The sequence below is a fragment of the Leucopleurus acutus genome (genome assembly GCF_964270905.1).
Source record: "Leucopleurus acutus genome assembly, chromosome: 17".
NCBI lineage: Eukaryota > Metazoa > Chordata > Mammalia > Artiodactyla > Delphinidae > Leucopleurus > Leucopleurus acutus.
The window spans coordinates 55,415,592-55,487,680 of record NC_139159.1 but is presented as its reverse complement, the minus strand read 5'-3'; the positions used below and the strand labels follow the sequence as shown (position 1 = coordinate 55,487,680).

Sequence of the window (72,089 nt, the reverse complement as noted above, 5' to 3'; positions counted from 1 at the left end):
GCTCTCCCCCCAGGTGACTCCTGACCAAGGCCTTGCTCCGATTCCGCCAGCCAGGCACTGGGGTGCTTCAGGGAGCCCAGTCCACGGCTCTCTGCTTTCTTCCTCAGCCTTTTTTGGAACTGACAGCTTGCCCCAGCCCAGCTCTCTGTGACCACACGAGGGTTTTAAATTGTTCTGAGTAAGGCAGGAGTTATGGGAAGGCTGAAGAGCAGTGCTGAGGCCGGGAAGTTGAAAACTTACGGAAAACCCGCCATTGGGCGGCACCCCCCGGCCCTGCAAGGCCTGTACTTGCCCAGCTTTAAGACCCAAGAAGGGGCCTGGAACCAGCAACAGAGACATCAGTGGTTTAATGCGTGGGGGAAACTTACGTGTCTGAAGCAAGGTCCTGGAGCGACACCCCACCGTGTGCAGCTGACTGCGGACAGAACATGGCGGCGGGCGTTCTTCGACGAAGATTGCTAGTTATAGGGGGAATTGACAGCAGGTGGGCTCATTAGTTACCAGGGAAACCAGCAGAGGGGTACGCCCCTTCCGGCCCCTTTGATGAGAACAATCACCAGCTGGGGCCTGGGGCAAGGACTAGGCAAGTCAGTCAAGTGCCTAGGGTTTAGGTGAAGCAGGCACTGGTCGAGAAGGGGATTACAGAGAGCGAGAGAACAGCCATGTTGAGTGGCCTGACCATACACCCACTTTCAGAGCACAGATCCCACTCTTTCCCTGGGTGCCTTTTAGCGATGATATTTGATATTCCACTTTATTTCCTTTTTGCCCCAGGCTAATGTTTCAACGACTGCACCTGAGCTGCAAGTTTCAATTTTTTTTATCTTCTGTTGGTAAGCATCTGGACCCTACATTTTGAGAGGCACTGGCTTCTGATTCTATTAGTCCTTCTAGCCCTCCTTAGAGCTCCTGGAGACCCAGGTGCTTCCCCTGCCTCTGCTCTCGCGGTAATGAAGAGGCCGTGCTGCTCAGTCATTTAGTCATTCATTCATATTCATAGAAAAGCATAAAGACATTTGCTTAATTACACGGCTTGATGCTGCCATGTGTCTCCCAATTTTCCGTGTGTGGTTTCATCAGTGTAACAGTCACTCTCCATGAATTTAAGACCTTTAATTGCTGGGGAAATTTCTTCAGGAGAAGTAAGATGCAAAGAGGGAAATTGACTTCCAGGATTCCATTTAAAGGATGCTTATTTGACTCTGGTCTTATTGAGGCTGAGATTTGCATGTACAAACCAAAATTAAACTTCTGGTTTGCATTCTTCATTTGCTAATGAAAGTTTGTATTTACCTGCAGGTGAAGATTTAGACCTCACTCTCTCCTGAGATCACTGTGAAAGAAGGGAATGAATAATTGGATGGTCTCTAAAACATGGAGAGAAAAATGCAGGTTTTCACCATAAAATTGAATTACGGGAATCTATCAGTTAATGTTTACAGGTTGTGAGGAAGTAGAGTGTAGCCTCTGTGACTTTCCTCCGAATGCACTGAACAAATCCAGCCGTTCTAGGTTTGTTGGGTAGAATGCTTTGCGATCTCAGTGCGGAGTCTATAGGATTTCAAAACAACAGCTGGGGGGACTTCCCTGGAGGCCTGGATTATTCTCCATTACCATAATGATCAAAACATTTTTTTTTCTTTTAAAAACTCTATATAAGCCTCAGCATATAAAATGTCCTAAAACAAAATAATCCTTTCAGTTATTCTGTTATAAACTGTATGGGTCACTACTTGTGATCCCAAATTAAAATCTGTCCTGTTACTTGGGATAGATTTTTTTTATAATAATACACACACACACACACACACACACAAACACATACACAAGATTTTAATAATTTTTATTGGTTTCTGGGACATTTTTCATTCCTACTTTGGTGGTTAATCAGAATTTTAAAACCCGTAACTAAGAGGTTCTTTCTCTTCCCAATAAACACTTGTATTTAAAATATTTAAAACATTGATGATCAAATTCTTCAAACATGCACCTGCTTTGCTCTGGGAAATACACAATCAACAGTTGGGGCAGCATGTGTTTCTGCTCATCCCATTCCTGAAAAGACACTGAAATTCCCCTTCATGTGAATAGTAATCACAATGTTCAAGTGAGAACATAGGAGCTTAATGTTGGTCAGGTCTGCCTGGTCTTTGAGTCTCTTCAGTCTCCTTTGTAGGGCTGGGGTCACTTGACCTCACTTTGAAAGCTCAGTCTCATTCCAGGCTCTCAAAGAAGTTGTGACTTCAGCTGGGTCTATGTAAACACTTACAGCTCGTGACTGTACTGCTCCACACAGCACCAAATCACCCACACTTCAGCATGGCTCTGATTATTTACATTGATATTTGTCCAGTTAGATCTCTGAATATCATTAATTTCTTTCAAGTGCTCTCCTTGTCTAAGTCAATAAACAATTATGATGAACTTCCCAGTATCAAGTATATGTAGTGTAAGATGTATGGTGTTGGCACGTTGTAGATGCTTACTACCCATTTGTTGCCTTAAATTGAATTATGTAGATGCCATTTTTCCTAATAGACTGGACTCCCTCTCTGTTTCCACAGATGGATGGGCCCTCACCTCAACTTCCTTCTCACAGTGCCTGCTAAATGCAGGAAGCAGTTTCAGTGCTGGGTTCCAATCTCTTTGGGTCTCCTAAGTGCCACTCTATTGATTATGTCATACCGGTAATAAGACATGGTCATATTAATTTTCATAAAATCCCAAACATATGTAACTGATATAAGAAATTAAAGGACAGCAATTCGTACTCATCGTATCCATTGCCATTTCTGATCAGTGAGCAGAAGTACAGTGTGAGGTATAACCTAGGAGAACAATATGAAATGTGGGTAAACTTAGCAAATGCTCAATTTGAAAGAAGCTGTAGTTCACCATTTGGCTTGAGCTGGTTACCAATATGGAAACTGGGGGCTGGTCAGGCTGAAGACCTTCTAAAGAACCTTTTGAAGATGCTCAGAAAGATGAGCATCTTCCACCAGAAGATGAGAGGCTGGCGCTTTTGTCCACTGGTTTTCATCCCTCACTGTCTTAATGTATTAAGATAGTTTTTTAAATTAGTCAAATGGCAAAATTAGGCAAACCTTCTTAACAAAACCACTAGCAAAGCTCATAACTGTCAAACCATAATTCAAGTGCAGGGATTATTTTTGCAAGGAGCTCTTTGAATGTCTCTCACTTGAATCAGTTAGCTTCGTATTTTGTTATATAGTAGTATAAACCAGAAAAGCCCCATCCTAACCCCAAATACACACAAACACACTGGCAGATTACAGAATATAGAGAAGCATAAAATAATTAAAAAACCAAACTGACCATAGACAGCCTTCTTCGTTTCATCCATATAACCATACATTGACTAAAATATATCATGCATCTACTACATGACTTCACAGGTATTATAAAATGGACACTAGTTGACTTCAAGGAGTTTCTAATGACTCTGCCATTGCCAAGGTACCCTCAGAGAAACTCCATCATTGTTGATTAAAACAGTGTTTCAACTTTTACCTCACACTCCAGACCTTGAAAATCACGTCTTATGTCTTCAGCTATTATGGCAGGTGACATGGTTGTGGCAATTTCCAAGGTCTAAGAAAGACTAACTCTTAAACTGAAAAAAAAAAAACCTGAAAAAGAGGTGACAATAGCAACAATTAAAATACTTGTCTGTTTGTTTAGCTTCTTAGTACTATTAGCTATGACTGGACAGAGGTGTACAGAAACATCTTTAGACAGTATCCCAACAGTCGAAGGGAAGAAATATAATAACAACAACTAAAAGGAAATAAAACAAGGATTAATGAAAATAACTTTTCCAAGTCTCATACTGTGTTGGATTTATTGAAAGAAGTTCTTTCAGAATTTAATAACTTCTAATATAGCACAAAATTTATGAATCACAGAAAAAAAAGTTGTTTCTCTATACCACCATAAAGGATCCTGTCATTTCAATTCATCTTTTTTCTTCTCAATCTCTCTTATGTAATTTATAAGTATTTAACTCAGCATATAATCATTGCATTTGTAAAATGGAGATAGAAACATCTAAGTATGACCTAGAATGTTTCCCTATGAGATCCAGAATTACCCAAGGACATTAACTCCCTTGAAGTCTATGCTCAAGCTGAGTGGCTTCCCACAGCTTTGAAGAAAGTTGTGAGGCATAAAAGCAGAGTCACCTCGGTTTGCTGGAGCTGCGAGGGAAGAAATGTGCATGGAACTGTCCACCACAGCTGTGCTGAAATCACGGAAGCCAAAGAGGAGACAGGATGCAAGTCTCCACAGGTGGCTGCTACCACTGGTTGATTTGCATACATTCACCTAATATTATCTCACCTTTTATAACAAATCTATCAGCAGAGGTCACAGTTTTGTGGAGTGGATGGAGTGATCACATTTGGTGGATTTTTATCTTATTTTATTTATTTATTTTTATTTCTTAATTTTTTGACAGCACCGCACAACTTGCAGGATCCTAGTTCCCCGACCAGGGATCGAACCAGGGTCCATGGCATTGGAGGCTCAGAGTCCTAACCACTGGACCTCCAGGGAATTCCCTGGTGGATTTTTATGTCAGAGGAAACAATATTAAATCATGAAGCTGAACATAGTTTAAGGTTAGTATAAATAAGTGGATGGTATTTGAGACTGAGGAGATCTAAGACTTTCAGTGTCCACATGCAACTTATACTCTTAGTAGTTATCTGTGGCATAAAATGCTTTCTGTCCATTAAATTTAACCATTTGCTAAACATATTCATTCACATCCATTAACAGATACTTTTGGTGGGTCCATTATGTGCCAGGTAGTGTGCTAGTTGTTGCACTTTACTGACCATGGTGCATGAAAACGTGTCTTCATTGATTTTTATAGCATTTTTAGGAGATTTGGGAAAGAGGAATATGCTATTTGGTAAAACCCCACTAAACTAATGACCTGGGATGGAGGCTGAGGAAAAGTGACATTGCTGAAGGTGCTACCCATCATGATATAAGAACAAATGTTTTGGAAGATAAATAGGGTTAGTGGTGGCAAGGTTGTTTTATTCTTGAATAGAGAGGATTCAAAGAATCCACTGTTGTTCACTCAATGCTGCAGTGCTTCAAATGTTATTTTTTATTTTTCTCATGTTCTCCAAGTATGAAAGAATAAGGTCATTCCAGCAAAGTTTGAGATTTACTTAAGCAAGCATTTTCTTTTACATGGCAAGATGAACTTTATCAAATACAGTCTGTATACTAGAGCAGTGGCCCCAGGAATAAGCCAAATCCACTTCTACAAGAGCTGAACTTTACAGTCCACGTATTTTTGCCTTGCTTATTCCAGGTAAGTTGGAGATTACTTGGAACTACAAAGGTAATGGAGCAATCTGCTTTTCAATGATACACACAAGTATCTGGGTTTACTTTGCTATTGTTCAAAAAGGGACAGACACCTGAAACAATTACTTCAGTGCTGTCCACACTTCAGCCACTTGTTTAAACCTCATGATTTTTCGTCTTATCTAATATCAACATCAAGCGAACTCATTAACATCATTGACATCGTGAATTTGATGAGCTAGTCATATTTGCTCCAATACACATTAAAATGACTATTGAAATGGAAAACGTATATCTCTGTGTTACTTATAATCATCTCAAAAAACCACACTGGTACATGTTGGGTGCCACTGGATTAAAATGATGTTCTTCTGACCAAGTGGTTAAGAGTCAAGTTGCACCGAAATGAAATAATTTGGAAGACAAAGGAAACTAAAGAGCCAGTTCTTTCAGTTTGATGCTTTATTGCTCACAATACACATATTGGTACACACAGTTTCCCACAGCAGAGCACATGATACTGTACTTTCTTAAAGAATAGTCCTTGTCCCAAAAGGAGACAGTGATTAATTCCCAAGTGATGAAATGAGTCAGCATACAACTTTCTAAAACTGATAGAAGGAAGCCAACACATTCAGGAGCACATCAAAAGCAACATGCAAGGTCACGGTGTCACAAGTAATCTGAAACTAATCACTACTCGCTTTTCAATACAGAGTTAATCTTAAAGCTTAAGTTCATGAAAGGCCTAGGTCCCTGAGCTAGCTCTGATTTCTATGGTTAACGTAATTGGATAAATCCAGGGTTGTTAAGGACCCCTGGATAATATACACAGGTATAAATACTTTAAAATATATGGTGATGATACGATATAGAAACAAAGATATACATGTATATGTATATATACACATATTTTCCACTTCGAAAATTAAGACAATAAGAGTACTTTTGGAATTATAATGCTTATAAGACAAATAGTGTACTATATTTTCTATACATAATAAATGAAATATTTAGAAAGTAAATATAGCTGACCTATATGCTTTTTAACTCTATATTCCAGTGTATGGGTGAATATTTCCTCACCAAATATAAGCACAGGTAGGTTCTTGACTTCCTTTACTTTTTCTTTACTTGGAGTTTTATTGGTGGTGGCAAATATGAAAGGACTAGCTGCCTTCCTTAATCTCTCATGAAATGGACATACTTTGGACCCGTATCCATAATGTCCAGAGCCTTGCTCTAATGTTTATTTGTACCTCCCTGACCTCACTCGTCTTATTTCTCCCACATGTATTGTCTTTTCTTTATCTGAATCAAACGTATCCTTGAAAGAAGTCCTGTGTTCTCTACAACGTTATCCTTAATGACTCCAGGCACCAAAGATGTCCCTTTACCTCTGAAGAGTTCAATTGTTTGTAGTCTGAAATCACACAATTTGGCTTCCAATTATGCATTCTGTATTTCTTATGTTTCTGTGTTAATATGTTATCACGAGATTGTAATCTCCTTGAGGGCAGAGGCAATGCATTAGTCTTGAATTATTAAATTAGGATGTGGAAGTGCTACTGAAATTGTCAAGCACTACACATATGTAAGGAATTGTTCTGACCCTCATCTGGCACACTTAATGTAGTGCCTTTCACTGAGCTGGGAGAACTGTTTAGAAAAATAAAAACCAGATAGAACTAGTTATCTTATTGTGTAGAAAGATTTAGAGGCAAATTGGACATTAGCAGAAAATTAAAAAATATATTAGCTTGCAATTCATTGATTTATTCATACATTTACCAGATACTTAGGGACATCATCCAAGTTTAGATAATTTGTGGAATACAAAGATGAAATAGACTTACTCTCAAGGAGTTTTTCATGTAGTTTGTTTATTAAGAATTATGATATTAAAGAGCCTTGAAGGTCTACATTGGGGGCTATGACTCAGTGGTTTTCAAGGTATGGTCAGAGGACTCCAGGGATCAAAATTACCTAATAAGAATCTTGGGGCAACGTCAAATAAAGTGCATTTTAAGATAAGCTTCCAGGGCTTCCCTGGAAGCCAGGTGCTTGAGAGTTCACCTGCCGATGCAGGGGATGGGTTCGTGCCCCCGTCCAGGAGAGGCCACAACAGTGAGAGGCCCACGTACCGCACAAAAAAAAAAAAAAAAAAAAAGAGAAGCTTCCAGATAATTCTTATGTATATTAAAGTGGGAGTGATTTATTATTCTTGGCTAAGGTGTAAACATTTAGCCTCCTTACTGGGGCATTTTGTGCCATTTCAGGAATACAGAAAATGTTCTTAATTGTCTTCTAAATTCAGACCTGTGGTTAAGTTCAATCTTATTCTACTGCCATGTTGTGTTTATTTTTCTGTTCTGGAAAGTCTCCATCTTTATCAATATCAGTTCATAACATTCTTGAGAAGTTCATTCTCTCTTTCATACAAGTCAGAGAACGACCATATGCACAAAAATTAAGTCCATTATTCTGTGAGGAATGAAATATTCACTTATGGGTGTTGCTTAGAGGCTCAATAAGTTGCAGGAACTCTAGCCAACTCCATTGTTTTTAATCCCATCCTTTTAACTTGTATAACATTCAAAATGCTTTTATTTCCATTATTTCAGTTGAGAGCCTGTAGTACGGACTTGACCCAGATGCTCCTCCACGAGGATATACAGGTGATCATTGTGTGGATTTGCTGTTTATTGGCCATAAAACTGTCTTTTGTTCTCTTGCAGGATCCAGATTTGACAGTTCGGACAATGTGCTGTCCCAGCTGAACTATTTCATCCAGCTTAATTTTTCCAGACGTAATCTCTAAAATATAAACCAATCACCTCATGTGGGGTTTGCCATAAATGTACTTGGTGTAGAATAATGTAAACAAGCCTGACAACACTGTCTACAAACATTCTTGGCAATTCTTTTCACAGAGATTACTCGAATATTAAAATCAGAACCATATAGATTTAGTTTATATCAGCATAGTCCATTTGGTTCTAACCGTCTCAGAAACAAAACTATTCCCCAGTGGGCACTCTCGTAAATGAGCTTTTCTGCTGAGTGACTTGAGATTACAGACTAAACATAAAAACAAAATATTACAGGGCTGTATCTGACCTTTCTCCCCCATGTGATCAATGAAGTTAAAAATTAATCAATATTTCTAATTATAGTTCATAAAATAGAATCATAATACATGAACGATCTTAATTGCTTCTTTAAAACATTTCTGTTTCTAATTCATGTTCTGAATATTGCCAAAATGTTATATCTTGAGATGATATTATATTGATTTAGTTTTTCCTCATTGGATTGTGAAATCCTTAAGAATGGGGAGAGCCTTTTATTTTCTTAAATTTCTGCAATAGTTTTTCACATATGGAGTATTCTTTTATTGATTTCTCAGTGAAGCTCTGAAATGCCAGACTTCCACTTATCTGTGAGGGAAAAAACATTGAGCAGCTCAACTCTACACATGACTCTCCACCATGAAAATTGGGAGATAAATAGAAACTTTAGAAGCATCAGTTCTTCCACAATTTGAACATGATTTTATGAAACACACAAGTGTTCAGAGCAACTATATATATACATATATATACATATATATATATATATATATATATATATATATATATACACACATACATATCACATATATTTGAGAGTACACTTAAGATAGTTCATGTCCAGGTTTAGTCTTGAATAAAGTCACATAAAACTGGCTGCTCTGAGGAAAACCATGTTTGCGGAGGGAGAAGAGTTTGATAGGGGAGGTGGGGAAGGAGAGAAAAATATATTTATTACTACAGAGTGCTGTAAGACTTCTTCATGTGTATTACTCTAAAAACTTATATTCGCTCAGCCAAATCTTGGTTTTGATGGTTATTTGCTGTGGACAACTACAGATAAACAGAAAACACATTGCTAGAGATGTCCATACTCTGCTTTTTCCAAGGAGAACAAGTGACTCCAAATATTTTAAATAAATGTCCTTTTAGCCTGGATGGACTGGTTGTCTGTGGCTGTTCCACCATTCACATCCAGTTCCCTTACTCCATGATCAAATCATCCAACCCCTTTGTGAGCTGCACTTGGGAGACATAAATAATGTTGCATATATTATTTATAGAATTCATAGAGCCATGGGTAAGCTATTTAAAATCTCCTTTTCCTCCCCAAAGTTAATCTTTTCTCTCTTCTCTCATGTTTATAGATTTAACGTAGTTTGGAATGATGTAACTCTTATTCTTTAAGATTAAGTCCATAACCATGTGGACTCAGCTTTACTATGACATACTGTCATTATTACTCCAACACATTCTTCTGAAAATGAAACAATTCAAGTATCTATTTAAGACTTAGTTACACTAACCTAAGTTTTATGGCTATAGTTTTCTTTGACTTAACTAGCTGTTTAGCACAAATCAGCCATGTGTTTGGGTATATTGTCAAGGTGTACTGTTCCGTGCATTTGGCCTGTTTAAGAGTGATTACAGAGTTTTCACTTTTTTCATTTCTCTTTAGCGTTTAGAATATTTGTGTTGGAGTGAAGCTCTAGAACTAAACTCATAATACTGATGGAGAAGTCTTAAGAGGAAATTTATGTCTGCTTGTTTTATTCATGATCTGTGCCCTTTACCTAATTACCTCAGGTCCAAGATCTAACCAAAGACACTCAGCAATTAATGAAATTGGAAGTAATAAAATAGCTCAAGGAATTTTATTAAGGGAGGCCTTAATAACATCATTCCATCAGCAATTTTTAATCTATTTTTCATTTGATGGTTTGTTAACTTTTGATTATTTATGGCAATATTTTATGATTTAGTACAGTGTGATAAAGAATACCTTAAAAAGTTATATTTCTGCTGTGTAAACCCAAATATCTATTGGATATTGCATGGGAACATTTAATTTCATAATGGCATTTGCTTTAGAGTTGAAACGCTATGAACTGTGTTCTTTTGAATTTCCCACGTGGTCTAAAACTAACAGATTATTAGCAAATAACTTTTTAAACATTAAAACAAAAACTGAGCCCATATATTAAATTTCCAAAGGTGGGAAGAGTATATTGTGTTCTGTGTATAACATATAAAACTAATCATAATTTTTTTCAACATCTGATATTACCACTCTGCAAAGAATATTTTTTAAATTATTTAAGCCATCAGATCACAAGAATTTTAATCAGCATGCTGGCTTATAGAAAGAAAAAAGAAAGACATTTCTTCATTTTCTTTCCCTAATATCTATACAGTTTAGGGAATTAATTCCTGATCCCTGGTCTTATCATAAGAAAATCACAGCTGTAGTGAGACTGTGATGAAGATAATGTTGATTAAGTACCTACCAGCATGCCTGAGACAGAGTAGATGCTCAATGATATCAGTTCTTTTCCATAATGAAAAAAATCTAATATATTCCAATCCCCATGGATAAGCAATTTACGCATCCATGTGTATGTACCTGTATGCACCTGCATACGTGCATGTGTGATTTGGGGTTGGGTCACTCTAGTGCTCTATCTATATGATCCCCAAATTAATATTTAATCCAGGATGAAAAGTCAGTTAAAATAGTTTTCTTAGTGTCGTGCATATAGACCTTTAGTGTATTTCCTGTAAGTGTTTGCTTGCATTTGTTTACGGAAACAGTGACAGGATAAGAATGTTTTCATGGAGTAGATGAGGGCAATTTTCACCAAAGCATGTTCGGGACTGAGGTTCTGGGTGGCGGAGTCTCCATGAAGCAGCATTTAAAAACTGAAGTTTGAAAAATAGAGTGATATATTCTTCGTAAAGAAGGTGTTTGTGTGGGTAATTATCATTAGCAATTAGGTTTCAGGGAAAAATCCACAAGATAAGTATATACCCTGGAAAGGGAAAATGCCAGTCTATGGGGCACTTAGAAGTACACAGTACTTTTTGACCCAGTCATTAAAAGTCAGACACAGACCTACTAGAGAACGGACTTGAAGATATGGGGAGGGGGAAGGGTGAGCTGTGACAAAGCGAGAGAGAGATATGGACATATATACACTACCAAACGTAAGGTAGATAGCTAGTGGGAAGCAGCCGCATGGCACAGGGAGATCAGCTCGGTGCTTTGTGACCGCCTGGAGGGGTGGGATAGGGAGGGTAGGAGGGAGATGCAAGAGGGAGGAGATATGGGAACATATGTATATGTATAACTGATTCACTTTGTTATAAAGCAGAAACTAACACACCATGGTAAAGCAATTATACCCCCAATAAAGATGTTAAAAAAAAAAAAGTCAGTTATTACTGAACCGACACCAAGGACGATTTTTACACTTGGCCAAATCTTAGTAGGTGAGTCGATTGAAAGGGATTAAAGTAGGACCTGACAGATTCACATTCACAACTCTCTAATAATCACTGGAATAGAAGAGCAGGCCTTAGTCATAACTATAAAGAGATATTAATAATGAGATGAAATTAGTTTTAGCTCTATTGGAAATAAAGCCAACAAAATTTTGCATTGCTTTGATTTAGAATCTGTAAACAAAATGTCACAAGCATTTGGAAAAAAAAAAAAGAGAGAGAGAACCTACAAATGACAAGCAGGCAGGAAGGAAAGACACTTGCAGACAAGTTGAAATCCATAGGCTACAATGCTCAGTGGGGAGTCTTCAGCTGGAAGTGTAATAGTCGGCCTTTGGCTGACTTAGAATAGCAAGTAAGCTTTTGAGAATGTTTCAGACTTTTAGCTAGATTCAGCTAGAAGGATTTGCTTGACATGGCTCAGTAGTTTATAGGATTTTCTTCCTTAAAAGTCTCAGAGGAAGAAGTAAAACCTTATTTTGAATACTTGGTCTTGTCTTGGCTACTTTTCAATATTAATTATATGTTAGTATGTATCTTCACAGTTATTCAATCTTGATATTTCTCCTGTCTCACCCATCGTTTAGACGCCTTGCAGAGTACAGAGCTGGATTTATCTAAATATCAAATCTACATGTCTTCTCAGTGAGTAATTTTGGCTATTTTGGGGTTTGGCTATTTACATTAAAGTTGAATGGTGACTCACCATCTACACTTTGTAAGATATAAAAATCAACTCAGAATTTTATAAGCATTATGACTTTTTTTTCATATGGTGAATATATTTGTCTGAAATCTCATTTTTACTCCTCCAATTTTTTTTCTATTTTCCCCTGTAGTTTCAAATATTCATGAAACTAGCACTGTACTTTATTAAAATGAAATGCTAAATGAAAACATTAAAAATTTTCATGTTGCCAAATTACCACATGTATAAATAATTGGGGAGGGATGAGAAAATACATTTGATAAAGTTATTTTGAATAAGGTAAACTGATGTCTAGATTTTATCTAAATTTCACAGCCCCAGAAAATAAAGTCTCAAATTAAATGGCAAATTTCCACCATTTGGGTCTTTCACAGATCTGCTCAGTTTTTCTATGATATACATTTTCCTGATACGAGAAGGAAGCTGTGAATCATTCTAACGGGTTAAAGTGTCTTGGGGCAGCAGGTTAGAGCACTGGTGAGGACTTTATCTGCTCTGTTGTCACATACCAGTATTGGCTGTTTCCTCTCTTGGGTTGATAACTGCACAGATTCTCATTTTCTTTATCATCCATTTTCTTCTACTTCATGAATCAACTTTGGCTAATGGTTATTTCAGAAGCCAAGCAGGTGTCATCAAAAGACACTTTCGTGGCAGACAAGTAAGTGTCAGTGACAGTGATGTCATCCAGCTCTGTGCTGAAATGATCTGACTCCTTGATGACGCTGTAATTGAGGGCCACACTGTAGTTAGCCGGCTTCTCCACCGGCTTCTGCTTACAGTTGCAGAGCTTTCTGAAGGCTGCACGGAATTTCTGGGACATGAGATTGTAAATCACTGGGTTGATGGCACTGTTGAGATAAATGCAAATTCTGCAAAAGAGCAAGAACCAATTTTCTTGGAAAGGGCTGGAGAGAAATGAGTTGACAACCACAAGAGTTCTGTAGGGCATCCATAAAAGGGCAAACAGAATGACAACCACTGCCAGCATCTTGGTGACCTGTGGAGAAACAGAAATGCAAAGCAAACACAAATTAAAACAAAACAGAACCGAAACATGAAAATAAAACGACTCCGCCTCTGCCCTCCTCCAGCATTTAGTTCCCAAGATGTAGTCTGAGACAAGGACTTAAGTGTAGGCAGTTTACAGTATTTGGGAGATGAACCCAGGAAGCAGGATTAAAGACATAGAAGAGAGTGTGAGAGAGGAGGAAAAGCCAAAATACGGTGTGTTTTTGAGACAACTCCCACTGCGGGCAACTGTGGATCAAGTAATGCGTTTCGGGATCATCTGTCCAGAGACAGGGAAGCTGAGGCATTTTTCTACTGGCTGCCATCTCCCCTTTGTTGAGAGGTGCCTTAGGGGCTTTAAATGCACGGTACTTCCAAGTTTCACCTACCTGGAAACTCCTAGGGGCTTTAGACAGAACCTTGAGGCAGAGAAGAGGAGAGACAGTCAGGGGACATTGGATACCTGTAGTGCAGTGTTCTCAGCAAGCAGGAACCATCCACAATAGCCATGAAATCATGGCTGAAACCACAGTCTGTCTCAGAGGATGTGACCCAGGGCACCAAAAGTGTCTGCGGTGAACACTAGGACACCTAGGGTCTAATTCCATCTTTACTCACCTTTCCTTCGACAGCAACACTTTACATATTTTAAAATAAGTTTTTAGTATCTATAGTCTCTTACAGAGTTTGACAAATTTCAGCTTCCTCAGCCCAGACTTTCTAGATGTTCTGAACCTGAAAACTACTGCAAATAGAAGGAACTGATACTTCCTCTTTCATCCTTCCCAACCTCTCAGCTGTTTTCCTAAAGCCCTCTCCACCAGCCTCTATCTTGTTCTGGCAGTGGTCAAGAATCCACCTGCCAATGCAGCAGACACGGTTCGAGCCGTGGTCCGGGAAGATCCCACATGCCGCAGAGCAACTAAGCCCGAGCGCCACAACTACTGAGCCTGTGCTTAGAGCCCACGAGCCACAATTACTGAGCCCACATGCCACAACTGAAGCCTGCGTGCCTAGAGCCCGTGCTCTGCAACAAGAGAAGCCACCACAATGAGAAGCCCACACACTGCAACGAAGAGTAGCCCCTGCTCGCTGCAATTAGAGAAAGCCCGCGTGCAGCAATGAAGACCCAATGCAGCCAAAAATAAAATAAAATAAAAAAAAATAAAGTTCATTATAACTGAAATATTGTTGAAGACATGGAGTTATAGAAAGATATAGAGGTATCACTTTGAGAAGAAAGCAAATAATTAAATCCTTTTTTAGGGGTACTGTCAATTTAAAAACTGAATTTATAGAAGATTTAAAAAGAATAGCCAGACAAAAATTACTTAATAAAATGTACCAAGGCCCATGCAAACCTTTGGCTGTCATTTAGGGGCAGAATATCTAAATTTCAGGGCAATCTGAAAAAGCTTTCTTAGAACTAAAAAGGCAAAGTCATATTACAGGAAGTGACAACCACGTCAGTAAATGTACTCAAAGAATATTTACCACATTTTTTTTGCGCAGGCCCAGTGGCCACAGCTCACGGGCCCAGCCGCTCCGCGGCATGTGGGATCCTCCCGGACCGGGGCACGAACCCGTGTCCTCTGCATCGGCAGGCGGACTCTTACCACTTTTATGAGTGATCATCAAGAGCATCTTAGGCTAACTTCAGTTTGTAAAGAGGCTCTTTATCAATATTGGATCCCACATTCTATAATGCTAAAGCTCTGTTTTTGGCTTCATGAACAAAGTAAATGAACAACTAACTTTTGTAGGATTGCATAACAGGTTGGGAGAAGGCCTTTGTATGCATGCCTGTGATATAATAAGTGTTCAATTAACAGCTGAATTATTATTGAGTAAATACTTATTTTTTGCAAATGTTAAAATGTAATTGTGGAGGTCTGTGTGGGTGCAGGGCTCTTTAAATTAGCGAAGTGCTCTAGTTCTTGCACTTCTGTTTGTTGGTTAATGGATATAAAAGTTAGCCTTTAATCTTCTAATGCCACTTTTTGAAGGTGACAATACATTCTGTGGTTGGAGACTATCCACGTTCTCCTGCATTGCTGCATATTAGCAAAGTGTTCTGTTACCGGGAATGTTTTGCTCTCAGATGGCCTATGATCAATGTGATCGATGTCCTCTTGCATTTTGTTACATCAGTTGAGCCAACTGAAGGAAAAACTTGACTAGACAATTATATAAATCTGAATTTAGCCAAGCTTCTACACTGACTGGGGTGCTCTGGAATTTTCCACTTTCAGCTTGTTCTGCTTTGTTCTGACTTAGTATCTGCACAGGCAGTTTAAAAAAGACAGTTATAATCAATGTGGGGTGCTTCATATCCTGGTGTGAGATCATTGATGGGATTTAAAAATTAATGATGGGGCCAGAAAAGGGCTTGGAATCAACTCAAAGTCAGTTAAAGTATAATAAAAGTGAATAAAGGCTGAGTGGTGACTCACGGTGGAGAGATTGTGGACTGTCATATCCTGTGTTGTGGATTACTTATAGATTTCTTCACAAGAAGCCACACAGGGATGCTAATGCATGGGTTCTTGACTCCACCTGTCAAGTACTATATCTAAATGTTATTCAGAATAGCCATTCTGGCAAGAATTCTGAAGTGTTTTCTGGGCTCTGCTCTGATTAAAAAAGTCCATAAAAATGTTAGCAGAGGTTCACAGTAGAGAAACTGTGGTTGTATTTGGTGATGCTGAGGAAGGAGAAGTAGTGATTAAGTGAAAAAAATGGTGATACAAGATTTTCCAAGTATAAATTTGTAAGTGTGGTATATCCAGTGAAATTGAAAATTTTTTTTTCACAATTCTAGGGGTGTTGAGGAAGGTGGACTTGTCCAGCAGAGCTGTTTCTTGAGTGAGACGATGTGGGGACAGAAACCTGGACTCTGTGTCTCAGGGGGGCTTCGTGTGCCAGTAGAGCCACAAGTGGCCACTGCTGTTGGTAAGATACAAGAGCACAGATGAGAGCTGAAGTAACAGGGTGGCATATTTCTGTGCAAAAGACGATGTGACCCTTCTGTTGTGACACGTCCAGGTCTCCAGAATAATCACTGAGCGTCACCGAAAATACCAAGTGTGAGTCACTTCTTGTGGGAAATGGGCAGAGCTCTGCACCCAACTCTGATGTGGGAGGAACCCTCAAAGCTTGTACTTTCTTTCAAGAGCAAAGACAGGCAGAGGCACAGACACATGAAGCGTTAGAAAAAGTGATGGAATGTTGAGCTGTCCCCGTTAGTAGAGCTAGGGTTCAGGGTAAAATTACACCAACACCTCTCAGGGTAATAGAGACCCTGAGTGGCCGGCCGTAAGCCTCACTTTCTGAGAATCTCTGAGAATCTGTGTTAGATGGGGACTGTGCAGTATTTCTTAACATGTTTCAATCTAGAATGAAGAAAACTGGATGAAAATGAAAGGTATTCCAATCTAACAATGGGAATTGGTAGATGAAGGAGAGAAAGAGAATTAAGATTTATGAAATACTTACTATGTACCAGACAATGTGCTTGGCATTTTCTTCATGATAGCCCTACTTTATCTGCATTTTACAAAGGGTAAGACTGATGCTGAGAAATGTCATACGTTAAGGAATAAAGTCACAGTTTAAAAACACGTATAAACATGTATATTTGACTCCAAAGTCTCCTTATCCTCCCTACTATAATACCTTGAATTTGGGGAAGAAATACTTTTTTCCTGAAGTTTGCAAAACCAAAAAGAAAAAAAAAAACCCATAAAACATGCTGCTTAAAGGTTGGAATTGATGAAGGCTGTATGTGCAGGGGAGCAGGGAGGATGAAAAACTAATTCTTAAGGGAACCTTCCTACACTGTTGGTAGGATTGTAAATTGGTGAAGCCATTATGGAAAACAGTACGAAGCTTCCTCAAAAAAATAAAAATAGAGTTACCATATGATCCAGCAATCCCAGAAAAGACGAAAACTCTAATTCCAAAAGATACATGCACCCCACTGATCGTAGCAGCGCTATTTACAATAGCCAAGACATGGAAGCAACCTAAGTGTCCAATGACAGATGATTGGATAAAGAAGATGTGCTATATATACACAATGGAATACTAATCAGCCATAAAATAGGATGAAATAATGCCATTTGCAGGAACATGGATGGACCTAGAGATTATCATACTAAGTGAAGTAAGCCAGACAGAGAAAGACAAACACCATGTGTATCACTTACATGTGGAATCTAAAATATGATACAAATGAACTTATTGACAAAACAGAAATAGACTCACAGACATAAAAAGCAAATTTTATGGTTACCAAAGGGGGAAGGGGTGGGGAGGGATAAATTAGGAGTTTGGGATTAGCAGATACAAACTACTATATATAACATAGATAAACACAAGGTTCTACTGTATAGCACAGGGAACTATATTCAATATCTTGTAATAAACCATAATGGAATAGAATATGAAAAAGAATATATATATATATTTATCAGAATCACTTTGCTGTACACCAGAACTAACACAACATTGTAAATTACTTCAATTTTTACTTCAATTAAAAAAAAGGGCCGAGATGATGTTAAGAAAAAAGAAAGCCTCATTCTTAGTTCAACACAGTGTTTATGTCTCAGCATCTAACAAAGATATTCCCATTCATACTGCAATACTAAGTCCGGACAGAACATATTTTTGGAATGTTTCTGATTTCAAGTTCTTCTGCTAAGAGTAGAAAGTAGCTGTGTGCTAGGTAACATGTGCAGCTGGACTTGAGGATTAGATGCAAAACTTGCTGCAACACTAGCAACTACTGTAGGGTGGAGGTTTCGGTACTGGTTACAGAGACTGATTATTGTGCATGATGAAAGGCTGGCTTCCTTCCTGTGGCTTGGATGTTTTCTTGTTCACAGGAGGAGAATATTTGGAAACATGCTGGGAAGGGAAAAACTCAGCTGGCATACCTGGGATTCAAATTATAATAACATCTCAATTTAGAAAATGAAATGTCAGTCTGAATTCTTTCATGAGCCACGCTGGAACAATGCTGCTGTGGGTTGAATGTCCTACTTAGTCTTTTCTGAGTGTTCGCTCTTCCAGGTAAATTATTGGAGAATGGCTAAGCATGTGGAAAAGCTTGTCTTAATAAGTCTTCCTTTGGTTTCCTTACCTTTGTACCTAGGGTATGTTTAGTTCCTTTGATCATTTTTCTCATTGGAATGAGACCTTAGAAGTTCTGAATGAGGCATCTTGGCTGGCTCTGAGCTGGGAATCCGGTTACTGGCTATCACACATCTATGAAGATACTGATCCTTTCTGAGGGAGCTATTTCCCAATCTCATCTCTCCCTTGTGCTTCTCTGGCCTCTTACGGGAGACACTGTAGACTGTAATACAGACAAGTGATCCCTCAGCTGCTCACCCACCAGGGGATGGGAAATCAATGAGAATATTTTAAGATGTAGAATATGAATGATGGAGGGGAAGGGAGGTAATCTCTAAATAGCAGTAAAGCTCTCAGGGCTGCCAAACTTTTAGTGGGCATTTAGTTGTCTTGCTTCTAAAGGTCTTGGACAAAGTCCCTTATCATGGGGCTGAGAGCACTTGGGAGGCAGCCAACTCCTTCTCTACCTGTGTCTGTCCCTGGAGAGACAGCCTGTACCATGCTTGGGTCCATCTGGAGTTACAGAGCTAATTTTCTAGCTGTCCCAAAAGAACCCACAGAGACAGCCAAAAATGGGGGAGATACGTTTCTTTCCTTCAGCGAGCCATAAATTCAGCATTTTCACTGAACTTAACTTTCTGATGTGTTAAACATGGGTCTTAGAAGATCTGGTTTGAAATTTTAGCTTCACTAGTCATTACCATTCAAAGCTTTCTGGAGCCTTGGTGTCTGCATTTAATATAGGAAAATATATGTTTGAAGATTAATTGCGAGGAGGACATGAAAACAATACTCTCTAAAAATAGAGAGTGGTGGGTATAAACCCTTCTCTAAGCTCCTTTCATCTCTTCCTGTTTATTTTTTCTGTACTAATAATCACATTCTGAAGAGATCCTGTTGCTTCATTTGGCTCTTTGTTTAGAGTCTCTTTTTTGTCCCTGGAATGATGAGGCCTCCTTGAGGATCCCTGTTCTACCTTACATGCAAGGAACAACGTGAAGGTCTGGTACCGAGTAGGTGCAATAAATGTTCAGGAAAGAAATGAATGTACAAATGAAGAAACAATTCACTAACGCTATTCTAAGTTTTGCTCCCTCCATGGAATTCCACGTGGTTGTTTGATACTTCCAGCCCTAATTGCAAATGTCATTCTTATTTTGGGTCTGTTTTCTTTCCTGGTACATAAGATCTTGATGGTGGGAATAACGTGTAGTGCACATTTTTATCTCTAGCCCCTGATGCAAGGTTTGGCATCAAAAAATGCTTGAAGTTAAAAATTGAAATCAGTGTGTAAAGATTCAGTGTCCAGAAGGGTCATGATAGATCAGACTGAAATTATGTTGAAGAAAAATTTCTGGGGAATAGTCTGTAGAAATAAAGAATTGTTGGATATATTGTTATGAAGAACTTATGAAATGTAAAGAGTTAAAGAGATGCTAACTCAATATGATTTATGCTGAGTTCATTTCCCATTACTGGATGTTGACTGTACTCTGTTAATATATACCAAAGCTTGCCTCCAAAAGATACAAATCTCACTTTACAGCCATTCTTGTTCTGTTCTTATCTGCTGCTGTCAAATTTAGTCATCTGTGGCTTCTCTGTCACTCATGAAACTGTAGAAAACTATTTTTCTAGATATCACTCTGCATCTTAAATTTGTATTTTTAGAGCCTGTTGAAATCAAGGATCCTCCCATGTAACAGGCAAAGCATTTTCTTTAGGAGATACGGAGTCAAGTGAAGGCAGGGGATATACTAGCTGCTAACTTAGCCTGCCTGTGATAAGCTTGAACTTTTCTGTTTTGAGTAATTTTGTGGAATTCAAACATATTTATTTAATATGTACTTATCATTTGTTTTTGAACACTTGTCATTTACCAGTGCCTGTACTAAGTATATAATATTTTTACAAACTCTCTTTTTTTTTTTTTTTTGGTGGTACGCGGGCCTCTCACCGTTGTGGCCTCTCCCATTGCGGAGCACAGGCTCTGGACGCGCAGGCTCAGCGGCCATGGCTCACAGGCCCAGCCGCTCCGCGGCATGTGGGATCTTCCCGGGCTGGGCACAAACCCGTGTCCCCTGCATCGGCAGGCGGACTCTCAACCACTGCACCACCAGGGAAGCCCTACAAACTCTTAAATAGGAATAGTTCAGAGGTCAGCAATCTTTTACTATAAAGGGCGAGATAGTAAATATTTTAGCTTTTTTTGGGCCATATAGTCTTTGTCTCAACTACTTAACCTGGCTATTGTAATGCAAAAGCAGCCATAAACAGCACATAAATGACCAGGCATGGTTCTGTTCCATTAAAACTTTATTTAGAAAAACAAGCAGTTGAACAGGATTTGGCCCATGACTGTAGTTTGCCAACCAACTGAAGAGTTGAACTCTTTAAATAAAACAACAAATGGCATATAATGTATTTCAAACTATTGTTGTATTTTATGACTAATTTTTTTCAAGTTCTTCATTTCATTATCAACAGAGCTTATGAGAAACATAAACCAAATAATGCTGGCTTTTAGCTCCTGAACCAAAGTTTTGATTTAAAATTTGATTTCTCTTATGACAGAGTCATGGTTAGCATTACCTCTCTAAAAAACATCACCTAAAAAATGTAATGTTAACACTGTACTTTCAATAATCCTGGGAGCTACTTTTCTAGAAGATATGGTGCACTCTCACGGGTGATTAAGTCAGGAGTGTTGCAGAAACCAGTATAGGAGCCAGTTGGAGAAGGTGCATTTACATGTGGATTGGTAGTTGGTCCTCCTGTCCCTAAGCAAGCCAGGCCTTTGGTTTTTATATCAAACCCTCCTAATTTACTAATGTCAAGACTCTTCTTTTACAACAGTCACTCTGTGTTGGTATCCCGGTCCCACCACTTACCAATTGTTAGACTTTGGGCGCTACTGAAACTACTTCTGAGTCTCGGTTTTCTCTTCAGGGAAGTGGTGAAAAAAATGTTACCTACCTCCCAGGGTTTTTGTGCGGAAACATGAGATGATGTAGATCAAGTGCTTATGCTAGGTCTTGGGACATAGCAAATGCTAGAACGGCGAAAGGTATTTTTGAAACTAATAATAGAAAACACTCATTACTTGCTATGCATCAAGTGCTGTTCTAAGGGCTTCATTTACACATTAGCTCATTTAATCTCTACAATAGTACTGTGAGGAAGGTGCTATCATCTCCATTTTACAAATGAGGGAACCCATATACCACTGACAAGGGGTAAAACTGGGATTTGATCCAGGCAGTCTGTCCCAATCTGCTCTTTGACCACTCCGGCTGCCATCGAAAAAACGGAATTCTCTTATCCTGTCCCTAAAAAGGCAACTGTCTCTTCTTTCCCAGTTGAGAAGGGAAGATAGAGGTTGTCAGACTTTCTCTTACAAAAATGAAGAGGCCTAACGCTGTATTTGGGTAAAGGAACATTTGTCACAAACCTCTCTCAATCACTGACCCACCTAGAGGTCCCTATTCCCACCGCTGGGAAATACTTCAGTTCTGAATTAGAATGTAAAATTCATTTTCTTTTAGAATAAGTGCTATACAAGTTTATGAAATATAATTAAATAGTATCACTAATGCTATACTTCCTGTGCATAAAAGCCAAATGACTAATGTTAAGCCAGCCTGTTTTAACATTTCATCAATGGGGAAAAACCCTGTTGTTTCAGGCACTGATTTATAAATGACATTTACTAATGCCTGCATATAGAATCAAAATAACACTGCACTATGCAAATGGGCTATTTATTTGATATCTCTGACTGTCCTATTTAAAATCATACCCCTCCTATTTCAAGTTTTCATATCCTCCTTATCTGCTTAATTTTTCTCTAAAATCTGATACACTATGTGTGTTTGTTTATATATTATGTGTATTTATTCCCTGATTCCCACCTCCCACTCCCCCTTTAGAATGTAAGGTCTACGGGACAGGGATTTTTGTCTTACTTTTTCATCTCTGTTTCTCAAGGTCTAAACAGTGCCTGGATCATTCAAGCAGGTGTTCAACACATTTTGTGGAATGAATGAATCAATTTAACTGTCACATATACAAGAAGAAGTTCCCCTTTCCTTAGGCAGATAGGCCCACTCTATACCTAATCTCTCAGATACTAGTACCATGGACAGGTATGTGAGGAAGTAGAGTGTAGCGTTGTTATTAGAGGGCTTAGATCAGATGTTAGGATTAAACTCTTTCCCCTCCTATTTTTGACTGGGGGCCCTGAGCTTAATGTTGCTAAACCTCAGACCCCTCACCTATAAAACTGAGATGAGAAAATAATGTCTATGTCAGAGGCAGAGATGAGATGAGATGTGAAAATCCCTGAGAAACATGCCTGGCTCAATGTAGCAAAAGCTCAATAATATTACCTATCAAAAAGGTTAATAAACAACTGACACCTAGGCAAGTGGGACAGACTGCTTGCTTGGTTACACTGGTGGGAGGAAGACAAGGCAAGTGGCCTGGGGCATGATTTTAACTGAAGAATCTAAGGTAGCATATTTAAACAGTGACTCTCCACCTGGGGTGGGGAGGCTTTGAGGAGGGTTGTAAGAATCTCTTGGAAGTTTCAGCCTTTTCCGGTAAGCGGCCTGAGGTGACCGCTAAAAATGGTTCACTATTCATTTGACCGAGAAAACCCCACAAAATCATGCGAGTCAAGGGGTTCAAATCTTTGTGCTCACTTTAAGAACACTCATGAAACTGCCCAGGCCATTAAGGGTATGCATATCCATAAACGGTTTTGTGAATTTTATCCTTGCTGATCACCATGCTTCAAGTTGTCTTCATGACAAATTATTGGTGTTTTTGAAAGAATAGTTTATATTCCTCCATGTTACTAAATAACTTGACTCTACCCTTAGTATTGGGATTGTACTGAGTCAGTTTAGTTGAGGCAGGAAGATGGCCTTATTGAATAAATAGAATTCTAGTTATAATACCTTTACTCTGTAACTCTTTAAAAGATAGCAGCAGCATCTGAAGGTGGGTCTGCATTTACATCAGTTTGCAAAAATTATTGTGCCTTCCTTAAATGCTACCAAGAGTTTCATAATGCTCATTAAAGATTATTTGAGAAAATTCATACCATCATAGTCTAGAAATTTCTGTCTTTTGGCTGAGTTTAATAGGACCATGAGTTTTCTTTTGGTGCCTCAGTTTTCATGATTTAAAAAAAAAAGTTCCAGAGTGCATGGATAATTTTCTATTTTAAAGCATGTTTAGAAGGGGACAAGAAGCCTGGTGTGATTTAATAACCTCTTTTGATTAATTATTCTGAGGAAATAGGTGGAGTTGGGGAGGAGCCAGCAACAGAAGCTGTTATTCATGAGCTTAAGAGCCATCGTGAATAACATCAGTTTCCCACCTGTCTGAACTTTTGGTCTGCACTGGATTTTGAGTGGCTGGCACAGACTTCTTGAGATGGGAGAGCTCCCCTGAGGAATAAAGAAATATTCTGCGTGCTGCTGAAGTGTGAAGAGTAGCACTGATAGAAGAAAGTGTTACTACGTGGAGCCTCTCTGGCTTTTCCCTTTAGCATCTCAAGAGTCTTGGTGAGGCACGGGAAGCTGGTATGCTTTGCATTTGGACAAGAAGGGTCAAGCACCCTTGATCGTGTGGATCCCTATTTATTAAGGGTGTCTGCATCTCACGATACCCTCTTTCTCTGAGATAGAGTCAAGAGCAAAGTTAAAGTAAAGGACTGTGTGCAAAATGGAGTGTGTTGCTTTTGTCCCAAGGCTAATTGCTTTTACGTGTGTTTCCAAAATCCTCTAAAGATAAAGTGGACAAATATCATATATATAATTTATATGTGGAATCTTAAAAAAAAAGGGTACAAATGAACTTACTTACAAAACAGAAGTAGAGTCACATATGTAGAAAACCAACTTACGGTTACCAGGGAATAAGGGGGGGGGTGAGAGATAAATTGGGAGACTGGGACTGACATATACATACTACTATATATAAAATAGATAACTAGTAAGAACCTGCTGTATAGCACAGGGAACTCTACTCAGTACTCTGTAATGACCTATATGGGAAAAGAATCAAAAAAAGAAGAGTGGATATATATATATATGTATAACTGATTCATTTTGCTGTACACCTGAAACTAACACAACATTGTAAATCAACTATACTTCAATAAAAATTTAAAAAAATAAAGTGGAAAGAGCCAAGATGTTTGAGGGGAAGGAAAAACAGACTGAACACTAGGCATGTCAGCTGAGGATGCTGATAAAGGAGAGATCTGGCTCTAGGTGGTGAGGAAGGAGTTACTGCCCATGAGCTGGTCCTATTCACGATATTTTTTGAGTCAGGGGTTTATCCAGGCACCTGGCTCCTCTCCATTTGGAGGCAGGGCTCCCCATGGCAATTTTGGCAAATGTAGAAATCCCTGCCCTGTGGCAATGCATCACATCTGATGTGATCTGGCCCTTTGTCCTAAGATCCTTGCCTCAATGAAGGGGAATGAAGTGCTAAATGTGAAATTGTACCCATTGTGGATGTGTCACTTGCAACAGAAAAGGAAACAACCTTGAGGACAATGAAATGGCTCATCTAAATAGGGCACCACGCATAAAGACCTCTGATTGTCCGAACAAAGTGATGGATTTTCCTAATTTGCTGGAGAAGATGTTTACTGGAATAAGTCCCAGAGGAGGTCCACTGCAAGTACTCAGACGTCACTAAGAAATTAGATCGCCTGTAATTTACTACTGTTCCAGTTCATTTTTTCTAAACAGGAATGCGACTGAACACTGTTACCATTCTACCTGTCATCTACTTTTCCCATTTCCCACAACGAACTGCCATGTCCCCTCCCTCTGCCATTGCCCCTTCATTCTCAATCAATATTGTCCATCTTATCACTGAGAAAATAGAGACCAGCTTGTGAGAACTCACCACTTCCTGCCCCAGAACTTAAAACTGATCTGCAACATAGTCATCCTCATCTCTTTTCCTTATATCTTATTCATTTCCTCTTTAATTCACTCACGTTTCCATTTATTTATTTAACAAACATTTATTGGGTACCTCTATGTGCCAGGCACTGTGCTAGGTGCTAGGTGATGTAAACGGGTCAGTGATTTAGAGACCAACCCTGCTGACAAGGAAAGCAAGGATGCACCCTTTTCTCTCCAAGGCTGACTGCTTTGCCTTCATGGTATCCCTCTTCATGGTACCCCTTGTTGCATCCTCAGGAACGGTGCTCTCTCCATACTCAGTCTCACTTGTGTATCTACAAATAATTCCTCCCACTCTACCAGCTCTTTCCCATCAGGATTTATACAGGCTCAGGTTTCTTCATCTTAAGAAATAAAATACAAGTAAAACAAACATAAATACCCTGCCCTGTTTCTCACTGTCATTATTGTTCTCTCTCTCATAATCAAGTTTGTTAAGACAGCTGTTTACTCTCACTCTCTTTCCAGTCTTTTTCTGCTTAGAAATTCATTCACCAACTCCATGAGATCCGATTTATCCCCCCCTACACTTTATGGAAACGCTACTCACAAAGGTTACCAACGCATGCTTTAGGTGCTTTTTCAGTTCTTATCTTTTCCTCTTTATTGATCACTATTGAAAGTCCCTTCCTCTGGCTTTTGGGACTCTTACTTCTCCTGTTCTTCCTCCTTCCTCTTTGGCAATTTTTTTTTTGCGGTACGCGGGTCTCTCACTGTTGCGGCCTCTCCCGTTGCGGAGCACAGGCTCCGGACGCGCAGGCTCAGCGGCCATGGCTCACGGGCCCAGCCGCTCCGCGGCATGGGGGATCTTCCCGGACCGGGGCACGAACTCGCGTCCCCTGCAAAGGCAGGCGGACTCTCAACCACTGCGCCACCAGGGAAGCCCGTGGCAATTTCTTCTGTTTATTTCATAGGCTGTTCATCCCAGTCTCCCTACAATTCTAGCTACTCCAGGGTTTCCGTTCCATTCCACAAAATTTCTTCCTGTAATTATACTTAATCCGGAGCCTTCCACAAACCTAATTTGTTCTCAGATCTGTATCTCCAGGCCAGATGTTTCTTCTGGGCTCTAATTCTATATTTCTAACTGCACCCGTGTATCCTACTGACACTTCAAATACTGCGAAGGCAGAATTGGATAACATGCTCACCCCCACCCCGTGAAATATGTTCCTCCACCAATTGTCTTCATTTAGGCAAATTACACTCTCCAATTAATAATAACGTTTATTATTTTCATGTTCCAGGTACTCATATGGGCATGAGATTCCAGAATGCAGACTCTCAACTGTCATACCACTTTTTTCTCAATGGTGCAGGTGTTTGAGTCCTTTCTCTCCCCCTTTCTACACATCTGCATATATCAAATCTATTGATTCTATTCCAGATGTATCTACTTCTTTCTGTCCTCACTGCTATTTACCTCACCATGTTAGGCCTTTGCAGAATTACTTGGATTATCTCGCCCATATGGTTGCAGCACTGTCCTAACTAATGCCCTTGACTTTGATCTAATCCTTTGCCTGCTGAAAACAGTGATCGTCCTCAAGCGCCAATGTAATTATAATACACCTTGCCTTGCAGTCTTCCAGTGACTTTTCATAGCCTTTAGAATATTGTCCAAATTCTCAGTATCCTAGATTAAGACTTTATTTCCTGGTTTAGTCTCCTCTATTGTTGCCCAGCCTTAATGACCTACTTGCAGTTCTTTGGACTGATTGTGTTCTTTCTGGACTCCTGGTCTTCAACGGTAGAGTCTCCTTTGCATAAACCATCTTCCTTCCCTTCTTCACCTACAAAGCTTCTATTAATTCGCAAGGCTCAATTTAGGAGTCTTCTTTTCCAGAAGACTTTCTTGATGCCCATCTTTCCCCAAGCCATCTAGGTCAGGTAACACTAATCTGTGCTTTTTCCCATGATAACACTTATTCCTTTATGGCTTTAATGATCAGTTTACTTTCATGTTTTTTCCTGTTAGACTGTGACCTTTTCGTGAGCAGGAACTCAGACTTTTTCATTTTTATACCCTAGTGTCTAATACAGTGCCTGACATATAGTAGGTTTTCAATTGACTCATAAATGAGTAGGTACGAATTTGTCCTTACTTCCACTATTTTCCCATTCCATATAAGAATGCACTGGAAGGGACTGTAATAACTGAATAAGGCCATCTTTAATTCCAGGATCATACCTCCACTGTGCACTACAGTTGGTTTATATAAAAGTAGTGACTCGATTGCTCTTAACTTATTCAGAGACTTGTCTAATTGATTTGTAAAGAAATTCCTGGTGGTCCATTCTAGCACTTTATAATATCCAGTCAAATATTTCTCCTGTAAATTCACCCTGAATCTGAGCTTCTTTCTATCTTTCCCAGTAGAAAAGTGCACCCTTTTCTCTCACTCTTCCCACCCAGATTTTTCTATATGCATAATATTTCAAATGTTTGCCAAGTAGAATCACTCACAAAGCTGAACCCTTATCAGAGGAAACACGGCAGGGTGTCAATACTGCACTTGGGTCACTTGACTTTACAAATGATCTTTGAAAAGTGATGGGGTGCTCTGCATTTACTCTCTTTCCTCTTTCATTCTCATGATCATGCCACCTCGCTCACTGAGTCACTTCCTTATTTTCAAAGCTAAGAGCTGCTGCCTGAGGAAAGTATGCTGAGTTCTCCCATAGTCATAAATCCACATAAGACTCAAACAACAAAGGCACGGAATGGAGAGGCAGAGGATGCTGTACTTACTTGCAGCTACCATAAAATTATGTTCAGGCAATCTATCCAAGAGAGATAGCTTTTGGCTAAAAGTGTTGTTTACAAAAGGTTGCAATATTTTCTTTTCCAACATAATATTATCTATTTTTATTTCAACTAAATATGGATGTCAGGTGTTTTACATTATTCATCCTATCCCATGTGCACATGTATTTAGCCTTGTTTAATTTTCAGAGCTAATTTAATTTTTAGTTTATTTGAGTTCTTTTCAGGTGCCTCCCATGCAGCTCTGAAGAGCTGTGTTTGACTCTGGTGGCAAGGACACGACGCCCCAGTTTTAGATAAATCCACTTATTCATTTAACCGAACCTCCTCGCTCTCCCTGGCTCATTCTTCTTTCTTTACTTTCCCTCCTAACTGGAATCATCCACTACGGCTATGCCTTTGACACTCTGGCTGTTCGAAGACGGGGAAATTGTGTGTGGTGTTTTTTTTTTTTAATCTGTAGCAAAGAATCCAGTCATCTTCTAGCCTCCTAAATGCAGACATTCCTCCAGAACTAGGTTTTTGTCAGTCTGTCCTTCCCTTTAAAAAAATTCAACTCTAGCCAGAGTCCGGATCAAGATGGTGGAGTAGGAAGACCCTGAGCTCACCTCCTCCCAGGGACACACCCAAACTACAACTATATAGAGAACAAGTGTCTCTGAGAACAACCTGAAGACTAGCAGGACAGCTTTTCTACAACTAAGGATATAAAGAAAAGGCCACATCGAGATGGGTAGGAGGGGCAGAGATGTGGTCCAGTCAGAACCCACGACCCCAGTTCAGTGATCCACACGTGGGAGGGATATCACAACCATGGAATTCCCCCCTGAGGAGCTAGGGGTCTGAGCCTTACACTGGGCTCCTCAGCCCAGGGGTCCTGCACCGGGAAGATGAGCCCCCATAACAGCTGGCTTTGAAATCCAGAGGGCCTTATGGCCCGGAGAGCTGGAGGGCTGTGGAAAACTGAGATTTCACTCTTAAAGGGCTTGCACATAAACTTGTTCCCTCTGAATCCCAGCACAGAGGCAGCAGCTTGAAAAGAACCTGGGTCATATACAAAGGAGAATCACTGACTAACATAAGGGTAGGCACTGGAGGCACAGGTATCTGGCGGCACTTCCTCTGGGGGCGAAAGCACTGGTAGGTGCCAATTTTCTTTTACTTCCCTTTCACCTAGCTGGCCCAGCGCCGGCGAGTGCCATTTCTGTCACACTCCATCAACATAGCTAAAACCGCGCTCCCCACCCTGGTGTTCTCTGGGACCCACCTCACTCAACCCACCTGTCCTGGCTGGCCCCTCTGAAGTGGCTCTTGTCCTCCCCAACCTGTCAGGCTATTCTAGCTGGCAAAGTGACCCTTCAAAGTGGCTTCAGCTACAGGAAGCCAGCCCTACAAATCGATGTACCAGCAGCAATCGAGGTTGGACCTCCCAGCCAGCTGCACTGAGGGCCAGCCCTCATATCAGCATGCCTGCAGCAGTTGCAGACAGGTTTTGTAGACAGCTGGGACAGGGACCAGCCCTGTCCACCAGGGAGTCTGCAGCAGCTGTGGCTAAGCCACACAGCTAGCTGGCCTGGGAACCAACTCTGTCCACCTAGAGGTCTGCAGCTATCATGGCTCTATCACAGTAGGAGGACATGCACATCCCACACAGGGGATACCCCTGGAGCACCTGCCTCTTTTGACTAGGTGAGATCGTACCATTGAGCCCCACAGAACACCTTCTACATAAGGCCATCCTTTCAAGACTGGGAGACATAGCTGATATATATATAATATACAGAAACAAACGCAGAAAGTTAGGCAAAATGAGGAGACAAAGAAATACCTTCCAAATGAAAGAATAAGAAAAAACCTCAGAAAAAGAACTAAATGAAACAGAGATAAGGAATTTACCAGATAAAGAGTTCAAAGTAATAGTGTTGTAAAGATGATTCAACAGGAGTAGATGGATGAACTCAGTGAGAACGTCAACAAAGAGGTAGAAACTATAAAAAAAGAACAAATCAGTATTTTTTAGTAACTAACTAGAACTAAAAAATACACTAGAGGGAATAAACAGCTATTTAGAGGATGAAGAAGAATGGATCAGTGTTCTGAAAGACAGGGTAATGGAAATTACCCAATTAGAAGAGCAAAAAGAAAAAAGAATAGTTTAAAAAATGAGGATAGTTTAGAGACCTTTGGAACAACATCAAGTGTACTAACATTCACATTATAGGGGTCCCAGAAGGAGAAAAGAGAGAGAAAAAGACAGAAACCTACTGGAAGAAATTATGGCTGAAAATTCCCTAACCTGTTAAAGGAAACAGGCAATCAAATCCAGGAGGCAGAGACACCCAAGTGAGATGAATTGAAAGAGACCCACACCAAGACACATTATAATTAAATTATCAAAAGTTAAAGAAAGAATCTTAAAATCAGCAAGAGAAAAAAACTAGTTATGTACAAGAGACTCCCCATAAGTCTAGCAGCTAAATTTTCAGAAGAAATTTTATGGGCCAGAAGGGATTGGCATGATGTATTCAAAGTACTGAAAGAAAGAAAAACTTATAACCAAGAATATTCCACCTTGCAAGGTTACAATTCAGAACTGAAAGAGAGATAAATAGTTTCCCAGAGAAGCAAAAGTTAACGGAGTTCATCACTACTAAACCAGTCTTACAAGAAATGTTAAAGTACTTCTTTAAACAGAAAAGAAAACACCATAACAAGAAACAAAAAAATTATAAAAGAAAAAATTTTACTAATAAAGGCAAGCATACAATAAATGTAGTGGATCGACTATCTATAAAGCTAGCAAGAAGATTGAAAGACAAAAGTAGTAAAAATAATCTATACATAAATAATTAGTTAAGCAACAAACAAAATAAAAATACAATGTAAAAAACATACAATGTGGGGTAGGGGGAGTAGCAAACTGAATTCAACAGTACATTAAAAGGATCATATACCATAATTAAGAGGGATTTATTATTATAGGGATGCAAGGATGATGGTTCAGTATCCAAAAATCAATCAAAATGATATACCATATAAGCAAATTGAAGAATAAAAATAATATAATCACCTTGATAAATGCAGAAAAAGCATTTAACAAAATTCAACATTCATTCATGCTAAAAGCTCTCAACAAAGTGGAAATAGAGAGAATATTACTCAACATAATAAAGGCCATATATGACAACCCATAGTTAACATTATGGTAAAAATCTGAAAATTTTCTTCTAAGATCAAAAACAAGACAGGGATGTCCTCTATCAATAACTACTTTTATTCAACACAGTATTAGAATTCCTAGCCACAGCTATCAGACAAGAAAAGAGATAAAAGTCATCAAATTAGAAAGAAAGAATTAAAACTGCTGCTGTTTTCAGACTATATGGTACTATATATAGAAAATTCTAAGGACTTTACCCCAAAACTATTAGAACTAATAAATGAATTCAGTAAAGTTGCAGGATATAAAATAAATACAGAAATCTGTTGCATTTCTATACACTAATAACAAACTATCAGAAAGAGAAATAAAAAAAAACACTCCCACTTACAATTGCATCAAAAAGAATAAAATACTTAGGAATAAGTTTAACCAAGAAGATGAAAGACCTCTACTCTGAAAACTATAAGACACTGATGAAAGAAAATGAAGATGACACAAACTAATGGAAAGATATATAGTGCTCATGGATTGGAATAATTAATATTGATAAAGTGTACAAAGTAATCTACAGATTAAATGCAATTCCTATCAAAACATCAGTGGCATTTTTCACAGAACTAAAGCAAATAATCCTAAAATTTGTATGGAACCACAGCAGAATGCAAATAGCCAAAGCAATCTTAAGAAACAAAAAGAAAGCTAGAGGTATCACACTCCCTGATTTCAAACTATACCACAAATCTATAGTAATCAAGACTGTATAGTACTGGCACAAAAACAGACACGTAGACCAGTGGAACAAAATAGACAGCCCAGAAATGCACCCACACTTATGTGGTCAATTAAACTATGACAAAAGAGGCAAGAATAAACAGTGGGGAAAAGAAGGCCCCTTCAATAAATGGTGTTGGGAGAACCAGACAGCTACATTCAAAAGAATGAAACTGGACCATTTTCTTACACCACATATAAAAATAAACTCAAAGTAGATTAAAGATTTAAATGTAAGACCTGAAACCATAAAACTTCTATAGTACACTCTGACATCAGTCTTAGCAATACTTTTTTAGATATGTTTCCTTAGGCAAGGGCAACAATGACAAAACTAGACAAATGGGACTACATCAAACTGAAAAGCTTTTGCGTAGTGAAGGAAACCATCAACAAGAAGAAAAGGCTGAGTACTGAATGGGAGAAGATATTTGCAAGTGACATATCTGATAAGGGGTTAATACCCAAAATATACAAAGAACTCATACAACTCAACATCAAGAAAACAGAACAACCTGATTTAAAAAAATGGACAGAGAAGCTGAATAGACATTTTTCAAGGAAGACATAAAGATGGCCAACAGGCACATGAAAAGAAGCTCAACAGCACTGATATGAGGGAAATGCAAATCAAAACCACATTGAGATATCACCTCATACCTGTCACAATGGCTATTATCAAAAAGGCAACAAATAACAAGTGTTGGCGGGCTTCCCTGGTGGCGCAGTGGTTGAGAGTCTGCCTGACAATGCAGGGGACACGGGTTCGAGCCCTGGTCTGGGAGGATCCCACATGCCGCGGGGCAACTGGGCCCGTGAGCCACAGCTACTTAGCCTGCGCGTCTGGAGCCTGTGCTCCGCAACGAGGGAGGCTGTGACAGTGAGAGGCCCGCGCACCGCGTTGAAGAGTGGCCCCTGCTCGCCACAACTAGAGAGAGCCCTTGCACAGAAATTAAGACCCAACACAGCCAGCATAAATAAGTAAATAAATAAATTAAAAAAAAATAACAAGTGTTGTCAAGGATGTGTAGTAAAAGGAACACTGGTGCACTGTTGGTGGGATTATAAATTAGTTCAGCCGCTTAGAAGACAGTATGGTGGGTCCTCAAAAAATTAAAAATAGAATTACTGTATGATCCAGCAATTCCACTTCTGGTTCTGGGTATTTATCTGAAGAAAACAAAAACACTAATTCCAAAAGATATATGCACCCTTATGTTCACTGAGGCATTATTTACAATAGCCAAGATATGGAAACATAAATATCCATCCACAGATTAATGGATAGAGAATGTGAGATATATATATATATATAGAAAGTATCTATTATATATAATAGAATATTACTCAGCCTTAAAAAAGAATGATGTCTTGCCATTTGCAACACATGGATGGACCTAGAGGGTATTATGCCAAGTGAAATAAGTGGGACAGAGAAAGACAAATACTATATGACTTCACTTATACAGGCATACCTCAGAGCTATTGTGGGCTTGGTTCTAGACCATGGCAATAAAGGGAATATCACAATAAAGCGAGTTACATGTATTTTTTGGTTTCCCAGGGCATATAAAATTTGTTTACACTATACTGTAGTCTATTAAGTGTGCAATAGCATTTTGTCTAAAAGAAACCAATATACATACCTTAATTAATTCTTTACTGCTAAAAAATGCTAACCATCATCCAACAACCCAGGGTTGCCACAAAACTTCAATTTGAAAAAACTGCAATACCTGTGAAGTGCAAAAAATGAAGTACGCTTGTGTGTGAAATCTAAAAAAGAAAACAAACAAACAAAATAAAACAGAAACAGACTCATAGATACAGAGAACAAACTGGTGGTTAGCAAAGGGTAGGGTGGTGGGGTGTCGGGTGAAATAAGTAAAGAGCATTAAGAGGTATAAATTTCCAGTTATAAAATAAATAAGTTACAGGGAGGTAATGTACAGCATAGGAAATATAGTCTGTAATATTGTAACAACTTTGTATGGTGACTGATGGTTACTAGACTTATAGTGGTAATCAATTAATAATGTATGTAAATGTTGAATAACTATGTTGTACATCTGAAATGAATACAATATTGTATGTCAACTGTAGTTCAATAAAAAGGATAGATAAATAAATAAATAAATAAATTCAACCCTAGTCATACCTTCTTTCCTTGATTCTACTGGTTCACAAATGCACATATCCGATTCTGACTACTCATCAGTCTAAATTTTTCCAAATCCTAAATACTTACAATGTAAAATTTCCAGATCCTCATCTTAAGCTAAAGATTTCTGACAGTGTTTTTAACATCTTTTCCCTTAACATTTCTTTCAACAATTTTACCAGTTTTGGTCTCCTGAAAAAATCTTTGGAGTCATACTTGACCATTCTACCTTTATATCCAGTCTTTACTAGTTTAGTCATTTATCAGTATGTCCCTAGGCACCATGACAGGCACTGTGGACACAAAAATGAATGGGATAATGTTTCTGCCCTTGTGGGATACACAATCTGGTGGGAGAGACATTTGAACAAATTACTACAGCAATGCGGTGCGCGCAGGCCCTCATTTGACCCTCTCATAGGTCATGACGCAGAGCAGGCTTCCTTTTTCTCCATTGGCAGGGATTGGTGTTTGTCCCTCCCATTTGTAGCATTTTGTTCTTGCATCTGTATGGAATGCTCGTGTCAGGGGGAGTATGTACACTGGCTTGGAGGCAGGAAAGAGTGTGGCCAGATAAGGAAACTGCTTGTAGAATGGTATGTGGGGGACAGAAAGGGGATGAGCTTGAGAAAGTAAGTGGGGAGCAGAACATAAATGTCCCAGTGTGCTATGATTATGACCTTGGATTTAAACCTATAGGGAAAAAGGATATTGGAAGACTTCAGGCAGCATGATGCTGTTATCAAGTTTGCCTTTTAGATGATTCTAGCAGCACCCTGGGGGATGAATTGGAAGAGGGCAACTAAGAGGCAGGGAAGTTGGTTAGAATGCTTATGCAACAGTTTGGCGAGGCAGAGAGACCAGCCTCCTGGTCTACAGTGCAGGGAGGACATGAGACTGGAATTAAGGAAGTAGCATTAGAGAGGAGAGGTTGGATGTTGGGGGCAGATTTCAGAGGGAAAACAATTCCAGGTGTGACAACTTCAGGAGAGTAGAAAGTTTTGAAATAGGCATGAAAAGAGGGAACCGGTGATGGTCCTGTAAATGGATCGGCAGAGGTTAACGAGGGCCCATTGGAAGGGAAACTCCAAGGCTGGGATAGCTGCGCCCTATAGAATGTGATTTCCCTGGTGTTGGTCACCAGCCTGATGACGGGCTTGGGGAGGCAGGTGGTGGTCCTGTGCTTGGTTTTCTGGTCTCACTGTTCCAGCCCCAGTCTGCATGTCCTCCAAATTTATTTCCCATAAACTTTTGGCCCACATCTGACTAATCTCATTACTATTCCTCAGACAGAAAATGCTTTTTAAAATTCTGGGCTTTTTTCTCCTGTTGACAATACTGTCATATCCTTCCCATCTCCCTCCTTTATCTGGAACGACCTCTTTCCTCTCAGTCTCTTTAACCCGGCCCAAACATCCACCTCCAGGAAACTTACTTTAGCCCTCACCAGTTTCACCTTTATTTGATTTTCTCTTGCCCTGTGGTTGAAATGGAGCAGGTGTGCTGGGTCAAAATCCTGGCTTTGCTACAACCAGCAGGTCACTTTGCATTCATTTGCCTCCAAATTCTCTTCTACAGTTAGTTCCTACTTCTCAGGATTGTTGTGAAGATATATTGAGTTCGTTCATATAAACTTAATGTGCTTAATGTATTTCTCTCTGGGCACATAGCAGAGCTCAAGAAATATTAATTTGATCTTATGAATATGCTGTTAGATCAGCCTGGAAGATCAATCTCTATTATAACCTCTAAACTTTGTCGTTTGGGGGAATTACCAGTCTGTATTTTTTGCTATTTCATGAATAAGGCGGAGTAAATAATATTTTAACTATAGCATATAATTTAAATGTAGTAAATAAGCATTTTTAAATGCTTACTATGTACTAAGCATTTCCTCACAGCAACCCTATGAGTGGGTATCATTAGTATCCCATGTTACATTTGAACAAACAAGTATCAAGAAGTAAAATAACGTATTCAAAGTTACAGAGATAGGAAGTAGAATTGAACTTACATTTTTCTGACTCTAGAGCTCATGCTAGACTCTGCCTTCAGGTAGATGTCCAATGTACGGGACCCCTGGCTCTCACTGCAGCCTGAGCTGGGAACTTGAGCTTTTCAGAGAGGTGGGAGGTATGAAGAGTGGGGAGGGCTTTACAGGTGGGAAAAATTACATGAGCAAGGTTGCAAAATCAAATGAGCTTATTATACATGGGAGAATCTGGTGAGACACGCCCGCATCTATGCGGAAGGAGTAAATATAATTAAGACTGTTCTTCCTCTTGTATTCTGTGCCATGCTTGCTAACACCACTGCCTGCCCAGTCACTCCAGGTGAGAATCTGGGACTCACTTTAGGAACTTCTTTTTCATTTGCCAGATTAGTAGTTAAATTCCACTGATTCAACTCTTGTATATCCTTCCTAGACTTCTCTACTCTTACGCCCTAATTCAAGTCTTTGCTTTTTGCTCTGACTGCAAAAGCCTCATTTCTGTTTCCCTGGTTATGAGCTGGCTTCATTGTAAAATTTTATGAGTGAAGTTCCCGAAAGTCAAATCTGGTTTGCCACTGTCCTTATTAGAGTTCTTCAGTGGTTCCCTGGTGCCTTAGAACCAGATTTAGTTGCTTTCAGTGGCACACAGGTACTTCCAAGGTCTTACCCTGGGCTCTGCTTGGCTACGTAAATTCTGCTGGTTTCATGTTGGCCTGGAGAACACCTACTCGTTTTTCTATAGTGAAGTGACTCTTCTCTGTTGAGGGCCTGCTCTCCAGCCTTATGTATGGTGTTCACTCATTCCTTGTTGCCTCTTCCACGCACTGTGCAACCTAACTTTGTATTTTCCAAGTGTTTTTTTTAAGTTAAAAAAAAATTATAGTTGATGTACAATATTATATAAGTTACAGGTGTACCATATAGTGATTCACAATTTTTAAAGGTTATACTCTATTTATAGTTATTATAAAATATTGTCTATATTCCCTGTGCTGTAAAATATATCTTTGTAGATTATTTTATACCTAATAGTTCTAACTCTTAATCCCCTAACCCTAACTTTCCCCACTCCCTTTTCCTCTCCCCACTGGTAACCACTAGATTGTTCTCTATATCTGTGAGTCTATGTCTTTTTTGTTATATTCACTGATTTGTTTTACTTTTTAGATTCCACATATAACTGATATCATACAGTATTTATCTTTCTCTGTCTGACATATCACTTAGCATAATACCCTCCAAGTCCATCCATGTTGCTGCAAATTGCAAGATTTCATTCTTTTTTATGGCTGAGTAATATTCCATTGTATATATGAACCACATCTTCTTTATCCATTCAACTGTTGATGGATGCTTAGGTTGCTTCCATATCTTGGCAATTGTAACTAATGCTGCTATGAACATTGAGGTGCATGTATCTTTTCAAATTAGTGTTTTTGTTTTTTCACACCTGTCAGAACGGCTATCATCAAAAAGACCACAAATAACAAATGTTGGTGAGGATGTAGAGAAAAGGAGACCCTTGTGCACTGCTGGTGGGAATGTAAGTTGCTGCAGCCACAGTGGAAAACAGTATGGAGGTTTCTCAAAAAACTAAAAATAGAGCTACCATATGACCTAGCAATTCCACTCCTGGGTATATATCTGAAAAAAACAAAAATACTACCCCAATACTATCACCATTTTTGAATGGTGATCTTTTGTATTTTACAAAAAGTTCCCATAAGACAGTGATTATTATTGGTTTTCTGGAGTAATGCCTGACATGAAATTGGTGCTCAATAATTGTCTATTAAATTAAAGAAACAATGGATGAAAAAAGCCAGAAAAATGATGAAAAGGTCAGATTTTAGAGGGCTTTGAAAGCCAGTCAGAGGAGATTGGGGATGTTTCTTTTTGAAAGAAGATGATGTGTGCAAATTGTTTTAGGAAAATTAGCAACATAGGAGTGCTCGGATAGATTTATTCTCATCTTAATACTTCTGCTCACACTGTTTCCTTCCTTAAGTTGCCATCCTTCTGCATCTCTGTGCATTCAGTCCAATGTAGCTGTCTCATTGGGGAGGATATCTGAAAGGCTCTTTGGAAAGCCAACAGGATTCTGTACAAAAAGTAAATTATGATTTGAGTCCGCCATGTTTCTAAGTCAGTCTGTTCTGTCTGGAAGAGGGAAATCTTGCTCAAAAGTCTTATCTAGTAACAAACTCACTATCACACTAGCTGGTTGCTAGTTTTTCTGTTTTGGAATTCAAAAGACATTCAATAAAAGACAATAAATTTTAATTAAAATCAGTGAAGGATATGGAATAAATAAACAATAATTTTTCAGGGAGCAAAATAGAGTGTTGGAATTGACTTAGCTCCAAAGTATTCGTGTATGTACTCTTTTACACTTTCATTTATTATGTATGATACACACACAGAGAGAAGTGTACTGATCAGTATTTAACAACTGGCTCTCCACAAAAAAAGGGAGGGGCCCTGAAATGTCATATTTGCTGATTTCTGCAGTGTTAGTACTCCAACCATGACCAATTTTAAGCAACTAGTGTGATGTCACTGAACATAGATTTGGGAAGAAATGCTAGCCACCTGCTGTATTGCAAAGCCTGTACTCTTTGGCTGCAACACACGACTATCTATAAACTCTTCTGGGAGCCTGTGACATGCCAAATTCAGTGCTGAGGGCACTAGGGATACAGGCCCTACTCTTACAGATGTTAGTGGCAATGGGAAGACCAACAGGTAACAATTATGATACATAAGAATTACTAAACCAGAAGTATATGCAATGTACTGTGGACACATAGGTAGAATACCTAACACACATGGTTATAGCTAGGCATCCAGTTACATAGATCTGCCTGAGACATTCAGGGAAGGCTTGATGGGATGCATGGGGGGCACCGTTTGATCTGAGACTTGGATGATAACTGAGAGTTTGCCAGATGAAAGGTATTCTGGCTGAGAGAACATAGCAAGTTCAGAGAACTACAAATAATTCAGTATCACCGGAGCATAAAGTCTGAGTTAGGAAAGCCATAAGTGATGAAGCTAAAAACATATAAAGGAGCCAGGATCTTACTTGTTATGCTAAGATGTTTAAACTCTAGGCCTCCGGGAACTTTAAAGCATTTTAATAACATATCTGTTTGTTAGAGAAACCCCCTAGTGAGAAATGTGCAGAATGATGTGGGGGGACAGAGGAATGGGAGTCAGAGAGGCTTGGTGAGGTGTGTCCTGAAATAGAGCAGGTGAGAAATAGTCAACTAGGACAATGGTAGTGTGACGGAGTAGGTCAAATAATGAGTTATCAGCTAGAGTCACTAGCACTTGACTATTACTTGGATTTGGGGTGAGTATATAGGACAGAAAAGAACTTAGAAGGACTCCTAGATTTGTGGCTTGGGAATCTAAAATAGGAAAGAAAAAAAGAGGTAGGGGTTTACAAAGGAAAAAAGAATGGATTTAGTTTTAGACATATTGGATTTGATGTAATTACACGATGTCCAAAACTCAATTAGGCGTAGGGGTCAGGAAGATGTCTTTGCTAGAGCTGTGTACTAGACTGTCATAGTTGGGAGTTGTAATCATGGGTGTGGGTGTAAGTAGGTAGAGTGACAAAGGTCAAGGATGGGGAGGAGAGATGGGAGTTAGATATAGCAGGACCACAATCTGGTTCAGGCTTCCCTCAGTAGACAGTTCACTTTCATTGCCCCACTTCAATGATACTAGACTACTCTCTCCTTGAACGTGTCCAGTCCCTCCCCTATCTATTCCTCTCTTTCTGTTGAACTTTCTTCCTTTTCTCTCTGTCTCCTTATTGCTGCTTTTAGACATTCTGCCCATCTTTACAGGCCCAGATCAATGCCATGTTCTCCACAGAGCTTTCCTCCATTCTCCGCCATTTTGCTTTTCCCCTCATGGAGGCTTCGTCCTCTATTGTAGAACATAATGGTCTGCTCAGGATTATTTGTGTACATGGCCAAAAGTGAGCCCCTTGAAGATGAAGAGTGTGTCTTTCTATATCCCAGTAGCGCCCCCACCTAGGATAGCACTTGGTGCTTTTAGGGTTGTGAATGAATGTTTCATTAAGTTGAGGAGGACAGTGAATATAAAGTGACCTACTGCAAAATTCTGCTTGATGTTGACCTAGCTCTAGCTTTATACCTTTCACCCTTCCCCCAACTCATAAAAAAAAGTAAAGGAGACTAAGAACATGGTAACAGCCCAGACTTAATCTGTCTGGAACTTGGAATATCTGCAATTTGAAGAATTCACAAGAGGCTACGTAAAGAAATATACTTTGTCATTTTCAAGGTTAGCTGATTTTAAGGTGTTTTTTGGTGTGTGGTAAAATCAACAATTCTGTGCGAGTGCAGGTTTTTCCTTTTTGTAGGCATACAGGAAAATTTATATTTCTTTACTGGTGAAGTTATGTCTCAAAGCTGCAGGCATAAAATTGGGAATACACAATGGGCGCTCATCTAACCAAAGGACACCAAACATGTAACTGCAGGGCACTTTCACTGAGACAATTTATGACATACGTAGTTTTTCCTTATATAGGATGTGAATTGGAAAATGGAAAACTTTTCTTTAATAATAAAATAAGATTGCACACTTAGATAACTCTGTGCTAAGTTACAAAAATTGTACTTTTTTCCCATCTAAGAGATCTTTATACTATTAAGGATATAGTTGAACCCAGAAAAATGGAACAAATAAAACAATTAAAAATGAAAGGTGGACCTGTGAAAACAGTACAAAAACAGTCCCAGTAAACTTGAGGAACCTCTGATTTAGGCCTAATGCTGGAGAGTTTAGTATCATTAATACACTCTTTTTTGTTGTTTTTTGCCGCACCTGCGGCAGAATTCTTAATTTTCCATGAGCACATCCTACTCGGTTTACTCAGAGTCAGAGTCAGGAGGCTGCCTAGGGGAATGGAAGTCACTGAGAAGTAAAGGACTGATGGAAGGGTAGCTGATGGTACAGGAGGGAGGAGAGACAAAAAAAAAAAAAAACCCACAAATTTTGTCTGATGCATCTCATCTGATTTGAGTAACTCCATGAGGAATTGTATCATTTTATTAATGAGAAAACTGCGGCTGAGAAAAACTGACTCACAATCTTATCCATTTTCTTTTACTCTGTGCTATCCTTGAGAAGATTAATTTCACATTTTGTGTAAAAACAGCATATAAAATTATATATCTGTATATTGACTATAATGATATAAAAAGATCAAGTGAAAATATGAAAATAAATATGACTAAATGCTAATAAATTGTGGGTTTTGCGAGATGGGGTAAAGGATGCCTTTTTTCTTATTCCTAGTTTTCTGTGTTTTCCATAATACATGACTGCTTTTCTATCATCAGCAGCAATAACAGCAACAAAAGGCATATATTGCTTTAAAAGGAAAGCTGCCTTTGTCTCTTGGGCTACCAACATTCCTCTAGGAAGGTAGAAGGCTTTTAAGAAATTTATGTAAACAAAGACTGTTTGGCATTTCAAAGGCTTTTTAAGCCAAACAAAATCCATAATGAAAATTTTGCTATAAACTTTTGGAGTTGCTACTTGGACTATGCTGCACAGTTTCCCACCAGATACACTGTAAAAAACAAACAAAAAAGTGTGTTAGTGTGACTCAACTGAAAATGAAACTGATAGCCTGATCTGTAAAATATTCTGCATACCCCGTATCCTATGGAAATAATATATTTGAATTGAATGTGTTTATCCATAGTGTAGTCCTTTACCAAGATATTTCTGTGTCTCCAAAATACTGAAAGATCCAATCAATTCCTTTGATATATGCAGTCAATGATAAAGATATTTTATCTACACAATGCTGAACACCTGAACTGACTGAACAGAGAGAGATCTTTTGGGAGTGTGTAGAGCTGAAATGGGAAAAATGTGACCATTTAAACCATGTCTCCATTATCATCACAGCCAATTGTAAAGCAAAAGATTTCGTCAATCAGATAATTCTTTTGTCTACAAAATTCCAAGCCATTATTCTGAGTAATTTGTTTCATTGAATTTACCAAATATTTAGTTGGTTTCCTAAAACATAATTGAATCTGAATAATAGGAAGAAAAAAGATTCTGGTCTGAATTTTCTGCAGAGGGGATATAAGTTAAAAGCAAACAAATGAATGAACAAAAACCCCACACTTGTCCCTTACATATAAATACTCTCTTATTTCTTCTTAAAAAGTAGTTCTTTTAGGCTATGCACATTTGACTTTCATTACTTGGTTAGAAAGACCTGGTCCAGACAGAATATTTATTAAAATGTACATTAAAATTGCCTGAAAGAAAAAACATGCAGAGAAAATATTAGAACAATAGTCCTTGGGTTATAGGAGGTGGAATTAGAACCTTTGGAAGGTTTAAGAAGAGAACCGTTTCAGAAGAGGAAGAGCCAGATCAAAGGGTCACTGATTCTGGACAAAACTGACTCCCCTTCATGGCTCTCATTCCATTCATTGGAGGCACTACCGTTCTTCCAGACTCGGAACCCTGAAGCCACATTGAATTGTTCCCTCTTCATCCTTTGTATCTGATATGTTCACATCTCACCCTCTCTTTCTTTGAAAGCTCTCTCTGGTTCACACCTTACTTTACATTCTCCTGATAGAGAGTCGTACTACTTCATGCCTGAATTACTACCAACAACTTCCAAAGTGGTCCCTCTGCCACAAGTCTCTCAGCCTCCAATCCTGCCTGGTCCACAGCTGTCAGATTTATTGTCCCCAAACATCACTTTCCTCATTGCTGCCGCCTGCTCACCACTCACTTTCTTCATTGTCCCTCCACTAAGTTCAAACTCCTTGCTCTGCCTGATAGCTGGGACCCTCTACAGCCCTTTCCCTCATTCTCCTTCTCTCTCTCTCTCTCTCTCTCTCTCTCTCTCTCTCTCTCTCTCTCTCTCACACACACACACACACACACACACATCAATCCAATCTTACTTTTTGCTGTTCCCCAAAGACTTCATTTTAGTCAACCAAATCACTACATACTATAAAAATCCCCTTCCTGACCCCTTTCCAAATCCATACCATTCTCATCCCAGCCATGTCCTCTCTGTGTAAAGTGCTGTCCCTCTTGACTTTTACTTTCCAAATTATCCTCATCCTTCCAGAGCCTTCTAAAATGCCACCTCTTCCATGAAGGCTTCTCTGATCCCTCTAGACCCACAATTTCCTTTCTTTTCTCTGAACTCTCCTCCTATCTATAATCAAGACTGAATTACATGACATATTACTTCAATACACTTCTTTTGATTTATATGGCATCCCTTGTTACTCAAGGAGGGTGTTATTGACATTTGTAACAGGGCACTTCATTGTGCAGGGCTGTCTAGCACATTTCAGGTCATTTGGCATCCCAGGCTCCTGATGCTAAGTGACAGGGATGTTATTGTGACAACCCCAAATGCTCTGAATACAATTCCAAATGCCCTAATTATTAGAAAGTTCCTTGGAGAAGTTGCTATATCATATACACACCTGCTCAACAAATGATCTTTGTTTAAATGGTGAATGCATATTTTAAAGAATAAACATTTCCCTCACAGTTGCTAACATATTAAAAAAACTCAGAATGACACTAATTAAACATTCAGATGAACCAACACTCTATTTTAGGTGTTTTTCATAAGGTATTTCATTAAACCCTCACAGCAGCCCTGGTTGTTATTTATCCTTATCCTTAAAGATGAGGAAACCGAGGCTCAGAGAGTTCTGCTTATCCAAGGTCATACATCCGAGCTTGATTAGAGCCCTGGCCTTTTAAAGCCCAAAGATTTGGAGTCAAATCTTTGGCTTTTCCTCTTACCACTCAGCCTCTATAAGGGCAGCCTATTTGTAACAGCTTTGAAATAAGAGTGTGAACGTGTAACACAATTAGCAATTTGAAGCACATTCTTAATGCTGATAGGTACTAATGACTATAATTGAAAGGGAAGATATTAGACCAGACAAACAATTTTTTAGAATTTAAAACAAGGATCTAAATTAGAGTCTAATGAATGAATCTAGTCCTTGACCTTCTTTGCTACAGACATTACCCCATGTTTAGTCTCTAACTGAGAGGTACGTATTCTTTACTCTCTTATTGTATTCTTTACTCTCTTAATGTTTGTCTTGGCAGATGGCCAACAGATCTCTCTAAGTTTCCCTTAATCAAGTTTTGGGTAATAGATGCCCAATACAAGGCCCAGTAAATATGCCTTGTATTAGGTAGTACTGCTAGACCCGAACAACAGAAATCTAAGAGCTGGCAATAGTTGCTCAACTCTTCCCCAGTTGCTCAAGTCTTTTCTATCACCTGGGCATCTTTAATACTAAATGTTATATAAATCAAGTATCGTGGTATCATTTAAAATGTTGTATATATTTCTTTCTAGTGACAGTTCCTTATTCATTTCATGCATGTCTAACACACCTACATTTATTAGTAACTTATTTCACTATGTGCCCAATGTCCAATTACAGTTCTTCATATTTCAGCTGATCTAGAGTTTAGGAAGTGATAGTGTGGATGATTCATGTGCTTACTTTAAAAAGGACACTCATGGGCTTCCCTGGTAGCGCAGTGGTTAAGAATCTGCCTGCCGATGCAGAGGACACAGGTTCGTGCACCGGTCCAGGAGGATCCCACATGCCGCGGAGCGGCTAGGCCCGTGAGCCAGGGCCGCTGAGCCTGCGCATCCGGAGCCTGTGCTCCACAACGGGAGAGGCCACAACAGTGAGAGGACCGCATACCGCAAAAAAAAAAAAAAAAAAAAAGAAAGTACACTCAGTTTCTATCTGTGCATATAGGAAGAACTGCATTCCTGCAGGATTTTAAAAAACAGAAAGAAAATTCAACCCATTTGAAAGAGCCAGTATTGTTGATTTCAAGTTTTTCTTTTCAGCTCTGAGGATGTTTACCATCTATTTTTTTTCTGTTTAACAAAGAAGGAAAAGGACCTGAAAGCCAAGTTCATAGATAACTTAGAACAATTGTATAACTATAGGTAAACATGCATATGATATAAAAGTATTTCATTCCTGTATTGTCTTATAAACCATATCTACTGAAACAAAGTGAAACCCTTTGTTTAACTCATATAAAACCATTATTCAACTGTAACCACCTGAGCATTCAGGTGATCTGAAACATAAAAGGATTTTTAGTTATGCTTAGCAAGAAAAACAGACATTTAAAAAAAATTCAATATTATTTGTAACAAATTGAGCTTGGTGTTAGCCTTTGCCTCTCACTGTTGTGGCCTCTCCCGTTGCGGAGCACAGGCTCCGGACGCGCAGGCTCAGCGGCCATGGCTCACGGGCCCAGCCACTCCGTGGTACGTGGGATCTTCCCAGACCGGGGCACGAACCCGTGTCCCCTGCATCGGCAGGCAGACTCTCAACCACGGCGCCACCAGGGAAGCCCTGGTGTTAACCTTTTATTAGAACATTTCCTGAGCAAAGTGCATTTTGAACTGCTACATGCTGGGACACTTTGTAGGGAGGTGGAAGAGAAGGTAATAGAATCTTTCTCCACTAAGACTAAAAAAAAGAAAAAAGTCAGTAACCCCTCTCAGTTTCATTACTGTTTTGACTCATCTTTTCTCAAACTATCTTGTCAAATATTTGTCAGACAATAGAATTCTTAAAAATATCCAGCTGCTCCCTATAGAAGCCAGAAATGGTCTACATATTTTGATAACATTTCCCAGAGAGGCGCAAACATTTTAAAGGTGGAATTCTAGGGTTTTTGTTATATCTCCTTATATCCTAATAGCACGTGAACTGGTATCTGCTGATGTGCTATCAACATTTTCCCATCTATTTTTAGATCTTCAGTTGTTTTAGAGGTGGATTTAATATGTAAAGCAGAAGCTTACACTGTGACACATTTGCATGATTGTATTTTAGTTTTACCATTAGCTAAGTAGGGCAAAGTTGATCCCATCTCACAGGGAACTCTCTCCCACATTTCCTCTGTGGACTTGGAGGTTCAGATTTGCTTACCTGCTTCCTTGAAGATACTGTGCTGTTGAAATATCTACTAGAGGTCTTTGCATTCAAATTCTTGGTCTGATGGGTTGAGTCATTTTTCCATGTCTTAGAGTTTTCTTTAGGATCTGAAGGAATGGGATTTAAGAAGAGGATCCTAGCTATGAATCCATAGAGGACAGTGGCCAGGATCATCGGAACAACATAAAAGACACCAAAGTCCATTAGGTAAATAGGTGAGTAGTAATTCCTGGAGATCTTGTAGCCACAGGACACCACAATAGCATCTTTATAGGTGCTAATATTGAGATCCAGCAAGAAGAACCACAGCATACAGTAAATGGATGTGAAAGCCCAGACAAAGATGATGATCTTTTTGGCTCTGGAAAATGTGCAGAGAAACTGGGCTTTGATGGGGTGACAGATTGCTATGTACCTCTCAATGGTAAATGCTGTGATTGAACAAGAGGATGCGTTAATGCCCAAGTACTGGAGGTAAGTGATGCAGAGGCATCCCACGTAGCCATAAACCCAGGAACCATAGATACTGTCCGTTATGTTGGGGAGGCCTGCGGCCACCAGGACCATGAGATCAGCTACTGCTAGACTCACCAGGTAGCAGTTTGTGGGCGTCCTCATGTGCTTGGTTCTCATGACCACCAGGACTACCATGATGTTGCCCACGATGCCCAGACCACAAATAATGAGCACAAGTAAGATGGTGACCACTTGGTATTCTAGGGCCACCACGGCTCGAGGCTGAAGCTGGGTTTGGTTCAGTTCACTTACTGTCTCGTTTTCCATCTTTAGTGGCTTGAGGTTTCTCTGAAACACTTCTCAACACATCTTCTTGCCAGTGCCCTGCCTTTATCACAGTGGTTCTCGCCCCCTGTGAAGAATTACAATTCATATTCATTCACAGCATCACCAATTCTGATCAAGTCACAGTCACTTACAGGTAATTCTCCTCTACTTTCACCTCCCATTTTTCCGCAATAATAGGGCTCATATGTACTCCCCGAAACTCCTTTTATTGCAACTCTAGTGTAGGATGGAATAACTGTTTTGACTACCTTACCATAAGAGGGACCGGTTTTTTTCTTAATGGAGAAAAATGCTCAAGAAAAGAGACACAGAAAATGCTCCTTGTTTTGAAAGAGTGCTCAATAGAAAAAAAAAAAAGAAACAATATCTGCTACCTGAAAAATAAATACAAAGGCATCTCTCAGATGCTTGGGAAAAGTACAATGGAGAAGAAAAAGATACGAGGGGGGAAAAAGCCAAGAGGCTCAATGATCAAGCTTGACAGAAAATGAGCATCTGCCTCCTCTGCTCTCAAAGGGTGAGATCCCTTTGCTACAAAATAGCAAGCCTTTGAACCTACCTCTCCCCGTGCCCTCTGCCCTGCAGACCCAACAGAGAACAATTTCTTCTCTTACCTTTTCCTCTGTAGCGTTGCCTGCTTTTCCAGGTAGATGAGGCAGTATTAAGCGTGAGTTTCCAACGCTGCAGAAAACCTCGTCTACTTTGTTTGACAGGGAGACTACTTAGCAGTGCTCTGTCTTCAGAACTGCGGTTCTTCTAAACCCTTGCAGCCTTTCCAACTGATGACAGACCATACAGCCGCAGCAGAAGCAGCAGCAGAAGCAGCAGCAGAGAGCCTGTCAAATCGTAGATCGTCCCCTAATGAGAACATGCTCGCTCTCTGTCTCCCCCCGCCCCCCTCCCACACACGCGCAAACACACACACTCACAATGGCAAATGCCAGTCAGTCCTCACTGATTCATAATCTTCTCCCCTTGAAGGATTTACTTTTAAATGTGCTAGTGATACAGTTCTAATCTGGAAGGCTGAAATCACCAGCAAGGGGTCCAGAGGCAGCTGGTCTTACAGTTGTTTATAGTCTAAGTTCTACAGCAACTCCAGTACCTGAGGCAGCCCTGAAATATATTTACACTCCCTGTTTGATAGGACTTGGGGGTGGCAAATCCTTCTCAGTCCAGACACAGCCCTTGAAGCTTGAGATATGTGACTGAGCTGAAATCAACTTCTTTCCCTACTAGGGAAACCCTTAGACGATTTCTCCAGTGAACCAGTGAAATTGACTCCCTCCTCTCATATTATATGAATGGAAAATGAGTTGAAATGGATTTTAAACCATTTCAGCTGCAATCTTCTGAGGCTTATGAAGATTATTTTTTAAAAACCTGTTGGAGCTAAGAACATCAATTTAAACCCACATATGATCTGTGGACTTTGTTTTTCGCCTCTGGCTCTGCGTCACTTACTAGGATCTCTCTAACGCTCTGGACCCCTCTTCACCCACCCTGTGGACTGCCAACCAACATGTAGCACCCAGCAATGTTTTGTGTCAATTTATCTCTAGGTGGAAATCTAAACCAGGGCCACTCTGGTAACCGCCTCTGAAACAAAACTTTATAAACAATCTTTTTTAGGAAAGTGTACTTCGGCTTGATTTTTATTTCTCTGAAGTAGCCCGTGGGCAAATCTTTATACTTTTTAATGGGATCTCAGAAAATATGTCTTTCTTCTCCAGGCACCAACTGAATACACCAAATGTTAATGTTTGTCTGCTTTTATTTCAGACTGACAACGAATAACAGCCCTTAACTTAATGCCCTATAGAGTGAACAGGTTGATTCTCTACTCTAAGAAGTTTAGATGTTCTTTTTTCTAGAAGATGTCAATGGAAGAATAGATTCGGTGTAGACAGGACCATGAAGGAATCAGAGTCACGTTCAAGGCTAGGTAACAATGGGATGAAGGCGAAGCTTGGATCATATTGAGTGAATTCCACCCTCTGAACCATCGAGGGCTCCTTGAGTATCTACTTCTCCTTCTAAATCAACCAGAGTTACAAATTAATGACCCATGACTCAGATTCAGGCTTCAGAAGTGTATTGTTTGGCCTGCACAATGTAGGCTCAAAGGTAGACTATCGTCTGTCTACCTTTCAATATTGAGAGATTGTATAGTAAATCTGGATTTCTGCCTCTCATAAACATGGAAAGATCTGGCAACCAAGAGTCCATATTCCTGCTAGAAATAATCATCTGAAGCTGAGTAGTGGTTGTGAGTAGCAGTCTGTGGGGGGACAGGATGTGTCCTCTCCTCTTCTCCTCCCTCTTTTCTGTCACACAGGCCAGCTTCACTCAGTAATCCTGCACACCTGGCCTCTGTGAGTCTTGACTCTTGTATCACATGCAGTTCCTGAGAGAGACAGTGGAGGGTACCAGCCAAATACAAACTCTTTTACCCTGAATAGGATTTCTGCGCACCTTCTAGTTTGTTCCCTCAACTGGTTTAGCAGATTGGGTGCCAGCTTTACTCCTCTCCCTGCCCTAGAGGACAGAGATTACTCTGAACACCTTGTTTCTGGTCGAGTCCTCTGCATTTTGGAATGAAAAGTGCTTTCTAAGATGAAAGCATTGCCTCCCTACCCCATCCCAACCCCACCACCTCCAATCTGAAAGGTCTCTTCAAAAGTCACACTTCATAAAGCACATCTTCCCCTCTCATTATCCCCAGGATTTTCGTCAGCTTTCAGGCCTTCTGAAGAGAACTTATTTTAAGTCTTGGGTAGTAAACATGAGGGGAGAGAACATCTACAGTGCTACCTGCCCTGGCAATTCCACCTCCCCCCAAATCTTAGCACATTCTTCAGCATTTCTATGTAAGGACACCATTCTGAGTCTTCAGTTTCGTTGCCTTGGGGCTGGGAAACCATTTCTCCAGGCTTCTTCTCCCCTCCCCTGCCCCCCTTAGGAACAGGATTGGCCTCAGCTTCTGGGCCTATCTGCTGCCTTCCTTCTACTTCCTATTAGCTCTTCTGCTTTCCTTTGAGCTCTGTTGGGCTTAGGGAATCTTAGTTTGTATTTCCCAGCTCTTCATTTTTTTCTTGTGTTTTTTTTTTTTTTTTTTTTTTTTTGCTTCTGAGAGAGCATTTGCCTTTTTTCCCCTTTCTTCCTCTCCCAACATAACAATTGTGGTAACAGAACGCGACTGCTGATTTACTGCTGCAGACTGCTGCAGTCTTCATTCTTTTAGCACTTAATTGTTAAGCTCTCACTATGTACCAGGCATCTAGTATATAACATTTTGTTTTTACCTTCAGATAGGTCACGGTGTATTGGGAGAAGCAGACTTATGAACAGTTACAAATATGCATAGATATGTTGAGAGGGCTTAGGTTGTGAAGGGGAAAGTATTTGTGGACGTAGGCACAACAGACGGAGGGGCCAGTGAGGGCTTCCGAGGCAAGGTCACATCTGAGAACAGTCTTGAAGAAAAGTATAGTTTCTTTTTGAAGGGTGGGATGAGTGAAGATATTCTGACTGGAGGAGCTAGAATATATAAGGCCCAGCTGTGTAAAATGGCAAGGATTGTGGGGGTAATTTTCTGGTTCTGCTTTGGCCGTGAGGCGTATGAGCTGGTGACCGCGAGGCAGCTTTCAGAGTAATGAGCGCTCCTTTCTGCTCTGACTCACTCCACCCCTGGCTCCTCCTTCCCTCCCTTTAGCTAGTTCTTTCCTCTCCGGAGAGTACAAACTTCTGCTTTCACCGTCCCAGACTTGCCTGTCCCTTATGGTCCTGTCTGTTTTCAAGCTAATTTATGCTCTTTGCAAAATTATATTTTCAAAGTAACTGTGATTTCATAAGGTAGGTTTTTTATTTGTAAAACTCAATCAGATAATATCTAATAAATGCTCCCTAAGTGTAAAGAGCTGCACAGAAATGGACCTAGAGTCTGTCATACAGAGTGAAGTAGGTCAGAAAGAGAAAAACAAATACCGTATGCTAACACATATATATGGAATCTAAGAAAAAAAAAATGTCATGAAGAACCTAGGGGTAAGACAGGAATAAAGACACAGACCTACTAGAGAATGGACTTGAGGATACGGGGAGGGGGCAGGGTAAGCAGTGACAAAGCGAGAGAGAGGCATGGACTTATATACACTACCAAACGTAAGGTAGATAGCTAGTGGGAAGCTAGTGGGAAGCAGCCGCATAGCACAGGGAGATCAGCTTGGTGCTTTGTGACCGCCTGGAGGGGTGGGATAGGGAGGGTGGGAGGGAGACGCAAGAGGGAGGGGAAATGGGGATATATGTATATGTGTAGCTGATTCACTTTGTTATAAAGCAGAAACTAACCCACCATTGTAAAGCAATTATATCCCAATAAAGATGTTAAAAAAAAAAAAAGAAATAGTGTACAACTAGATTACACTTTACATTTTGGGTTGAGATTTTTTTTTCTCACAATAATATCTTAAATTCTAACCAACTGTGACTTCTATATCTTTTGAGTAATTCTGACTAGAGAGAAATGCATCCTTTGAAAATAGTTCAGTGGCGTCTGTTTTGAAAAAAGGTTGCTAAGTCATGGTTACAGCATGTAGATGGTGCACGAACTTCTCACTGCCCACTTTCAGTTTTGCTCCATTTCCTCTGCCCTTTAGCCAGGCCTTCTCAGTCGTGTGCCACTTGGCTAGCATCAATAAGAATGAGCACCACACTAACAGGCTCCTTTGTAAGAACGCCCTTGGACTCCAAGCTGGGACTCTTTTTTTTTTTTTGGCCTGGCCTCAGACTTGACCCTCAAGCTTCAGGAAAGATTTAGCACTTCTGCTTCCCACTCTTGGCATTCCCACCCAGAGAGCTTGCTCTTGGTATCTGGCTTTCCCTTTCTTAGTTACCCCAGGAAATCATCTGCTTGGCCAAGTCTCTGTCCCTGAGACACAGTGGCTGACATGATTTTACACAAGAGGAATTCTACAAGAATTCTACATAAGAGGAATTCAGGAAAGCCCTACCCTGGTCTCTGAAGGTGATCTTAGCTGTCTAGGTAGTAGCTGGCTATCAGCTGGTTGTCATGAACCCTTTAGTAGAAAGATGATTATTTATGCTATCAGCATTTCTCAAACGTTAGCGTGCATCTGGATCTCCAGGAGAGCTTGTTAAAACCGTCCCCAAATTACTGTTTCAGTAGCTCTAGGGTGGGACCTGAGTATACGCATTTCTCATAAACTCCAGGTGATGCTGACGCTGCTTGTCTGTGGACCACACTTCGAATAACCTTGTACTATATGATCTAGCTCAGCGGTTCTGGTGTGGGAGGTGGGAGCAATGATGAATCAGAATCACCTAGAGAAAGTTTTAAAAATTTACATATCAGCTTAGCCCTCCTAAGTATTTTGGGTTTTGGTATATGTCCTCAGATTGGACTAGGACCTGAGAAAGAGAGTGGGGCTCTGGACAAAAGCAATTGACTTGTTCTCCTCGGTATCTATCACTCTTTTTCATCTCTCCTATCATACCTGGAGCTTGGCTTGGCAGGTGGGGGATTGCCGCGAAAGAGAATATCTATGGTACTGTGGTCAAGTGGCACTGGGGTCAGAGATACTGTAGAGCATCCAGCTAGGTCAGCGGTTTGTAGGACCCAGACCATGGTCAGGAGAGGGCAAAATTTAAGGGGGTGCCCAAAACCTCAGTAATTTATACCATCAATATTTTAATGCAATATTTTTTAAATTAAAGTTTATGCAAAAAAGTCTATGATGAATACAATATCAACTTTTTAAATAAAGACAGCATCAATATTATGAATTTTCCCTTTCCGTCCCTTGTTGAATTTCAGAATCGTCTGGGGAGTTTTAAAAAATATAGATAGTTAGGTCCCTTTCCCAGATATTCTTATTTAATTAGTCAGGAAGTGAAGCCTAACCTTTGGTATGTACAGTGATGATTAAGAACCACTGAGCTACACCAACCAATGCTGGTCTCTGGAGGTGAGGGAGTGGTGGTATGTGGGTGTCCAGGCTGCGGGAGGGCCAGGGAGGTGAGTAAACTAGGTGCGGGTAACCCACCCAGATTTGGAAAGGTGACAACAGAAAATGTTGGCAACAGAACACTAGCACAGACTCTGGGTCCTGAGAAAAATTATATAACTATACAGGTTTCTAGATTTAGAAGAGCAGAGTGAGGTACAGCCTATCGAGTTGAGATTCTGACACAGAAACCACAGAAGACTGGGTCACTGGAACTGGGATAGAAGGTTTGGGTTCTGGAAGTAGTAAACAAAGTCAACTCAGGATTTGATGCTAAGTCACCTAGATACTGAACTAAGTATCCTTCAAAATTTCCCTGTTCAGGTGTAAGCTTGGTCACAGAGCTTTGAGTAAAAGAAAGCATTTGGCAAACATTATAGAAAAGGTGTCAAAATTCATTTTCGCTGAAATTTAAATGTTAGCTAGAGAAAACTGTTGGCTGTTGATCAACAAAGAAAAATACTTTATGAAATGGCATTATGAAGTTGTGTTTGGGCTTATTGGAAAAGGTACAGAACCTGAAAGGTAAATAAGTTGTACAGTAATATTGTATATTTTGGGCAAAAAGTGCCCTTCCTTTCTATTTCTCAACCATATATACTCTTATTTTTCCATTCCCTAGTATCCACATTTCTGGAGAAAATAAGATCTTAGATTTAAAAATGAAGTACAGTAGAAGTCAACCTAAAAATATTTTAAAATGAAAAAGTAGAAACATATATACATAGCTTCTTACCCTCTGCAGTCTGTAGCATTTGTTATCTGGTTGGGTGAAGCACGTTCAGGAAGTGTTAACACCAGTTACAAAAGTTTCCCCAAAGTGTCATGACCTACACAAAAGATCGAAGAATAAGAATTTTAATCAAAACTTCTGAGCTCATAAATCAACTATACTTCAATTAAAAATAAATAAATAAATAAATAAAAAGAAAAAACTTCTGAGCTTCTGATTATTTTGATTTATTGCATGTTTTATGGAACACTAAATTTATTTTTAAAAATTCATATAATATTAAAAAGTTACTGTAATTTAGTTATTATAAAATTCCATTTTGTAAGCTGAACATGGCTGACTCTGGCTGCTAGGAATTTCAAGTCCGAATTTGTATCCTTACATAAATGGTTGTGTAAGACTTTATCAATAAAATGGTTTTTTTGCTTACTAAGTCTATCAACTTTGTATTTGACCTTCAGTTCCTCCTCTGCTCTTATTTATTATGTCAGACACACAGATGCAGACACATAACACTGCTTCCCAGATATGTATATATCATTTAAAAAATCAATTTTATCGAGGTACAATTTACATAAAATAAATTCACTTTAAATGTAGAGTTTTGTGAGTTATAGCAAATACATATAACTTTGTAGCCACGACCACAATTAAGATACAGAAAACTTCCATCATCCTAAAATGTTTCCTGTGTTCCTTCCCATGCAATTCTGTATTCCCCGAACAATTCTATGTTCAGGTAAATGTTGCTCAGCTTTCTATCTCTAGACTATATTTATCTTTTGAAGAGTTTCAAATAAGTGGAATTATACAGTACGCACTCTTATGCACACATAAATCAGCATAACGTTTTTTATATTGACCCATTTTGTTGCCTGAATCAGTAGTTTGTTCCCTCTTATTGCTGCACAACATTCCATCGTATGGCTATACGGATATATCATATTTTATCCAATCGCCTGTTGGTGGATATCTCACTTGTTTTCATTTTTCTTGGATAAGAATTACCAAATTCCAAGCGTGAAAATTGTTGGGACATAAATTTAGTGTATGCTTACATTTTTAAGAAATCACCAAAATGTTTTCCAAAATGATTGCACCATTTTCATACAAATTTACATAATGTTTTGTTTTCATAGAAACCTACATAATGGCTACATATAAAAAATTCAAAGCAGAAAGTAACTGTACACATTTAGGGTGAAGTCTGCTTTATGTATTTGTTTGTCTCCCAGCATGCAGCAGAGAGAATGCATAGAGTATACAGAAAAGACAGTTCGTGAACAACATGAATTTGTTGTATGAATGAGTGAATTAATTTTCCCAAATGATTGCCTTAAACTTAATTCATAGAACAGATACGCTGAGTAAATGACATAATATATATCAAGCACTCAGTCCAGTACTTGGCACATAATAAAAGTTTAGTATATTTATTATTCTATAAACACAATGTGTTCATGGAAAATAAAACTGGTATTATTAAATTTGCTAAAACACCACATACCACCTTTAAAATTTCTAAGTTATAAAATATGTCTTGCTGAATCCAATGGGGTTTTTTAGTGGTTTGGCTAAGATATATCTCTGTGGAGATCCTAGTGCCGTATCTCTCTTATTCTTCTAAAACCCAGTAAATGTGAATTATAACATTAAATGTTTTCATGCCTCCATAATTGTTTATTAATTAATTAACAAAATACAAGCACTTGTTCATTCACCATAATTATGTTCATAATGAATGAGGGAATTTGTAGAATTGAAATTCTTACTGATGCCTTCGAAATTACAATTGTGATAGGAAACGTTGAAAAAAATGGCTTGTTTTAGTTGTCAGGAATTGTTGGCTTACATAGTATGCTAAGACAGAAAGGAGAGCACAGAATACTGAAACTGTACATATTTAAAAAAAAAAAAGAAAAAGGAAAATGAAGACAGTAAGTAGTTAAGAATAAAATCCGGTCACTTAATTATTAGATTGTAGTGGCAGCTGACTATTTGGTGTTACTGATGAAATCATCCAAGCACTGATGTGCAGAAGGGATGCATCTCCCTGAGGAAATGTTTTCAGATCCCCGCACAGGTGGCCCAAACCCTTGGAGAAGGTGGGTGGGGCTTGTTGGGAGTGACGGTGATAGGAAACAGGGGTTTGTTTGAAGGAGATAAGTAAGATCTGCCAAAATCAAAAGTATAGCATCTTAGAGAATCAAAGGCCACCTCAATACCGAAAATTATTTTTTTTTAAATAAAAAGAGGCATTAATGTGGAACAAATTTTCAGTTTTTGACATCGTCATAGTAATTTCCTCTAAGGTGAGATACTTCTGTAGTATTTTGTTACAATGTTTCTTAAACTTTCAGTCTTCTGGGAAATACTTTTCCAAGAAGAATGGCAAGAAAGAAGTGTGGTGAATGAATTAAGAGACAACATTGCAGAGTGATTTCTCACCTTCAGTGTGGAGGTTCATTTGTCAGTCCACCTGCTCACACATTCACACTTGTTAAATGCTGCCTTATTGAGTGCCAGTTATTTGACAGGCTCTCTGCCAGACTCTATAGATAGAAATGTGAATATGAAAAGCATAGAGGAGTTCCCAGCCTGGCAGGGGTGACTTATACAAACTGCCAATTATAATGCAGTGTGTTAGCTGCTATAATTGAGGTATGTACATATTTTTAAAGCTGTAAGGTGTTAGGAGTGACTAATTCTATGTGAAATGGTATGGAGTAAATTCACAAGACCAAGGAGAAGGACTCCTTGGTCCAGGAGAGAAAAAAAGCAATAAAGAGTTGGACAAATGGCCCCTGACCAATCAGCTGGGGTGTAGGGAAGCTACCATGCATAGAAAATTCTCAGTGGACAGCAGTAGGTGCCACGTTCTCCCTGAGGATGTCCCATGGTGAACGCTACTCTATCACACGTGCAGTGCCTGACTCCTCCACCCTTGGAAAAACATAGAGCCCAATGCAAAGGCATATACAAAGCCCATGGTTCTTGACAGACTGACTGGGTCTTTCATCCCGGTTCACTTACTGTCTGTGTGACTTTGGTGAGTCATTTAACTTTTCTGCACGTTAATATCTTGATTTGTAAAGTAAGGATAATAATAGTAGCTATCTCATAGGGTTGTGTGTGGGGTTTTTTTAGGATTAAATGAAGTAACACGAGTCAAAATTATTAGAACTATGCCCACACAAGAGTGTACTGAGTAAATGTTAATGGCTACTATGTTTAGAGGAGAAGAAAAAGACTGTTTTCTAAATCCGCTGATTTAAAAAAAAATAAATGTATTTATTTATTTTGGCTGCGTTGGGTCTTTGTTGCTGTGCGCAGGCTTTCTCAGTCGAGGTGAGCGGGGGCTACTCTTTGTTGCGGTGCGCGGGCTTCTCACTTCGGAGGCTTCTCTTGTTGCAGAGCACAGGCTCTAGGCACGTGGGCTTCAGTAGTTGAGGCACATGGGCTCAGTAGTTGTGGCTTGCGGGATCTAGAGCGCAGGCTCAGTAGTTGTGGCTCATGGGCTTAGTTGCTCCACAGCATGTGGGATCTTCCCAGGCCAGGGCTCGAACCCGGGACCCCTGCACTGGCAGGCGGATTCTTAACCACTGCACCACCAGGGAAGCCCAAATCTGCTGATTTTTGAGGCATGGTCCTCTGAAGTTGTACCCAGCTAAATTCTTGTTGATTTCAAGAAGTGGCAGGGCTGTCTACAGAAGCTGGATACTCATCTGTATTACAAAGAAATGACAAAGCAAAGACAGAATTCGAATCTATTTAATGATGAAAGGAGTGGAGAGCATAGCTCCTTTTTTGCTGAACAAATTCTTTTTTTTTTTCAAGAGGCAGTGATATTTTATTTTATTTATTTTTTGCATCTCACTCTATTTATTTATATTTAACATCTTTATTGGAGTGTAATTGCTTTACAATGGTGTGTTAGTTTCTGCTTTATAACAAAGTGAATCAGCTACACATATACATATATCTCCATATCTCCTCCCTCTTGCATCTCCCTCCCACCCTCCCTATCCCACCCCTCTAGGTGGTCACAAAGCACCCAGCTGATCTCCCTGTGCTATGCAGCTGCTTCCCACTAGCTATCTATTTTCCATTTGGTAGTGTATATATGTCCATGCCACTCTCTCACTTCGTCCCAGCTTACCCTTCCCCCTCCCCGTGTCCTCAAGTCCATTCTCTACGTCTGCATTTTTATTCTTGCTCTGCCCCTAGGTTCTTCAGAACCATTTTTTTTAGATTCCATATATATGCATTAGCATACGGTATTTGCTTTTCTCTATCTGACTTACTTCACTCTGTATGACAGTCTCTAGGTCCATCCATCTCACTACAAATAACTCAATTTCATTTCTTTATATGGCTGAGTAACATTCTGTTGTATATATGTGCCACATCTTCTTTATCCATTCATCTGTCAGTGGACACTTAGGTTGCTTCCATGTCCTGGTTATTGTAAACAGAGCTGCAATGAACATTGTGGTACATGACTCTTTCTGAATTATGGTTTTCTCAGGGTATATGCCCAGTAGTGGCTTTGCTGGGTCGTATGATAGTTCTATTTGTAGTTTTTTAAGGAATCTCCATACTGTTCTCCATAGTGGCTGTATCAATTTACATTCCCACCAACAGTGCAAGAGGGTTCCCTTTTCTCCACACCCTCTCCAGCATTTATTGTTTGTAGGTATTTTGATGATGGCCATTCTGACTGGTGTGAGGTGATACCTCATTGTGGTTTTGATTCGCATTCCTCTAATGATTAGTGATGTTGAGCATCCTTTCATGTGTTTGTTGGCAATCTGTATATCTTCTTTGGAGAAATGTCTATTTAGGTCTTTTGCCCATTTTGGGATTGGGTTTTGTGGTTTTTTGATGTTGAGCTGCATGAGCTGCTTGTAAATTTTGGAGATTAATCCTTTGTCAGTTGCTTCATTTGCAAATATTTTCTTCCATTCTGAGGGTGTCTTTTCATCTTGTTTATGGTTTCCTTTGCTGTGCAAAAGCTTTGAAGTTTCATTAGGTCCCATTTGTTTATTTTTGTTTTTATTTCCATTTCTCTAGGAGGTGGGTCAAAAAGGACCTTGCTGTGATTTATGTCATAGAGTGTTCTGCCTATGTTTTCCTCTAAGAGTTTTATAGTGTCTGGCCTTACATTTAGGTCTTTAATCCATTTTGAGTTTTTTTTTGTGTATGGTGTTAGGGAGTGTTCTAATTTCATTCTTTTACATGTACCTGTCCAGTTTCCCCAGCACCACTTACTGAAGAGGCTGTCTTTTTTCTGTTGTATATTCTTGCCTCCTTTATCAAAAATAAGGTGACCGTATGTGTGTGGGTTTATCTCTGGGCTTTCTATCCTGCTGAAAAAATTCTCGAAGTAAGTCAGAGAGACTAGGATGCCCATTCTTATGACTCCATCTGACTGAGGCTTTATAGTCCCTCTGCCTGTTCTAAAGGGATTCTCCCAAATGACTGATGTTTACCAAGCTCTATCAAATGAGAATTTAAAAACAGTATGAAATTGCTAAGCATTGTTATCCTCAAACTGCAAGTTGAGATGCAATACTGAGTTGTGAAATCAATTTAAAATTTCAGGACAAATTTTTTTTAGATTGCAAATAATATGGGTATTATTTCATAAACTTCTAGTTTCACTTAATTTATATAAGCAGTAATATGATGGCAGACGCTGTTCTAAGAACTTTAATGTATAGTAACTCAGTTAATTCTCATAACAATCCTAGGAGATAAAGCTCATTTCCAACTCCATTTTTCAGGTGAGAAAGCAAGGGGTTAAACAACTTCACAAGGACAGAGAGTTGATATATTCCAGAGCCAGGGTGCAAACCTGGAAGTCTGGCTCTAGATGGTATGAGGTACGTGGTGATAATATATAATATACATCTTACCGTGGGTATGGGTCAAATGGGTTTGAAAGCCACTCTGATGCAGAGAAGATAGGCAGCTCGCACCATACCAGCATCCCTGGGCAAATGCACTAGCTCTGTAGAATTTCCAACCTCTTGGCAATCACAGCCAGTGTTAATATTCAGGTTACTTCTGAATCTTAGCCAAATGATTTAATCAATTTAAGAATGAAAGAGGAAGGTAAGTGTATGCAAAAGAGTAAGATGTCCAAGTCGTCAAGGGCATGCTTTTAGGGAGAGAAAATGGTGAACTGCTAAGATGTGCAGATTACAAAAAATTCAGTTAATATCCCACACAAAACATTATTTCAGAAAATAAATGTTAACTGTGCACCTTCTTATTCTAAGGATTGTGGGAAGCAAAGATAAGCAGAACAGGGTCCAATGGGCGAGACAAGCAAGCACAAAATCTGAGTTATACTATGACTTGTAAGTTCAACAATAGAAATGAGAAGAAATGCAGTGAGCTTCTCAGTTGTACATAAGAGTGGCCACCAACTTGGCCTGGAGGATGAAAAAAGCTCATGGAGAAGCCAATCCTGGACCTGAATCTTGAGAGTAGAAGGAGGAGGGAGGATTTCAGGCTGAGGGAAGAATGTGTGTAATAAACTGAAAGGGTGGGAAGGTGGAGCATGTTTCTAGAACTCTGGGTTGTCCCAACTTACTCACTACCATGTTCCCTAGTAATGAGAATGTCTTTGGGAATAAACATTCTATTTTTTTCTACAACATCCTAATATTTGAAGACGCACTGAACCTTGACAAAATAGCTGCATTCTCCTAGGCTCTATTGCGTGTGCGTAACTGAATACTAATGCAGCTGGAAAAAGAAAATTTCTACAACATTATGCCTGTCCCTAATAAATTCTAGCTGAATCTGCTTACTTAAGGGCTCAGTGTACTTCAAAGATCGAAACTCGATTGATTGATTGATTGCCTTCCGTGGGAGCTGCTGCAGGCAGCAACTTTCCTTGCTGGTCTCAGATTAGGGCAAGTGTTCGTCACCTCTCCAGGGCAGAACAAGTCATGGGAATACCTTCTCCTCATTCTAGACACATGCTTTTAACAACATTTCAACAAGCAACATTAGCTTTTTGAAAACCAGGTTCAGTTTAATGTGAAGCGATCCAATGTCATATGAAAAAATAATTGGCTTCATGCTAGGAAGAGCAGGGAGGCAAGGTGTATGTGTAATGGAAAGGAAAGCCTTGAGTGTCCCATAAAAGACTTGAGTGTCCCATAGTGAGCCTGGACAATTTACTTCAATTCTCTGAGCCTCAGTTTCCTCATCTATAAAATGAAGATGTTGGAATAATTGACATGTTCTGGTTTTAAATGTTTGATTTTGAGGTTATTTTAGACTCTTGTTGAGAATCAAAAGAAATGATGTTTAAGGTTCAGGTAGCCCAGAGTCATACTCTATTGCCTCTCCTACACTGACATCTTGAGGGAACCAAAATGGAAAAAGTGGGTTTCCTCTCTAAGCTGGACAAAGCTGTCCTCCGGACCTAGGCAGGGAAGTGGGACCCTCTGATTGTGCCCCTGATATTTTATCACGTCTGTAAAGCTGCATTTGCTGGCAGCCTACAAGGCTGCTCTGTTTGGGTCTCCTGTGTTGGTTTACCTCAGTGTGGAAAATGCCCAAGTTCTTGTGCATCATACACGTAAGGCCACTAGCTTGCAGAGACTGCAGAGGCTAAAAGCTGCATAAGGGAACAGAGCCAAACAACCCACGTGATGTCAAAGAATCAAGCTCTTGGGGACCTTTAAACCCACTGTACATATGCAGATAAATCCCCTTGAGAGTACAGGGTAGTATCTCGTCTTTGGAGACAATTATTATATTTACTTCCTTGCTTTCTGTTCTTATGGAATGCACATTAACACAAGAGAAAGCCAGAGCTCTACTGGTCTAATGATGTATATTTTATGGTTCTTTTGTTGAAAGTTCACCTCTTTTATTGGTTGTCTACTTGACTGTGGTTAAGGAAATGCCAAATCCTGCTCCTGTCCTGTTGCTATAGTGATTCCTGAGAGATAAAAGCCAGGCATGAAATATTCAGGGGCAAGTTTTATTAAACTAATGTTTAAATTAAAAATGTATTTTAATTTATTTATTAAAATATTTGAAATTCGGTGATCATGGAAGCTTTACTTTCCAATTTACTTTCCTCTGCCTTTTCCTCCTTGATTGCTGTTTCATGCAAACAGGTGCTTTCAGTGAGTGACTCACTTGTATTTTCTTATTCTCAGGTGAGAATCGCTGGACCACAGTGAAGGCAGTTGAGTGGCTGGATCAGCTGAAGGGACCAGCAATTTTTTTTTTCAACAGTTTAACCATCCATTATTTGATGGGAGCAATATAATTAATTTCAAATAAGAGATTTAAAAATACTTCATTCCCTTCCCACTTGAACACTGGCTCAAATGTTTTTAAAGTCTCAATAATTATATTTTGGAAACTTGGTTTTGTTTCTACAATAGTCCCATTTTGTAGAATGCTCTCATCCAGTTTTGCTGGTGTGCCATGCTTCCATTTCTGTCCATACATTTCAAGACAGAATAAGCTAACCTACTGGTGGTAGGTCAGAAATGTGGTACTGTGTCAGGTTCACACACAAGAGCAAAGATTGGAGAATGAAATATCAATAGATGGTGGTAGGTGGAAAGGAAGGCTTGCTTGGACAGCGGGTTGTCACTTGGGTATGGCAAACTTGGAGAATCCTCCCCAGCCCTTTCTTAGTATTGCATAGACCAGGTGCCGGAAAACTTTTTCTGTAATAGGCCAGAGAATAGATATTTTTGGCTTTGCAGGCCATACCAACCTCTGTTGTAACTGCTCGCTTCCGCCATTGTAGCATGAGAGCAGTCATAGGCAGTATATAAATGAATGAGTGGCTGTGTTCCAATCAAACTTTTCTTTATGAACAATCAAATTTGAATTTCATGTGACTCATGTGTGAATTTCATGTGTCACAAAATATTATACTTCTTTTGATTTTTTTCCCCAACCATTTAAAAATGTAAAAACTATTCTTTGCTTATGGCCACTAAAATAACAGGCAGTGGGCTGATTGGGCCAGCAGGCTGCTGTTTGCTCTCCTCTAGCATAGAATGGTAACCGGGTGGAATCTGGGGTCAGATTGTCTGTCTTTGAATTCTGCACTCTTCCATTCTACCTGTTTTATCTTTTTTTTTTTTTTTTTTTCGGTACGCGGGCCTCTCACTGTTGTGGCCTCTCCCTTTGTGGAGCACCGGCTCCAGATATGCAGGCTCAGCGGCCATGGCTCACGGGCCCAGCTGCTCCGCGGCATGTGGGACCCTCCCGGACCGGGGCGCGAACCCGTGTCCCCTGCATCGGCAGGCGGACTCTCAACCACGGCGCCACCAGGGAAGCCCCCTGTTTTATCTTGAGCAGTTAATTTCTCCTTGTCTTGGTTTCTTCCTGCATACAATGAAGTTGGTAATAATACCCACTCGTGGAGTTTTAAAGTTTTAAATAAGGGGATAGATAAGAGTGATTAGAATTCTTCTTAACACAGTAGGAGCTCACTAATAGGAGTAATTATCATCCACAGAGGACCTCAGGGCACTAGAGGAGATGTTCTGTCATGGTGGGACTGGAACAAAGTCAGTCGTAAGATCTGACATGTGTGGAAAAAGCCAGGGTGACTTACAGTGAGAATACGACCACCCCTCCTTTCCTCCACAGTCACCAAAGCAATACAGGCTGCCTTTTGCCCACCTACCGCCCACCATCTATGGCCTATTTATGATGAATGCTTCCCTGTGGAAATGGCTGCTGGTGCTTTGCATGGCTGGTACCTTCTGTCACACAAAATTTAATTATTTTTATTTGCCTTCCACAGCACTTTCTAAGTGTTGGCACGGTCATTTCAGGACTGGTCTCATCATTTCCAGATCTTATGATGGCCATTTTTTATACCTCATAAATCCAGAGAGGCAGATTTTTGCAGAACATCACACAGCTGTTGGGCAGCAGAGAACTGCCTTTCCAGAGTTGTCCATGAAAATACAAAGTTGTCTTTATGATGTTTACTGTTTTCTCTCCTTGTTTTACTGTTCCCATTTATTTTTGGTTCCTGGTCCTTTAGGGGAGCTTAGAGCTAAGGAATATTTGTTTTGAGGGGGAGGAATTTTTAAAATATCTTGAAGTTATCCTTCTGATGATTTTCTTTTTTGATGATTGTTTTCAAATCTTGCAAATCAGTTTTCCCCAGAGGCCAAATCATAATCTTAATTAATTTTATTTTAAAGGCACAAGCCATAAGAAGGAATGATGTACCAGAATATTCTAATTTAGGAAAATCCAGGTGGCAATTTGGAGAATTTCGTAATGGAGACCGCTGACGACACTTTTTATTGTTTCTTAAAAATGGTGTCAGACATTTTCTGAGATTGGTGATTTTCATAGGCTTGTGATTCCTATGAAAAATTTTTTAGGTGGATGATTCCGTACTGAGTTGTGTTGTAATTAGTTCTGTTTTTAAAAAACTTAATTATATTATTCATTCATTCAAATCATAAAAACCTGGGCTCTGGAGTCAGCTCTAATCTTGGCCCCATCATTTACTAACTTTGTAACTTTAAATAAGTTATTTAAGCTCCCTTTGCTCAATTTTCTTCTCTGTAAAAGACAGGAGGGTAATAATCACATGCATCTCATAGAATTGTAAAGAATAAAAGTCATAATTCATAAAAATTTCTTAGAATGGTGCCTAGCACAGAATAAGAATTCAAGAAATGTTAACTCTTTTTATTCTTTAATTATTCATTAGGGAGTTCATTTGTCTCTATTATGCTCAGACCTTGACCCTGTTGACCTGAAACAAACAGACTGCCAGATATTTTTCCAGCAAAGATGGGCTTATTCAGGATCAGCAGAGAATTACAATTCAGGGCAAGGCACATGCAAGTCTCCACACAGCAAGGGAAGGAGAACATTTTTATAGAGGGGGAAAAGAAGTTGGGAGGGTTACAGTAAGCATAGAGCCCATGACTTTTCATTGGCCGAGTTGATGACAGAAAAGAAGAGTCTTTCCTCTCTCTGTTGGGCTCTGCTATCCTCACAGGGTGTGGGGGGAGCTCTCCCAACTCTATTTTACAGGGGTTTCTGTTTATTACTTTTTTACAACCCCTTTCACTTACTAGCTGTGTGACCTTGGGCAATTTGCTTTAACTCATAATGAGCATCTTAAATTTTTTTAAGGAAACTTTCTCAACACATCAGATTAACAATTTGAAATAGAAGAAAGCAAGCAAATAATAGGAAAAAAGGAAAATCAGTAGTTGAAATTCATTCAACTCCAAAAACAGTCTTTCATCTCGGATTTGAAAGAATTCTGCTTGTGCATTAATAAAGGTTTCCCTTCTGTTTGATTCAAGCTCATGATATAAATTACTTTCAGGTACTGCTTCTACAATGCTCACAATCAGAAAGAGGGGCTATACACGATGCATAGGCAGGGATATCCTGCCTGAAAGCAAACGTATCCTTTTGAAGAAGAAGGAAACAGCCATGGCCAAGGCCAGCCACCAGAACATTCTACCTGTGAGCATGAGTCACAGAGTGCTTAAACAGACAAGCAAGAACCTACTTGAACTTTTCAAATCCTGGTAATAAAGAAACATACTTTTGGTCAAAGCTAATTTTTTCCATAGCCAGGCACAAGTCTGAATTCACATACTCCTGCAAAACTCCAAATGCAAATGAACATTTCTAGAGCACGTCGACAGTTTCATGGCCAGCATGCTTGATTGGTCTGCTGTCCTGGGCTCTGAGTGAGTCATGGAGCCCAAGGGATCCATCTGCACTGGGGCTTTGTAGGTAGAGCAGATGGCAGTCCTGTTTCTACATGGCGGTTTGGGGATAACCGCTCCCTTCTCAATGGGGAATAAAAATAGATTTAGTTAAGTTCAGTAAAGGCTGCAATTAAACAATTTGAAGATCTTTAAACTATCCAATAACTGATCCTACCTTTCCAATTTGTTCCCTCAAACTAAATTTGACCTGTCAGACTGACACAACTTTATGTACATTGGATTACTGAAGAGAGGAAGTAAAATCATTCCAAAGCATAGAGCTTAGACTTCACAGTCCTGAAGGCAAGCTAATGAGGAACTAGAGACTGCCTTTAATTTCTCAATACCTTTTGTCTTCAAAACAGTAATGCTAATTTAGAAATACCTCGTTCTGCTCTTTCTTTACATTATTATTTTTAAAATTTATTTATTTTTGGCTGCATTGGGTCTTTGTTGCTGTGCACGGGCTTTCTCTAGTTGCAGTGAGCGGGGGCTACTCTTGGTTGCGGTGCGCCGGCTTCTCATTGCAATGCCTTCTCTTGTTGAGGAGCATGGGCTCTAGGCACACAGGCTTCAGTAGTTGTGGTGCACGGGCTCAGTAGTTGTGGCTCGCGGGCTCCAGAGCTCAGGCTCAGTAGTTGTGGCACACAGGCTTAGTTGCTCCGCAGCATGTGGGATCTTCCTGGACCAGGGCTCAAACCTGTGTACCCTGCACTGGCAGATGGATTCTTAACCACTGCACCACCAGGGAAGCCCTTTTACATTATTGAGAATCCGTTATTTTTAAAAGATTTAAGACATTAATTATAAAGGTGTTACATTTTTATTTAAAAAAAACTGTAAGTACTTGGTTGTTCAGATTTAACTTAATTGCTTAAGATTATTTTATGAGGTAAAAATAGAAGTTTAAAGTTCATATTTATTTGTTTACCAATACCATATTCCTCTTCTGGTTACTCCCAGGGATTTTATTCTCGCAGCTAAAGTTACTTAAACTCTAACTGAAGCCTCAGCCCTGCCTTATGCCCTATGATGCAGAGCTAGTTTTAGTTTCCCCACTTTGCTGGTAAGAAAACTGAGGCAAGGAGATGGTAAGAAACTCAGCCAGGATTGTCCAGCTCACGTGGAGCAGAGCTGGGATTTGAACTTGGATGCTCTGTTCCTGGAGCCTGTGTTCTTAACCACATGCTCTGGGTCTCCCCAATGCCTACCATAGAGAACAGACTCATTCTTTGGGTCCTCCTTTACCCAAGCAGGATGGAAAAAGAAGAAGCACACACGAGAGTGGCAAAACCCCCCCCAAAAAACAAGGAACAAAAAAATGCCACAGACTCTGTTGAATTCTAAAACATGAGCCCCCAAAATGTTTGGAACTGTAGCAGCCACCATAACTGCCTTCTTCCCCACGACACTTTGAAGGAGGTGTGGCATTCCCTGGGTTGCATAAATGCCACCCCGTTTGTGAGACGTTAGTCTCACTACACTGTAGTTACATGTCATATATAGGAATCAGAAGGGCTAAATGATGAGCAAATTTTGACAAATCAACTTTCTCTCTCTCTCTTTTCTTAAAATGCTTGAGGGGGAAGGCAGTAAAAGCAAAGACAGAACATTATATTGGTTTCATTAAGGTTTTGCTTTGTCTGGTGTAACATTCTTAATTATGGAGACAAAAAGTGTTTTGATGAAGTGTTTTTGATCAGGTGGATGAATAACTATCTTTAGTAGGTGGGTAATTCAGGTTTACATGCAGTGATATTAAATAGACACTAATGCTGTGGCCAAAGTCAAGTCTGCATAGCTTCCTCCACTTCTGCTGGTCCTCAGAATTCTTACTAAATTTTTCTTCCTAGGGCCCCTTCTTTCTCTCAACTGGAAAAATGCCCACTGGCATTTAATGAACCCCTGTACTCTCCACAACCTGGTTCATATCACGATGACTTCATGTGGATCTCAACGTGCCACCCAGCCACAGCCCTCTTTGAATCAGTCTCCAGTTCCTAAGGCTGCTGGGTGCCCATGGTCCGCCTGAGCTCTAGCACTCTGCACAGCTTTCAAGTAGTGAACACGTCATGCATATGACTCGGTATTATCTCTACTGCTTCAGCTTAAGAGTTGGAGGACTTTCTTTGTAACACCCATATTGTATGTGTAGTACTTCCAACGTATTTGTGGACGATGTTAAATGAAGTCACCTCCCACAAAATAACTGCTTTAAAGCCCACCATTATATTTGATGATATTCTCATCCCTGGGGAAGAAAGCACTGTCTCGGCTAGTATGATTTGTGTCAGGAGTATTTCTTCTTGGAAATTGTGGCAGATATTGCTGTTTGCTTCCCAACATTCATTTTCCCTTGAGCAATGTACTCAGCTCTGGGCTATAATTCTCAGCTTCTCTTGAAGCTCTGAGATACAAGTGGAAATTGCTTTTCAGAAGTTCTAGGAAAGCTTCAAGAAAGCTACAAGGGATCTAGGAAGTAAGCTCTTGGAATTTTATTTTTTCCTGGAAAGTAAGTGTGATGGTCGGAGATCTAGCAGGCTTCATGGATCATAAAATAACTTTGAAGATGCTAAGACTTACTGAAAGAAAAAGCCTGGGTTTCTGATGATCATGGACAGACCAGCTCTAGACTTCCTACTTCTTTTTGTGAGAAAGAAATAAATTTTTACTTTACTTAAGGCATGACTTTATTTATTTGTTTGTTTGGGTTCAAATTTGCAGACAAATGCATTTCTAACCAACAGAGAAGTTAAATGAATACCCAATTACATTTTAAGTGGCACGGAACAGCAAGAAGTTAATGGGAATTCAGTAATACTATCAGTACCTTTATAAAAGAAGGAAACATTGTTCCTCAAGTTTCTAGTCTAAATTACGGTGGGATTGTTAACAACTGCCAAAATAGGAATGCAACAAGTTGTCATGACCAATTCATTGGAAGATACGAGAGGCAGTTTCGTAATGTGTCAACTTGGCCAGGATGAGCTATATTTCTCAGATTCCCTTTTCTGTATACTTCCAGACAGGGTCGGCCACAAGAAAGAACCTTGTAGATATGTGAGGGCAGAAGTGAAGCCATAGCCATTTCGTAACTTATACAACGTGTCACATACCTGCTAGCTCACCTCATCACCGTGAAGCGGCGGCCAGGCCTGCAACTACTCCGCCTTCCTTTGGATCCTATTTCAGTGCCTCTGAATCCTGGACCAGGTATGTGTGTTTAATTCCATGATGAAAGGCCTAGATTTCTGCAGATACCCACACCATCAAGGTCAGAAGCAACAGGAAATGACACAGGTTTCAGTTCTTCTTCGTGGATTCCAGGATGTGTTTATGAATTCCAGCTCTTTCTGGCTGTCTCCCACTTTATCTCCGTCTTCCCTTCCTGACTGGCTAATGAGCGAACCTCAAGCTGTAACATCAGACGCAAAGACAATAACCTTACAAAGATCACTTAACCAGCTCCCACAGTTGTAGACGGTCAAATCCCTGTAACAAATCCCTTCATATTATGGGTTCCTCCAGTGGTTCTGTTTAACTGATTGAAGCTTGACTGATGCAATGATATCAATATCATTAGTATCAGCACATTTCCAAAACAGTTTGAAATTTAAGAGGAATAAACAAATGAAAGGTGGACCAATTAGGGATGAAATGCCAAAAATAAAATATAACTAGGCAGAAGCAGAAAAGGAGTCTTGTATGTCATTCTTGATCTCATTAATTAATTCAACAAATATTTATTGGGTGACACATAAATGCCAGACACTTTGCTATGTTCTAAATGAAAATAATAGGCAACAGATTTGGTCCTTGCCAGCCTGGTACCTGTTCTAGGAACTAGTGATACAGCAATGAACCTAACAAATACCCTTGTCCTCATGGAGTTTACATTCGAGTTGGCTGATGCAACCAATAAACATGTAAATAAATTAATTAAATATGCATATGTCAGATCATAATAAGTGAGACAGAAAAACCAAGTAGAGGTAATAAGCCCTTCATTGCATGGTGGGAAGTGGCAAGGATTTAGAGATAATGTGGGTAAAGTATCTGACCCACAGTAGACCTTTCATAAACTATAGTTATTGTTGTTGGCCTTATTAGAATTGTGGCATGAAGATAAAATATATATATATATATATATATATGGAATCTAAATAATACAACAAACTAGTGAATATTACAAAAAGGAAGCAGACCCGCAGATATAAAGAACAAACTAGTGGTCACTGGCAGGGAGAGGGAAGGAAGGTGGGGCAAGATAGGGCTACAGGAGTAAGAGGTACAAACTATTAGGTAGAAAATAAGCTACAAGGATGTATTGTACGACACGGGAATATAGCCAATATTTTATAATAACTATAATGGAGTATAACCTTTAAAAATTGCTAATCACTATATTATACACCTATAACTTATATAATATTGTACAGTAACTATATTTCAATTAAAAAAATAAAAAAAGAAGGGGGAAGATGTGATAAAAATCTATGGAATAGGAATCATTAGAACTCAGTAACTGATTACTCTTGATATCTAAGGGCAGACAGAGTAATGGGATTTGAATCCTGGCCTCCAGAATATGAGGAGTTTAAACAAAATAAAGAAACAGTCCTCTTATTGGTAAGATAGTGAAAGAAAAAACTTCATGAATTAGGAGAACTAAACATGATAAAGCAGTCTGGAATGTGGCAAGGAAGAGTGCATATGGGCATAGGGAGGAACGTGCGACCCTCCATAACATAAACCCAGGGTTCGTTGCCGAACCCGGATCTCTGAAGAGCCCTAACGAGAAATTTAAACAAGATGAAAACTGACTGGTTGAGTCACTTTTGTTTGGAGGGACCCAATTCCAAGCCTGTGTAACTTCATGGTCTTCTGATTCTTGGATAATGCTTCTGCTGGTACCTGGACTGGACCATGAAGGGAATCAGGAAGGCAGCCTGGCTGCTGGTGGGGCTCAGGTGAATGATGGACTGCTGGGGCTAATGGAACAACCGTGTGAGACTGGACATGGGCACCAAGCGTTGCACCTGCCTTGCAAGCTTCCCTGCAGCCACTGCACACTCCTTAGAAATCATCCCCATTGGCCCTTAATAAATAAATATACAAGGTAGAAGAAAGTGAGAAGATCTAATTACCATCTTTAAGACACTTATTTTTCCAATGAAGAAAACTGAATAGTAGGCGCCATGTTGTTAAGAGAATTAAAGAAAATGTTTAGCAGTTAATAAAACCAAATGAGATATGATGGGCTTCATTTCAGCAGGAGATATTATAATAATAATTACACTTTCAATAATTGTACAGAGCAGAAAGTCACTGATCATCTCCCTTGTGTGCTGAAAGTTGACTCTCACTGAAGGATTAGTGAGGGACTGAGGAGAGGGTGGGAAAGCAGTGACAGAAGAGACTGGGTAGAGGTGGGGGGTTCTGTCCCAAACTGTCACCATGACCACAGATGATGACAAAGGATATTGTCCACTTAACTGTCTGAGTGAGATATCCTCAATTACACTCACATTTTTACTGAATTACGTGGAAACCAATTCTTCAGCTTTCTAATGGAGGAAATATTGATGTTCTGGCAACATTTCCTTGCAGAAGACAAGCTACGAAAAGGTTAGGATGAAAACAAAGAATCTTTTGGTTTGGAGCGCTGAGGAATCAAATTAGTAACTCAAATATTCAAAACAGAAGGCCCTGAGACATAGACAGAAGCTACTTTCATTGACCCTGGTATGTACTTGAAATGTCAAAAGTCCTGATGTTCAAATTGGGGGGAGAAATTCTTGAAGACTAAACACATTTAAAACCTGGAAATGATTTGGAATTAAGGTTTTCAACAGGAGAGTCTACTAAGCTTAGATTAGGCCCCTTTCCTGAGTTAAAGGGAGAGACTAAGCATAGTATTCTCTAGGATAGCCTTGCTTGACACCATGATCCTGGACTGCCTCCCCTAAAGCATTTATAATACTCACATAACGCTCCTTGAGGGCAGTAACCACCTTTATTCAATAGCTTGTTCTTAGTGCCTAGTGCTGTGATCGGCTGAAAGTCATAAGAATGGGAAAATACTTCTGAGAATACTTGCTTTGTGCCAGGTGTTGCTCTACACTCTTCTCCTGTATCCAACCATGTGGTCCTCATGACAATCCTAGGTAGGAGGTGTTATTATTACTCCCATTTGACAGATGCAGGGTATAGGCAGAGTGAGGCTACACAACTGGCTCAAAGTCATACAACTCATAAAGGGACGGTCAGAAATCTGTTTTCAGAAGCTTGTTGCATACCAGCATATCATCCAGTTTAT

The 72,089-nt window shown here is 39.5% G+C and overlaps 1 protein-coding gene across 1 annotated transcript; it reads right to left on the bottom strand.

Moving 5' to 3' along the window:
• Positions 1–13,000: 13,000 nt before the first annotated feature.
• TRHR (thyrotropin releasing hormone receptor) lies at positions 13,001–47,271 on the bottom strand (the record flags this gene model as incomplete). Its single annotated transcript, XM_082858587.1, has 2 exons — positions 46,443–47,271; positions 13,001–13,408 (listed from the first exon to the last, which is right to left on the bottom strand). The coding sequence occupies exons 1-2, from the start codon at positions 47,229–47,231 to the stop codon at positions 13,001–13,003; spliced, it is 1,197 nt and encodes a 398-aa protein (XP_082714713.1). The 5' UTR covers positions 47,232–47,271.
• Positions 47,272–72,089: the final 24,818 nt, after the last annotated feature.